At 36.5% G+C, this 72,089-nt stretch overlaps 3 protein-coding genes and 3 long non-coding RNA genes across 19 annotated transcripts; 2 read left to right on the forward strand and 4 right to left on the reverse strand.

The window, feature by feature from the left end:
• Positions 1-3,737: 3,737 nt before the first annotated feature.
• Positions 3,738-6,972, reverse strand: LOC110911491 (sec-independent protein translocase protein TATC, chloroplastic). Of its 3 annotated transcripts, XM_035983806.1 has the most exons (5): positions 6,916-6,968; positions 6,648-6,873; positions 5,307-5,608; positions 4,382-4,672; positions 3,738-4,130 (listed from the first exon to the last, which is right to left on the reverse strand). In XM_035983806.1, the coding sequence occupies exons 2-5, from the start codon at positions 6,862-6,864 to the stop codon at positions 3,921-3,923; spliced, it is 1,020 nt and encodes a 339-aa protein (XP_035839699.1). In that variant the 5' UTR covers positions 6,865-6,873; positions 6,916-6,968; the 3' UTR covers positions 3,738-3,920. The 3 variants fall into 3 exon arrangements, with proteins under 3 accessions (XP_035839699.1, XP_022011813.1, XP_022011811.1); XM_022156121.2 differs by having other exon boundaries at positions 5,307-5,605; positions 6,648-6,972; XM_022156119.2 differs by having other exon boundaries at positions 6,648-6,972.
• Positions 6,973-12,749: 5,777 nt separating this feature from the next.
• On the reverse strand, positions 12,750-17,629 carry LOC110911492 (calcium-binding allergen Ole e 8). Its single transcript, XM_022156122.2, has 2 exons — positions 17,394-17,629; positions 12,750-16,861 (listed from the first exon to the last, which is right to left on the reverse strand). Exons 1-2 carry the CDS (start codon positions 17,511-17,513, stop codon positions 16,514-16,516), a joined length of 468 nt encoding a protein of 155 aa, XP_022011814.1. The 5' UTR covers positions 17,514-17,629; the 3' UTR covers positions 12,750-16,513.
• An 8,322-nt stretch (positions 17,630-25,951) lies between these two features.
• On the reverse strand, positions 25,952-28,132 carry LOC110911493. 2 transcript variants are annotated; one of them, XR_002576980.2, is made up of 5 exons: positions 27,930-28,132; positions 27,624-27,694; positions 27,052-27,132; positions 26,888-26,973; positions 25,952-26,431 (listed from the first exon to the last, which is right to left on the reverse strand). It is a non-coding gene; the product is annotated as an uncharacterized LOC110911493 (long non-coding RNA). The 2 variants fall into 2 exon arrangements; XR_002576979.2 differs by having other exon boundaries at positions 27,052-27,157; positions 27,930-28,130.
• A 245-nt stretch (positions 28,133-28,377) lies between these two features.
• Positions 28,378-30,364, forward strand: LOC110911494. The gene is made up of 2 exons (XM_022156123.2): positions 28,378-28,802; positions 28,891-30,364. Exons 1-2 carry the CDS (start codon positions 28,670-28,672, stop codon positions 29,889-29,891), a joined length of 1,134 nt encoding a protein of 377 aa, XP_022011815.1. The 5' UTR covers positions 28,378-28,669; the 3' UTR covers positions 29,892-30,364.
• Positions 30,365-47,375: 17,011 nt separating this feature from the next.
• Positions 47,376-51,133, reverse strand: LOC110911495. Of its 11 annotated transcripts, XR_004880752.1 has the most exons (7): positions 50,871-51,131; positions 50,500-50,683; positions 50,107-50,224; positions 49,648-49,696; positions 49,399-49,449; positions 48,581-49,178; positions 47,376-48,255 (listed from the first exon to the last, which is right to left on the reverse strand). It is a non-coding gene; the product is annotated as an uncharacterized LOC110911495 (long non-coding RNA). The 11 variants fall into 11 exon arrangements; XR_004880756.1 differs by having other exon boundaries at positions 49,399-49,696; positions 50,107-50,190; positions 50,871-51,133; XR_004880750.1 differs by having other exon boundaries at positions 49,399-49,696.
• A 173-nt stretch (positions 51,134-51,306) lies between these two features.
• Positions 51,307-53,066, forward strand: LOC110909624. The gene is made up of 3 exons (XR_002575494.2): positions 51,307-51,690; positions 52,361-52,438; positions 52,920-53,066. It is a non-coding gene; the product is annotated as an uncharacterized LOC110909624 (long non-coding RNA).
• Positions 53,067-72,089: the final 19,023 nt, after the last annotated feature.

Genomic DNA, 72,089 nt, shown 5'->3' on the forward strand with positions numbered 1-72,089 from the left:
ATGTGTATACCGTTGAAATATGAAAGTTACGTAGATCTTAAAAATCAAAATTTGAATTCTGGTAAATCTGAAATAAAAATTAAAATTGAAATCTGGTGATTTGTTGTTTGTTTTGATAATTATCTTATTAATAAATAAACATAATGTGGATAATGAATTTAAATTAGGAAAGATGTAACTTAATTCAGTTATTAAAATAATGATTTAAATCTAATTTTTTATATAATTACAATCCTACCCTTAACAACTAAAAAGGAAATCAAGGGTCCATATCTGTTCACACAGTTCACTCTAGGGAGTATATATATATATATATATATATAGGTAAAGGGTACTGTACAAATTCCCTTATCGTACATTACGTACGCTACAATCTCAGCCGTCCGATCATCTTCCCGCAATGAAAATCGCATGTTGTTTTTTTTTGTAATAATTTCGCATGTGATAAATTTGATGAAATAGCAGGTGTTTTTTTGTAACAATTTCGCATGTGTTAATTCAATTTCGCATGTGATAATTTTGATGAAATAGAAGGTTGTTTTTTTGTAACAATTTCGCATGTGGTAATTCAATTTCGCATGTGATAATTTTGATGAAATAGCAGGTTGTTTTTTTGTAACAATTTCGCATATGGTAATTCAATTTCGCATGTGATAATTTTGATGAAATAGCATGTTGTTTTTTGTAACAATTTCGCATGTGTAATTTTTGATGAAATCGCATGTTAAAAAACCAACATGCGAAATTGTTACAAAAAAACAACATGCGAATTCAATGCGGGAAGATGATCGGACGGCTGAGATTGTAGCGTACGTAATGTACGATAAGCGCATTTGTACGTTAACCTACCCCTATATATATATATAGGATTAGGTTCAAACGTGAACAAAATCCCAAGAGTGAACTGCGTGAACTAATCTGGGCCCTTGATTTTTATGATCTTGAGATTAAAGTGAGTGGCATGATGGTAAGTATTTGGTTAATTTTTTCTATTTAATTAAATACATAAGGGCATATGTGTAATTACATAATAAATCGTACGTCATACATGTATGGTAATTTTTTATCTAAATCGTACGTCATACATGTATGTTTCAATATCATTGTTTGTGTTTCAATATCATTGTTTGTGTTAACCGATGTTGCAGGACAGCGATCAGAACCGAATCGGATTGCAGAATAATTATGAGAATACAAGTGCATTGCCGGAAAGCTCTCAGAATCTAACCTAACCGAATCACAGGACAGTAACGAGAATCAACTTGAATTGTCGAATAGGGAGCACGATACTAACAGCACAAACGTAACAGAACCTGAAGGTGAGAACGGTGTGAAGGAGCTAGTAAACACTGAAACCGATGCTTTAAAATCACAAGAAGCTGTAAGTGAGACTAACATACCAAACGAGAAAATGGTACCATCCAGACTGTATACGAAACATGTCAAAAAGATTTTCATCCATGGGTTGGGTCAAGAGACAAAAGAAGAAGATATTAGAAAAGTTTTGAAGAGGTCGATGAGGTTGTTGAAGTGAAAGTAATAATATTAAATTTCAAAATGGTATCATCCAGAATGTTGAGGTAACTCTATTTTGTCAACGTTTTTCGTGTAGATTATTCTTTTTAGTTGTTTCTAACATTTAGTGTATGGTTTGAAGAAATTGAATGAATGTGATTTTTTTTATAAAAGTCCACTCATCGTTGTTTTGTTTCTCGTATATTTTCTAAAATACAACTATAGATATGTGGAAGACCGTGTCGAACATCTGCTATTGAAGGGATTGATACTATCTTACTCAATAATATCGATAAGAAGATCATAAAAAAGCACGTCAAGTATTAGTTGCTGAGTTTTTTTGTTTAATTCTTTGATTTTGCTCTGTTTTTAACGTGATGTACACATGTGTATTCTGATTTTGCTCTGTTTTTAATGTGATGTACACATGTGTATTATGATTTTACTCCAATTTTAACCCAGTGTACATATGTGTATAGCGTCTGCTTTTGTGATATCTCATAATTTTTTTGTGTATTGAATGTGTAAAGTTGTTGATGTACACTTGTGAATTATGCAAAGTATTAGTTGCTGAGTTTTTTTGTGCTATTATAGGAGATGTCGTTAATGAGAAAAGTGGAGATGGAAGGTCGATAAGGATTATTCACGTATGAGGTCGATAAGGATGCTTCAGCATACAACGTGGCGAATAGTTGTAAAAGATTATGTTTTTTGTTTTTTCGATTATGTTGGGTTTATTGTTTTTACGAAAATGGAACTTGTAATTATATGTTTTTTTTGTTTGATTTGGAAAACATTATGGAACTTGTAATTTGTTAAATATAAAATAGTTTTACAGGTATTGTTTCTATGTATGTATTATTTAGCTAATTACACATATGTACGATGCTGAGTACACATGTGTACTGTTCTATTGATATCCAAGTACACATGTGTATACCGTTGAAATATGAAGGTTACGTGGATCTTAAAAAATCAAAATTTGAATTCTGGTGATAAAATCTGAAATAAAAACTAAAATTGAAATCTGGTGATTTGTTGTTTGTTTTGATAATTATCTTATTAATAAATAAAACATAATGTGGATAATGAATTAAATTAGGAAAGATGTAACTTAATTCAATTATTAAAATAATGATTTAAATCTAATTTTTTATATAATTACAATCCTACCCTTAATAACTAAAAAGGAAATCAAGGGTCCAGATCTGTTCACGCAGTTCACTCTTGAGAGGTTGTTCACGCTGGAACCCTACCCTATATATATATATATATATATATGTATGTATGTTTATTCCTTGACTAGTTCACACTTAATATCTTGTCAGCTTTTGCTTTTTTCTGGAAAATATATTTTAGGAAAATATATTCTTATGATCACCTAAAAATAATATATTTTTGTGATCGGTTGTAAAATATATGTATTTCTTTACGACCTCGAAATACATATTTTTCCATAGTTTGTCCGATTTTTATACATATAAGTGATTACTAATAGTTTATTAGTAAACGCTTATAAAAATATGTTAATTATACAGTATACACAAAATAAATAAACCAATTGGGGTAGCCCAGTTGGTCACCGACACCCACCTCTTACCAGAGGTACCGGGTTCGAGTCTTGTGAGTGGCATATGTAGCCCAGGGTAAGAACTCGGCAAGGGGAGTTCACCGCGGAGCTAGCTTGGTCGGGTAGCGGCTCCCGGAGTGGGATCACTCCGGCGGTTGGGAGGACCGTGCACTACCCCCCCCCCCCCCCCCTACACAAAATAAATAAGAAACACTATTATGTTAATTAGTTTCCCGCCCGCGCCAGTTTAGGAAAAAAACGTAGTTTTCTCAAGGTTAGCAAGTAGAATGTAAGCCGATTTATGGCTAGGTAACTTCTGTTTTCTACCATGAATGATGAATTAGGTTCCTAAATCTATTGTTCTCTAATATTTCTTATTCTAAAGTGGTACCTATTATGTTTTGTTGCAAAAGATATTGTGTTTTATGTGTTTTAAACAGGTGTATTAAACAAACAGGTTTTGTGGATGAAATGATAAAACTTTTATTTTAGTTCATATTTGCTTCAGGCTGATATTAACTTTAGTTGACTTTTGATAGTCAACAGTTTTCATTTGACTTTGCAAGAAAAACAGCTCCTACATACAGTGAATATTCACTTATTAGTATGTTCATTAGTGAATAACCCATATCCGAGTCCGACCACCGCGCCAGAAGTCAAAAGAGTCAACATTGTGTTGGAACAGAATGACAGTCATTGTTATGTACCAGTAACAAATAATGAATATATATATATTCTACAAAAATACAGGATCCTCGTACATCTATATCAAGTCTTTTATCATTCTATGTGTTCGGTGTGCACAGGGACCGATCTGGATCTGGGCTCGAGCCACTTACTTACCAATGAGCTTAACAGTCCATGCACCACCGAAGTAAAGACCCAAAAGGGGTCCCGCCAGAAGCATCTGAGTCAGAGGATCAGTTGACGGGGTCACAATAGCAGCTGCAACCACCGCACCAACTACCACATATCTCCATACCAATAACATCTGATCACCCGACACTAATCCAACTTGCCCTAATAGAAGTTGTATAACCGGGACCTACATACATAAATGGAAATACGAAAGCAAATAAAAAACGGGTATAAATACATATAAATTTGTACTAACAAATTTAAATTAGACACTTCTTAAACATCTTCTAAAAACTTTACAAAACTAATATTAAATCTTAAGATGAATGCAGTTTGACCTCAAAACAAAAACTAGGTTTTCATGCAAAAGATTTTGACTTCTGAGGTCAAACTGTTTGACTCTAAAAGTCAAAGATGATCTTAAAGAAAGAGGATTACCTGGAAAGACAAGCCAGTACTGAACATGAGTACCAATATGAACTCAAAGTATTGGTCAATTGACCACAATGATTCAACGACCCCTTCTGCATAATTAACAAAGAAATTCAAGGCGGCTGGAGTAAGAACGATGTACGAGAAAACGATCCCGGTGTAGAAAAGGACCGAGGATCCGAGAACAATCGGGCCCAAGAATTTTCTTTCGGATCTTGTTAACCCGGGTAGAACAAAAGCTATGATCTCGTAAAGAATCACGGGGCTTCCTAAAAGAAGCCCACAATACCCTGATACCTGCATATTCAAAAATACACTTATTATGTTACAAATAAAAAATGAACCCTAAAAGTCTCTAATATTAGGTTAAACTATGGGTCATAGGTAATTGTATTTACCCTTGAATAATAAAATTATAATTATTTTACCTCTGAATGGCATCACAAATTATGACGGTTTCAAATCGCAATAATCAAATATAGAGGTGCACAAATAACCGGTTAAATTACCAAAACCGGTTATCAACCGAAACCGTAACCGGTTGATAACCGATTGAGGAGTAACCGATTCGTGTTTTTTAAACCGTAGATTCGTAACCGGTTAGGGATTTTTAGAAGAAGCCAGTTTTTAACCGATTTACCGGTTAACCAAATAAATTAAAAATAAAATAGGAAAAAAACGATTAATTAACCGGAAAAAACCGGTTAACCGAACCGATTAAAGTGAATAACCCAAAAATGAGAAAAAAAGTAAGTTATTAACCGAACCGGTTAAAGCAAAAATGAGAGAAAAAAACGAGTTAGGGAAAAAGTCGGTTTGTGCGCCTCTAATCAGATAAACAGTTCCATGAGACAAATCCAAACACCCTCTAGATACGATAGACTAAACAAACATGTATGTCCCGAGAAATACACGTGGATAAGATAGTAACCTTTATAGTTGTAAAGAAAAACTCGCCAGGAGCTAATTGTAGGAACCGAACACCTTGAGTTCTAACTGGAGCTTCAAGAATCATAATGAGATCCTTTGAGTACACAAAACATCCCAATATGGCAGCGCCAACCGCCAAAACCGACACAAAGATTCTCTCCCTTAGCTCTTCAAGATGATCAAATATGGTCATTTCTTTGTCTTCGGGTAGGAGCTCTTTATCCGGATACAGAAAATTGTAAAGAGCGCTTCCGTTACTTGAATCATTGTTTACTAGTGCATCTTGTTGGGCATCAGCAACTTCTATGTGTTACAATGTCGAAAATAAGGTTGGTACGGTTTCATTTTCATTGTGGGTCCCATATATGCCGGTAAACATGTATATAAGAAATATAATCACATAGAGTGGATCAAAAGAATAGAGTCACTTAATCAACAGTTTAAAAAATTCAAGCTTCTTAAATTTTAATCATATCGTTATTTTACAAAAATTCCAACTTATTAGTCAGTCAGTTTAGATTTTCATTTTTAACTTTCAAATAATGTTAGTTCGTACATGAGCAATAAATAGTATCTTCCCTCAAAACCGGTCATATATAGGGTGTAAGGAGGACGCCAATATGTAAAAAAGCGACACGAAGCGATTGGAACAATGCTTGAGGGCCTTGAGGTGGCGTTTCACGTACATGTGGGTCAAAACCGGTCATATATAGGGTGTAAGGAGGACGCCAATACGTAAAAATGACCAAAAGCCAAAAGGTTGAAGAGATTATGAACGGTTTACTTGATTAAAAGGCTGATACGTAGTAAAAATGAAAGATGCAACTTTTTGGTTGTACATAAAGTTTATTTAAATGTACACGAGCAACGCCTCAAGCCACGCGCATCGGATTTTGTAACCAAAACGTCTTTGGAGCGCCACACACAGTTTTTAAAACCAAGAAGGTAAAGGCCATATAACGATTAAAAGAAGGATTATTCATCTATACAATTACAAACTAAGAAGCTAGCTCACACACTCTCTAAACCTACTCCTAAATCTACACCTTCGTCCACCATAGGACCAGAACCGTCAACCGCTCAAGGAGGAACACCTTTTCACACACCACCTTGATACCGCTAGGCTACAATCCCAACTGTATTCCTAATTTCATGATGTTGAAACATGAATCTATCACCAAACCAACTATAATAAAGATAACAAAGCTATCAACAAACTACCTAACAATTCATGCCATAAAGGGTATTCATCAATCATCACATGTAAACAAGAAACCCCATAAAAGTTGAGTGATTAAAAGATCAAGTTAGTTAATCAAGAACTAAAATTTTGGTACTTTACCAGGTCTATCTTCAAGAACTGCTCCTGAACCCCCATCTTCAAGAGCAAAGCAAGCACCTTTATTAATCTTTCTTTGCCTTTCAATTGAGATACGAAAAGGGGTTTTTCTTTGATTGATTTGCAAAGAAATTGAATGATTTGGTCTTGAATTCACGCAGTTGAAGCATCTGGTTGTGTGGAGATTTAGATTGTGGATGAGGGCGCTTGTGCTTCCCATTTTTCTTGATTTGTAGTGAATTTTGAGTTTGTTTTTTGGGGGGTTTGGTGAAATTTGGATGGGTTTGTATGTATGATTCTATACCTTTTGGGTGACCGATATTTTTGGAGGTAAGACTATCTCCAATGCAAAGGGCGTCCTTAGACGTCCTTGTCTGCCTAATCAGCTGTCACATCATATCCTTACAAATCCTTAAAAATCCTTACAAATTCTTAAAAGCCTCCAATTCACCTCCAACCATACAAACATCCTTACATTTTCCACATCATCTCCCATTTTTTCTTTAGGTTTACTTACTTAAATTATTAAATGTATTTAAATTATTACATAATTAGATAATTAATATAAGTAGCCAAGTAATATCAAAAAATAAAAGTAAGTAAAAACATAATAAAAAGCAAATGAATTAAAGGTTAGTGAATAAGAACCCGTTAAAAAAAATCACTATTTTAGAAGATGAAGTTTTATAGGTTGGTAAACTCTTAATGGTAAATAAATGTATGGCTTTAAATGAAAAGTTAATAAATTAGTTTAATTCTTCTTCAACAAATGTTGAAAGAAAAAGTATGATATATAGAAATTGACACATTAATCAAAATAAGTGAAGTCCTTGCAGAAGGATTTATGTTTTGGATAGATCAAAAGCAAATGTTCTCCATTAGATCCAAAAGTAAGGATTTTTGCCAAGTCATCTTGGATGAGATTAAGGATCTCTCATTGGAGATAGTCTAAGGAAAGCTTGTGGTGTGTGTGTGAGGAAGAAGACAACCTTGGTGTTCTAATCATGGACTCAACTCCTCAAGGTTTATTTTTTCAATTTTAAAATATAGTGTTTAAGTGTAACTTTAGTTTCATCAAACAAAATCGTTTAAAAAATAATATACATTTTATATATAAACTAGAATTGAGACCCGCCGCAATGCGGCAGGGATTCTTTAGTTATAACTAAGTCGATCTAGGACCCGCACATTATGTTAAACCTGTCAAACGGGAAAAAAATAGACGATGTAAAAACGTCCACCCATACACGCACGTTGTGTCGTGTTAACTCGCAAAATTTATAACGAAACGTAAAAACGTTAAACCAAAGACGCACGTTGCGATGTGCTAAGTCACAAAATTTTGAACCAAGCATAAAGCGATAAAGTATCAAAGTTGAAAGTAAAAAAATGTTGTGAGGATAGATTGCAAAAGATAAAAAGTTTTGGGTTAAAAGTAAAAAAAAAAACAAATAGTTTTGGGTTAAAAGTAATTTATGAAATACTTTTGGGTGAAAAGTAAAAAAAAATCATTTTTTTTTTTGGAAAACCCCTAAAGCCAAGGTTACGACAACCATATGAATAACCTTTTTTTCTTTGGAAAACCCCCAAAGCACACCCCGCGTTGCGGCGGGGCATAAAATGGTGTCAAATAGTACTAATGTCACATGACCATGATCGACTACCAACACTGACTCGACCTAGGATCTGTGTGTTGCGACAAACCTGTCAAACATGAAAAAATAGAGGTAAAAACGTTTAACTACACATGCACGTTGCGCCGTGTTAACTTGCAAAATTTGAAACAAAACATAAAAAAGTTGAACCACACTCGTACGTTGCGTCGTATTAACTCGAAAAATTTAGAACTATACGTAACGAAACGTAAAAACGTTAAACCAAAGACGAAAAGTATACTTGACCAAAGTTGTGAAGTTAAATTGCAAATAATGAAAAGTTTTGAGTTAAAATTTTTTTAAAAAAAAATGTAGGGTTAAAATTACAAAAGGTAAAAACCTTTGGGTTAAAACTAAAAAATTAATTTTTTTTTTTTGTAAAATCCTCAAAGCATAAGTTACAAGTGTTTATGCATGAAAAAGTTAGTTATTTATATATGGAATACTTTGCTATAGGAGGAAGATATGTATAAATTACTTCTTTTGCTCAATGGCTGCAGCAATTAACTTAACGTGGACATTCCAGGTTTGAATCTCCCTGTTATTTTTTTTTCTTTTTTTAATTCATGTTTTGTTTTTATTTTTCATTTTTAATTCATGTTTTGTTTTTGTTTAGCCTCAAGGGGCTGATTTTTTGAGCTTGTTTTATTAATAGGGGAAAAGCCCTATATAGTCACACCAATTGTAATTTTTCTTTTTGATTTTTCAGCTTATTTTTTAATTTTCATTTTGATTTTTCACATCTAAATTTGGACCTCCACAAATTTGCAACTTCATTCATTTTTTCTTCTCATTTATTAATCATTTACGTAATAAACTTTTCATGTTTTTTTGTAGTTTTTTTTTATTTCTCATTTAACCATTTATAATATAAACTTAAAAGAACTCAATATCTAGTTCTATTTTTTTTTTTTATTTCTATGAAAAGGTTTGTGTTGCCAAACTGATTTGGGTATGTTTACATATATTCAGTTCTTTTTACTACACTACATTTCGTTTATTTATTTATTTTCTAACAATTATAGTCGTATTGTGGTTTTGATATATGACTGGTGAGTTTATATTATAGAAATAGGCCCAATTTTTTTGTTTCGTAAAGCCCAAAAGTATTTTATTATTCTCGGGGACGACCTTGGCTCGTTAATACGGTGTAAATTTAAAAAAAATATTAACGTATGAAAAAGTTATAGCCGTTTGAAAATCAAGGGAGATGTTGTTCAAGTGTGTAAAGACCACAATACCCTTCCTTTATTTCTTTGTTCATCGTTTGAACCTAACATTTACCAAATTGTCATTGCCTTATTATGAGCCATCGATCTTGGGAGGTCATTGGCTAAGGTTGTCACGTATGCTTCGCACAATTTCATTGTCTTGTACGTGATCCATTATCATTATATTAGTAACTAGTGTTTAATTGAGAACTATTTTTTATACTAAATTTATATTTAAAGATTTATAAATTTCTAATTTGGTTTTTCTTTGGGGTCAGATTCGAAAGTTCATGGGTCGATTTTAAAAATTCAAGGTGGCAATTGCAAAAGTTTTTGAGAGGCGCTCAAGATTTTAACGCGTGTATTACATTAACTTTTTTTAATTGGGCGGTTTCCACATCATAGGACCATAGGTCCACCCCTGACCCATCAAGTTTACGTGTATACCTGTTTATGGTCTTATTTATTAAAATTTACCCGCTAAGATGATTAATCAAAATCCGATCTTAAACGCAACTGACTATAAAGCATTACCGACTACATGTTTAACAACTTTTTAACAAATTATTTATAATAATATATAATATATTTCAGTTTTGACGCTGGTGAGTGAGTTTGGGTAATTACTAATTAGACATGGGTATCACCAAATAGTATGTGTTATGAGGCAGCACCCCATCACACGTGTTTGTTTTTAGAGTTACATGTCATTTTAGTTTCTATGGTTTGAGCCATTTTGTTATTTTAGTCCAAATGTTTGGAACGTTGTCATTTTAGTCTAAATAGTTTAAAGCATTGTCATTTTAGTTCACTAGTTTAACTTCATCGCTTTATTCTGTTAACTAGAATGACATTTCGGTCATTTTATATGCAATTCTGTTAACTAGAAGGGGTAATTCGACCATAAAAATGATCTAATTACCCTTCTACCTAACAGAAAAAATGGACAAAGTTAACCCAGTTGATTAAAATAGCAACGCTTGAAACTATTTGGACTAAAATAACAACGTTTCAAACCTTTAGATTAAACTGACAAAATAACCCAAATCAAAAGGACTAAAATAGCATTTAACTCTTGTTTTTATAAAGTTAATTTCACAAGTATATACATACATTTCATAGTCACGCATTGAAAACTCCTAGTCTTTGAAACTTCAAACATAATATATAAATATCTTGTTGTCCATAACATAAATATTATTCATTTATTCTGGCTTTAATTAATAACCCACCCTTCCTTTTCAAAAGTGTTGAAAATGTTAAATGATTTAACATTAACAATTTAATACCTTACACTTGGATATTATAAAGTTTATAATGTTTGTTATATTTTTTTGTGTGTAACATGTATATGGATCATGGGCTTCTCAACAAGGATATGGGCTGCTTGATAAGACATTCATATGGGTTGCTATACACTGCTGGACATTTAAAGGTTGGGCTCCATAGAACTACTGGGCTAGCCCGACGCATCCATCAACACAGGGTTCACGTTTCAAGTTATCAACTTTAGGTCATATGTTAAGTCCATTACCCGTGTATGTTAATTAGGCCCATATCGCGTGTTATTTCATGTGGGTCAAGTCGGGTCGTGGGTCTCTATAAGTATGTTGTGGTTAGGGTTAGAGTTTTTTTGTTGAGTATCTCTCAACATTAGATAGTGTCACAATTCTCTTTCGTCTCTCTCTAGCACTCTGTATAGTTCTTATAAATCTAGGGTTTATAGTGTTTAACCCGTGTAGATTGTGTAAAAGATTGAAGTCCGTTCGTCATGTTGATGATTCGAGTCTTAGAGTTTGAAGAGTGTGTTGCGTCTGAGATTTGTTTCTTGTCGTTTTTGTTTAATGATAAAGTCTCTGAGTACCAATTTTGACATGGTATCAGAGCCCTGGTGAGTTCTTGTTCTTGTGGACTGTTGTTCCGATCCAATCTTGAACACATCTGAGCGTTTTTTGCTACATCAAACTCGCTTGAATATGTTGATTTGTGGTTGTGGTCGAAATCAGTGTGATACAGATCTGAGAATTCTTGTTGTCATCAAAATCTTTCAGATCTGAGTACTTGTTAGGGTTTTTTTTAGTTTAGGTCAGATGTGAGTGCGTTTTGTCATTATCAAAGCATTCAGGTCTGTCTACTTGTGTGGTTATCGACAAAGGTCTTCAAACCCTTAGTCGATCTGTTATTTTATCTATTGAAACATCCATTGATTGCCCTGATTTGTGGATATATCTACGGCCTTGAGTGTTTTCATTGATCCCCGTTTTTTGTTCTTCCGTTGCTGAGTAGAGTTGATTCAGAGCTATGGCTCGAAGAATGTTTTCCTTATCTTCGTTCATGATCTGATGTAAAGTGTTGTTTCGATTTAGGGTTTCCTATCGTTATGTTCTTTTTTTTGTCAAGAAAGGGTTATGTTTAATGTACTTAATTAGGTTTGTTTGGGTAAGCAATTTTGATTGTCTTATCATTTGCAAGGTTTTTGGTGGTACATCAGACACTTTATGATATCTCGCGTTCAAACGGCGTTTGGGCTCTATTTTGGTGCTCTAAATTTTAAACCAACACAAACCTAATTTCAATATCATAGCCGTCGTTCAACTTTTCTATTTGTTCTATCTGGCTAAAACGCAACCAAGAACCAACTCTTTGTTCTTTCCGGTCTAGTCAACACAAAACATGCTTCGCCTGTTTGTAATATCAACACTCTGATCTATTGTTATTGATTGTTTTTGGTTCTTCCGCTGATATTTAGGATTGGATATTGGGCGAAGATTCATATATTTTACTATTTTTTGATAGTTCAAATACTAGTCGGGTTGTTTCAATCCTCGGGTTTACTTCTGTGGATTTTGTGATCAGAAATTGGTTTAAGAAACACAATTGTGGGCTCGTAATTGGTGTTTGGAATGCACACACATTAGTTGGGAACATTTTTGGCTCTTTAATTGCTTCTTGTATCTGAAGTATGATTGGGGTTGGTCTATGGTTGTTTTTGGTTTGAGGATTACTTTGGTTGGAGTTGCATATTTCATGTTCGTTGATCCTACATCAGTAGGATTTAGTAAAGTTGAAGATAAACCGGTTCATCTCATCTGAAAGGTTGGGGCCGGGTTTCCTAAACCGCCTTCGTCGTTGAAGATTTGTCATGAGAAAGAGTCACTGGTCGGGTTCATAGAAGCATGGGCGCTCCAACGGTTAGATCGTTCCATCTCTCTTTTTATGCATATTTTTTTCCACACGTGTTATTGTATTTGGGCATTATCTATGTGCATTTATTACTTGTCTTTTCCTTCAAACGTGACATGTGATGCACTTCTATAGATTTTTTTGTTATGCTTGATCATGTGTGGTTTGAAATTCTTTATTGTGATGTATCTCAAATCTGTTATTGTTTTTTGTTTTTTTGGTCATCTTTATTTGCTTCTTATTGTGGTTTGGATTAGTTTGGTTATAATCATGGTGTTCATGCCCGTAGTCTAATATTAGATTTTGTTTGGTTAATAAGTTTTTTTCTTTTTTTGATAATGGTAAAAAGTTCTCTCAGATGTCTTTTTCATTATTGACTTGTCACATAGGTAAACTATATGTCTCGTTTTTTTAGATTCCATGTTCTAAAATTTGAATTATATCAAGATTTCTTGCACTTTGTGCACTCACTTTTTAATTCTTGTTCACTGGTGTTAAGCTACTTAAAATGGAATCTACTGAGTTAGATATCTTGTTTGGTCTTTAAGAATGATATGGTTTTATTTTTGTACAAGACCTGTGTGTCAATAAGTTTCGTTTTAAATCGTGAAAAATGTTTAAAAAGATCATTAATTTGGTTTTACGGGCCGTTTTTTTTAGTCGGTCGGTTCAAAAATTTCAAATTGTAGTGAACGATTTGGTTTACCGTTTATACAAAAAAACTGCCATATTATATGTATTCTTCTTTTCAAATGATCTGTGAAGTTTACTGTAAATTTTTGGGGTTTTAAAAAAGAGGTGCTTGGAGCGGGTATAGCGAGCCTTATGTACTTGTCTTTATTTGTTTGTATTCGTGAAGTACTTCCTTTTGGTTATGTTTCACGATTGCTTGATCTTATAAGGTAGGGAATGTGTTGGTCAACAACAATACAAGCTGTAATGTGCCATATGTTGTATCTCTTTGTGTGCATACTGCATATGTTTGGTTAATAAAATGTGTATTTTGATATGTTGTCTAATACTACAAAAGTTGTTGAATTTATTAATCTGTCATATTTGGTTTGCCTGATGTTGATGTCTTATTGTCATGATTATAGGATTTTGGTTTTCTGGTTTGTTGAACTGTGTGGTTCACATGTTTTTTAACCAGTTCTTCAAGTGTATTCTTGAATGTTTTAAGTTTTAACAGCCTTATATGTTGTCTCTTGTGAGCTTTCTGGTGGTAAATTGTGTGATTTGGTGTTCAAATAGAATGTGTTTGGCTGTTTTTTTCCGGATGTAGATCATAATATACTAGTTGTTATCAGGCTTGTGTCGTGAATCCTGTGATTCAGTATTTGTTGTGGGGTTGTAAAAGTTTTTGCTTGGGTCAAATTAGTCTTTATGTTCCTCACAAGTCTTGTTTTAGGCTTCGTTATCTGATAACACATCTGTTGACCCTTGATCAATCATGTATTCCTTTGGTTATTGGAATCGCAACGTGATTATTTTTCTTGTAAATGTTATACTATCTTGAAGATGTATTCTTTGATAGTGTTTGCCTTTATCTCACTGGTCTAGGATTTTTCATGTTTTTGAGTCTAACCGTAGTGAGGTTTGTGTAGGATCATCGAGTTGGTGATCTTATTTGTCTCTTTGAGATGTCTTCGCCGATCGTAGTGATGTTAGTTCACTGGTCTAGGTGATGTTTGTTTTTTTTTTCTTTCCTCACTGGTCTAGGGTCGTTTGTAGATTCTTTGTGTTGTTGAGTCTAGTCCCATTAGATCGTAGTGTTGGTTCTATCAGTTCTTCGTGTTGTTGATCTGATTTTTTCTAGACTTGTTCTTTACATGATTGAATGTTTGTGATGATAGTCTTGTATTTTTTTCTCTTGTGTAAGAGATAATTGTCTGGTTATAAAATCATGCGATTTTGTATTTTGCCGGAGTTTATGTAGGCTATAATTGCGGTCTGGTATAGAAGTGTGTGCTTCGTGTTATATGCAGACTTGTTTGTTGAATTGTGTGATTCATTGTTTGTTGTGAGGCACATCGTATATCTAGGGTGTATTGTATAGCCAATCTGTTAGATCTGATGTTGTCTTTGTAGTCAGATCGTTGTGTTAATGATTTGTTAGAGTATTAGATCAGTTACGTTCACCTTCACTGTATTTTCTTTAGATGTCTCTGGAGTAAATCTGAGATCTTGAGTTTTTTTGTATGTTGAACTTGTTAGATCTTGTAGGTTCTGTCTCAGATCATTATATTGATGGTCTAGTCTAATCCGTAGAGTTTCTGTAAAGATCTTTTGTGTCGTTTTGTGAGTGTGTTCTGGTTTAGTTAAGTTTTTTGAGCATTTCAAACGGTACTTTGATACTAAATTTTAAGATGACTTTATATGTACATCTGATTATGTTATGTGTCATATGATTATGTGGTTCATGAAAGATGTCTTGTAAAAATAACATATAGTTACTCAATTGTGTGTTTTTTAAAATTGGAAGATTCTTTGTTTGTGATTGGAGGATCTTGTGTTTTTGAGTTGTTATTGTGTTTGCATCTCATGTCACATTGTCACAGTGGTCTAGTTTTGTAATCTTGTCAGCTGTAATGTATGCTTCCATATTTGTTGCTCTGGATGTTTTGGGACTCTTTACAGCCTTGGTGTTTCTTGTGTGAGATTCTTTGGCTATGAAATATGTTGTGCGATGTAGTATCGGGGGTGTCAAGTTTTATCTTTTTTTGATTCTTTTAAGCTGTTAACTTTTTGAGTCAAGTTTTTTCCAGTCCTTTCTCTCAATGGTATTCCTACATTAGTGTTAGGGTTATTGTGCAGTCTCTCTCTGATTCGTTTCTAGGGTTTGAGCATATTTGTTTGTTTACCTGTTAGATTGAGTATTTTGTGAGAGTAGGTGATCTTGTTGATGATCTATATGTGAGCTGTATTATATTGTTGAGAGTTGTTTATTGGTTAGATAAAACTTGTTTATTTGTCAAGCAAATCCATGACAAAGTACTTAGTTTGTTGTTTTTCTTGTTTACATCTGATTATTGTCTTTATTTTCCATATGCCTAAGGTTAGGTAGTGGGTCAAGACAATGATTTTTGTAAGAAGTTCAACATGTTTGATCAACTTGGGTATTAAATTGTGGGGGGGTGTTGAAAATGTTAAATGATTTAACATTAACAATTTAATACCTTACACTTGGATATTATAAAGTTTATAATGTTTGTTATATTTTTTTGTGTGTAACATGTATATGGATCATGGGCTTCTCAACAAGGATATGGGCTGCTTGATAAGACATTCATATGGGTTGCTATACACTGCTGGACATTTAAAGGTTGGGCTCCATAGAACTACTGGGCTAGCCCGACGCATCCATCAACACAGGGTTCACGTTTCAAGTTATCAACTTTAGGTCATATGTTAAGTCCATTACCCGTGTATGTTAATTAGGCCCATATCGCGTGTTATTTCATGTGGGTCAAGTCGGGTCGTGGGTCTCTATAAGTATGTTGTGGTTAGGGTTAGAGTTTTTTTGTTGAGTATCTCTCAACATTAGATAGTGTCACAATTCTCTTTCGTCTCTCTCTAGCACTCTGTATAGTTCTTATAAATCTAGGGTTTATAGTGTTTAACCCGTGTAGATTGTGTAAAAGATTGAAGTCCGTTCGTCATGTTGATGATTCGAGTCTTAGAGTTTGAAGAGTGTGTTGCGTCTGAGATTTGTTTCTTGTCGTTTTTGTTTAATGATAAAGTCTCTGAGTACCAATTTTGACAAAAAGCTAGAAAAATCAAACAAGAAACAAGCTAAACTACACCACCACAATTAAATGAACTAACTCTTCATCATCATCTTCTTAAACTCCTCAAAATTAACATACCCATCACCATCAGAATCAACCGATTTGATCATCTTCACACAATCCTCAACCGTACACCCCTCCCCCAACCGAGTCAGAATCTGGTGCAACTCAGTCGACGATATCAACCCGTTCTTGTTCAAATCGTACAACTCAAACGCTTCATGAAGCTCCTTCATTCCTTCGTCCTCATCACCCGCATTTCCTTTGAAGAACCCCTCGAACTCCTCGAGGTTTATGAATCCGTCACAGTCTGTGTCGATGTTCGTCATCATTTGCTTCACTTCTTCGTCGGAGATTTCGGATCCGATCGCTTTCATGACCTGTCAGGGTGTCATTTTTAACCGAAATTGTTAGGATTCAAGTGGCGCAACGGAAACCAACACAATGCACAAAAAAATTAAACACGGAAAACAAAAAAAAAAAGCAAAGCTAGAATTTCTTATTAGCTGTAAATCCCATCAACAGCAAAGCTAAGGTAGGGTCTGAGAAGGGTAAGACGTAGACAACTTTACCTCTACCTCGTAGGAATAGAGAGACTGATTCCATATTTTTAGGTATATAAGATAAAACTAAGGTTTAAAACTTAGGAAAAATAATATTAATCTGTATAAGCTCGTCGGCAGAGTAGGTCGAATTTAATGTAATTTAAGCCGTTAAAAAATAATAAAAAAAAATCTAAACCCGATTTAGAGGAAACCCGAATAACATCAAACCCGTACCCAAACATATAATTGAGTCGGTTTTTATAGTTAATCTTAATCGGTATCCCGAATAACTATTTAAAGGAATTTTTTACATGAATTATTTGGGTGATATAATGAATTAATTTGATTACAAAAATAATATATTAACCTGTAGAAGCTCGTGGGCAGAGATTTTGCCATCCCCGTTGGTGTCGAAGCGGTTGAAGACTTTTTTGATCTCGTCGGAGTCGGTGAAGTAGATCGATTGCTTGCCGGTTTCAGTTGTCATTGTTGAAATATCCTTCAGATGAATGAATGAGAAGAAGAAGAAGAAGATGATGATATAGGAGAGGAAGCCGTGTAAGCTGCGTGGGGCGGCGTCGGCTGCTTTTTAATGGCGAATATTGAGCGGCTGCTTTGTTTTGAATTTTCTTTGTTTTGAAAAAAGGGGTATTTTTTTAATAAAGTTATTAAATGTCATTAAAGTTCACGTGAAGACGAATAATTTAGTTAAACGAGATAATAATAAAAATATATACGGGAATCACAATATTTTGATGATATTATATACAAAAGTTTTGTAGTAAACTAGTTGACGTACCACCCGTGTTGCGGGACGATTACCGAATAATTCTTAACCAATTAAAAAACAGTACTCTAGTTTTGTTAGAAACAAAAACTAAAATGACGACAAGATCATAATTTTTAGCGGGGCTAAATTCGTAATTTTTAGCTAGGAGAAAACCATGATTTTATTTTGAACTGTGGGAAAACGTAATTTTGAATTGAGGGTGCAAGCGTAATTTTTAACCAAGAGAAAATCGTAATTTTTAGCTGGGGGCAAAAGCATATTTTTACTTTAAACTGGGGGGCAAAACGTAAATTTAAACTGGGGGCAAAAACGTAATTTTAAAGTGGGTGTGAAATAATAAACTGGTGTAAAAACGTATTTTTGAGATAGGGGGAAAACATAATTTTATTTTGAGCTGGCGCGAAAACGTTATTTTGGCGGAGGGTAAAATTGTAATATTTGAACCGAGGGCATATTCGTAATTCTTAGCTAGGAGCAACAGGGTAATTACTTTTTGAACTTGGGGCGAAAACGTAATTTTAAACTAGGGGGAAAAACGTAAATTTAAAGTGGAAAAAAATAATAAACTGGTTGGTCCAATGGTTTATTGTCGGCCGCCCATTTCAACCAATGGCAGGGACACACTATTCTCTGCCATGGTAAATGTAGATGTAGGAAATATTTCTTACTTTAATAACATGTACGCATTTATTTCGGTTAGTTATACATGCTACTTATAAAACGGTCTCAAAAAAGATATATTGAGTCAACTAATTAAACAAAAACACTACCATAGTTATGATAAAAAAAAATAACTAAAACAATGACAAACATGTAATTTAGAGTTGGGGTCAAAACAATAATTTGTCTGGACCAATTAGCGAATGCTAGGAAGCTGTTTGGCACGAATAAAAACTAAATTGAGTCAACCAAGTAAAATAAAACACTACCATAGTTTTGCCAAAAAAAAAAAAAAAGCGATGGCGATATTGCAATTTTTAGCTGGGGTAAAATTGTAATTTAAAAACGGAGATAAAATAATATTTTTAATTGAGGGCAAAACCATTTTTTTATTTTGAATTGGGGCAAAATCGTAATTTTTTAACTAAGGGCAATATCGTATTTTTTTGCTGGGGGCAAAACCAAAAAGTTATTTTAACTGGTGGCGAAATCGTAATTTTAAACTGGGTACCAAATCGTAATTTGGCAGGACTCTAGCTGAGTGCAAAACCATATTTTTATTTTGAATTGGGGGCAAAATCGTATTTTTTAACTGAGGGCAAAATCGTAAATTTAGACAGGGGCAAAACAAATATTTTATTTTGAACTGGGGGAAAAATTGTAATTTTAAACTTGGGATAAAATTGTAATTTGACAAGACCTATAAATAACTATTATATGCTAAAAAAAAAGGTGGCCGCCACTTTTGGCCAACCACCTATCTGAACTATTCCCGGGGCAAAATCGAAACTTTTTAACTAGGGCAAAATCGTAATTTTTAGCTAGGGCAAAACCAAAAATTTATTTTGAACACGGGGGCGAAATCGTAATTTTAAACTGGGAACCAAATTGTAATTTGAAAGGACTCTAGCTTGTGCCAAAACCATAATTTTATTTTTAACTGGGTCAAAATCGTATGTTTTAACCATGGTTGTAATTGTAAAACAAGGTCTCCAAGGCCGAGTAATCCCCGAGTAGTCGCTACAAGGTAGGCTGCCGAGGCGACTTTCTTCAACTCCGACTAATTACTCGGAATCGATCAAATGCGGTCAACATCGGCCAAAATTGGATCTAATAGGTAAACTCGGGCCGAGTTTGACTTAAAATAAAATAAAACATAATTTCTATGTTTATCATGTTAAAGAATGAATATCAATTTCATGTATTTTGTTATAAATATTAGTAAATTTATATTATTTGACATATATTTAATTTCCGAAAACTAATTTCTTTATAATTTGGCATGTCCGAGTACTCCCCGTGTACTCTCCGCCTAGGCCGAGTACTCTCAACTCCCCGGTCGACCGACTAGGGAACGCCTAGCGACTTTTGCAACCATGGTTTTAACTGAAGGCAAAAGCGTAAATTTAAGCAAAGACAAAAGAGAAATTTCATTTTAAACCGGAGGTACAATCGTAATTTTTAAACTTAAGATAAAAATGTAATTTGACAGAATGTATAAATACCTATTATATGAAAAAAAAAAAAAAAAAAAAGTGACCGCCACTTTTGGCCAACCAACTTTCACAAATTCCCGCCGTCCTTTTGATTTGTATGTGTTGGAAATAATATATTTATGTTTTTTAAAAGGTGGATATAAATATTTAACAGTAAATCGCCGTAAATCCTTTAAAAGGTAAGTTTATCCTTTTTGAGGCGATCAGCTGTGCTAAAAAGATTGAATCGTTGATGATGTTGACAAAACCAACCAATATAAAGAGAGTTTATAATATAAACATGGAAAGAGATTTCATACATGGACCGCCAAAATCACCATGTGTCTTGGGGTCTCATAAATTAAAGCTTATATTTATATTTATAACTAGGTTAGAACCCTGTGTATTACACGGGTTAAATAAATATAATTTTATATATTAAATAATAAAAAAATATATCTTTATGAAACTCGTATATTATACGAGTTAAATAAATGTAATTTTATCTATCAAATAATAAAAAAAAGTTATATCTTTAAAAAACCATGTGTATTATACAAATTAAATAAATATAATTTTGTATACTAAATACTAAAAACGTCGTATCTTTAAAAAAAACCCGTTTATAATCGGGTTGAATAAATCTACCAAATGATAAAAAAAAAAATTACATCCTTAAAAATCTCGTATATTACACGTGTTGAATAGATTAAAAAAAGAGTTATATCTTTAAAAACTATGTGTATTACACAGATTAAATAAATGTAATTTTGTATATTAAATATTAAAAACGTCGTATCTTTAAAAACCCCGTGTATAAATGATTAAAAAAAATACATCCTTAAAAATCTCGTATATTACACGTGTTGAATAAATCTAAAAAAGATGTTATATATTTAAAAACATGTGTATTACACAGATTAAATAATTGTAACTTTGTGTATTAAATACTAAAAACGTCGTATCTTTAAAAAACCCGTGTATAGTCGCGTTGAAAAATCTACCAAATAATAAAAAAAATTATTCTTAAAAACCTCGTGTATTACACATGTTGAATAAATCTAATTTTACATAGCTGATGATAAAAAGTTAAATTTTTAAAAACCCCACGTTTACACGAGTTGAATAAATATAATTTTGTATACCAAATAATAAAAAAGTTATATTTTTAATAAGTTAGGATAACATTTAATATTAATTTATTATTTATATATTAATATAAGATAAGTAGGAAAGAGAGTTATTTGTTTTAAAAATATATTTAATTAACAATTTAGATTTGAGGATAATATTTTATTAAAATATGATAAGATTTAATATTAATTTATTATTTATTTATTTAGTTAATATAAAATAAGTATAGATTTGAGGACACCTTCAATGAATGACACATGTCCAAAATTTGGTTTCTTTTATTATAGTAGATAGATTTTATGTTTATAATTATTAGGGGTTGGATCCTACACACGCTAATATCAGGATACACAACACTTTTAGGGACTGTATGGTATGATTTAACAGAATTGAGAAGGGAATAGAATAGAAAAAGAAATAAAATTTATCATTACCATTCCATACTTTTGTTAGGCTACCATATGTTGTTTGGTAGGTAGGAAAAGACGAAAGAATAAAATCGGCGACGGGTGGCGGTAGTGGGTGGCAGCGGCAGTGGAGGGTGGCGGCGGCAACGATAGGTGGCGCTGGTCGGCGGCGGCGGGTGGTGGCGACGGCAGATGGCAGTGGTCGATATTGGTTGCGGGTGGTGGTTGTAGCGATTCCATTATGAGGGAATAATTATGAGCGAATGGAATGTCTTATTAATTGGTGATTCCATTACCTTAACCAACAAACACATTTTTTTGCATTCCCTCGCAATAGCTCATTCTATTTTGTCTCACATTCATGCATACCAAACATTACCGTATGTGACCCGCATGCATTACCAACATCCAATCAAGTTTGTCCTTTGCCTACTAAGCATCCAGCCCTAGATTAACGATTGATATATAGCCTAAAGATAAACAAAGCAGATCTAACATGCATAACCTCATAGAAAGACCTAAATCATCCACACAAACTCAATTGAACATCAATACTCAACATATAGATTATACTATAAGAAGTTATAAGCACAGCTTACTAAAAACACACTTTTATAACAAAATCAACATAGTCAATACAAAGTAACAAGAATCATCCTACCCTAACCGGCTATGGCGCGGTTAGCTACACATAGTAACAAACAAATCTAGAAAATTCATCGAATACATGATAGAAATCCACAAGAAATGATAATACGAAGGATGCTAACTCAGTAAGGAATAATCTTTTGTCCTCCTGTACATTCTTCTTCCTTGAATCTTATCCTAAATCTCCGATCTTGAATCCTTGAAATTCAAGAGCCCTTTTTTCGCTTCTTCATTCTGGTTTCGTCCACTCTCTAGGGTTTCTTTGATATCTCAATCATTATATATGGTCCACGTAGAATTTAGGTGGTTTACGACCCGTCAGCCCAAACCCAGGTCACGACCCGTAAAACAGGAAAGTTGTTCCTTAGCATTCCAAGGTTTCTAAACAATAGGTCAGTGTACTAACTTAGGGCCTACGACTCGTACACTTCTTATAGGCTCACGACCCGTAAACAACAGAACTGGGTCTGGCTTCAGCAATCTAAAAGCTTATCTTGAACATGTAAAGGTCTCGGCTTCTAAGGTTCCAAACATTTCGCCTGTTTCCAACCGTGCCATAGTTAAACGTTACCAGAAAAACATGCTAAAACGACAACATAAAGTTGGTAAGTTCAAAGATTTGTTCTATCAAATAGAAATCATTTTCCTTAATAATGTTGATGAGATTGTATTTAAAATATATAATGGACACATCTTTGGAGATGAGTTGTACTTGCCAATAGAAGATAAACATATATTTGATAGTATGGAAGTAAAGATAAATATATATATATATATACACACACACACATAGTAGTGTTGCACATAGGCCAACGAAAGATAAACATATCTTTTGTAGTGTGGCAAAGTAATAACTCACATGTTGTGGAAAGCAATTTTAAAATGTGGTCTTTTGTATGTAACACATCCGAGATTGAAATACCTTGTTATCGTATGAAAACCCTGTATGTTTCAACAAGTAAATAAGTAAATATGCATGTACGAGTATGAAAAATCATTCATGATTCAAGTAGCATGTTTTGTAATACTTGTATTTTTAAATATAAACTAATCATGTTTCTCCCCCAAAGTAAAAAAGCAAGTTAAAAGGGTTGTGAAACTCACAGTATTCATGAAACTGCTTCTACCCGAAGACGTCGGCTAAGCGTGCGTGCCCTACCCGGTTTCTACAACGCAATAGACACTAATAAAACCTCAGATCCAATCCAAATGACACATAACTAGGACTTCTACCCTAAACTAAGTGTATATAGTGTTAATGAGGCTAAGGGTTGATGAATTTCTTTAAAACGAATCCGTTAACGTTTATTTGTGAAACTAGGGTTTAAGTTATGTTTTATACTTTTAAATTTCTAAGTATTCATGACCTTAAAAAAATCATACCAAATAAGTTTTGGGGTGTAAATAAATGTATTGTAAAAAGTGTGACAAGTTTTAGAGCTTGTCGGTTATGTTCCCGACATTTGTGGTTTTACCGTTTATTATCGTTTTTTGCCGAAATAGACCCAAACCTTTGATATATTTCTCAAAATAGTTTTGAAATTTCAAAATAGACTGCTTTTTACTTAAAAAGATGCATAGTTTTATTTCTACAATTTATGGATATCGGTTTGGTAATAAAAGTCGATTTTAAATTCTCTAAAAATCATTTCAATGCCCAAATAATTCGAAAAAAAATCCCAAAATCACTTCTAGCTTTATACAACTTTGGAAAACTTTTTTTTTTTGTATTTTTGGTGTATTTGTTGAGAAAATGCAAATAAAAGTCTTTAAAATGTAATTTAAAGTCATTCTTCAAAGACATAGCTCCCCAACTTGGTTTTGCTTGATTTTTGGTTTCTGAGCTTATTACAATCAATAAAATTAGTGTGAAAATTTGGGAATTTTATGGGTAGTCTAAGTATTTTATTTATTTATGGTGATTATTTATGCTCTTAAATTATTAAAAGAGTAAATTGTCATTTTAGTCCTTGTGGTTTGGGCACTTTTGCCATTTTAGTCCAAATCTCAAACTTTTTAAATCTGGGTCCCTGTAGTTTCACTTTTATTGCCATTTTAGTCCAAAATCCAAAACCCCCCTTTTTTTACTGTTGAAAGCTGATTGTTTTGTTCTTTTGTTCAGGGACATTTCGGTCATTTTAATCTTATTATAACATATTAACTAATTAAAATAATAAAACTAAATAATCCCCATATAAGCAGCTGTAACGCCCCGCGTTTTCATACTTTCAATATTTAGAAACCATCGTTTGTAAAACTATTTTTGGAAACTTTGTATTCTTGTAATCGTTCTTTCCTTGTAATCATTGTAAATCCGAGACTTGGATCATAAATAAAATTCGTATTTCTTTAAATTCACCATCTACATATTCATACATGTTCATACGTTCGAATTCATTGTACATCGAATCCTTATTTGTAATTCATACTTATACGATACTTATTCACGATGCATGTCCATGCTTGTCCTTAAATTGTTGATACCTAAAAACCCCTAATAATATGCTTATTTATACAACGATTAGTCATCTAATATGTGACATATACTTGTCACTTACAAACATGTTACATACTTGTACATTACACTTTTTACCTAGTTAAATCATGTTTTATTTCATATTTCACCTTGTTACAAGTTAGGGGAAACATTGTTGCATATTATTACACAACTTAACTAACAAAATTACTCATATAATGTCTTAAAAAAATAAAAAAATAAAGAAATATGGCAGCCCCAATTCAGCAAAATTCAGCCCCATATAGTTGGGTTTTGTGGGCTAGTTTCAAGGTGTAACCCCTTCTAAACACTTCCAAAGCCCAACCCATTGAAACCCTAATCCTTCCCCCTATAAATACCACTTATAACCAGCCTCTCAACCACTTTTGCAACACTAAAAACTCTCAAAACATCCTCCAAACCGTAGCTGAAAGCAAAGGTTCGAGCAGATTGACACCCCTTCACGAAAATGAGCATAACTCACTCATTTCTTAACGAAATCACTTGATTCTTTTTCCTACTTACTTGGATAATCATGGGGTTCGATTCCTAGACTTCTCCTTGGAGAAATCAGACCTGGAAATGCCCCGAAATCGTCCATAAACTTTCTATTTGTTTTTATGTTCATCAAAAACTTGTTTAAACCTATGTAACTTGTGTTCAACACATCTCATACCTATGTCCTAATGCTTACAACTTATCCCATGGTTGGTTAAGCTTAAAAACAAGGTTGAGACATTTAAAATCAGATGATTAAACCTCATAAACTTGGTGTTTTGTCTAGGGTTTCAACCCACAAATCATGTCAAGCTTAGGTCTTGATGAATGAGTGATTAGGGACACTACAAGAAAATGAAGCTATTGCAACTCCATTAAAATGTTGCATTAGGCCTTAAAAAGGTTGCATTAGGCCTAATGCAACCTTTTATCTGGAGCTGCATTAGAAGCAGTTGCATTAGATCTAATGCAACCTTTTCAAAGCCTAATGCAACATTTTCTAAAAGCGTTGCATATACTATTTAAATGCAACTTTTTTAATATGCAACTTTTTTAATACTCAAACAAAACTTTTATTTTAATGTAGTTACAAAAATGCTAACTTTTTATATATGTAAATGTAACCTTACTCTAGACTTAATGCAACCTTACTCTAGACTTAATGCAACCTTTTTATATAATAAATGCAACTTCTGTTTACACCCAAATGCAACTTTGGATAGCTACTTTTTCAAACACTACAATTGCTATCAATTTACCTTTTTATTAACATTAATAACACACATATTATAAAGAATCTTTATGTACTTTAACATATATGTTCAAACTCAAAATAATGTATTCAACACAAAGTTGTCAATTACAATTAATTAAGAGTAACAAAAACCTTCTACACATGTTAAAAACTCTCCACCTCTAAAAGGTAGTTGCTTCAGTGTTTTCTTATGGGTTGTCAATTATCTTTCCATGTGGCTTCTAACTCTGCGTTTTTTCCTTTCACGTTCCTCTTTAATATCTTTTCGCATTTCATGCAAATAATTGTTTTAACTTCAACACTAGCTTTGAAAGTTCGGGGGGGGGGGGGGGGGGGCGCCCCCCGGACATACACTAAGTTGCGCCCCTGATGGTAGGTATATCACAACCATCCACTTTTTTTATCAATTTGTTAATAACGCCTCTACCATAAAGTCAACGGTGTCCTTATGCTCTTTGTTTGTCACAACCACAAATTAATCCACGGAAGCACTTCCATCTTCTGAAGATTAGTAGCCCTTCATTTGTTCCTTAAATATTATTCTGAAGAGAAAAAAGAAACTATTATCAAAAAACCGATACTTATGTTTGAAAGTACAAAACTTTAATAAATTAAACCATGGCTAAAACATGAGCCGTTGAAACTTCGTAGCAAGATTCCAAATGACCAAGTGCTTATAAGTTATTTTAGTTAAACTCTCTCATTCAACGGTGGATATCAAGAAGGTCATGTTAGACTTGTAAGGTGTTCAAACAAAAACAAAAAGAGGTATATGCAGACGTGGGCTGCTATCACAAACCGATGGAGGTGACAAGTTTGACCCATTACAGTTATTCTCTTAATGATGGGTCGATTTGGATTTTAGCTTATAGCAAACGGGTCAACCCAATCCAACCCGCCCATTTCGAGCCTTGCTAATAAATAAACAACTTCAACCCTTGTTGATCTATCCAACCCGCACATCTTGCCACCTATAACTAGTACTTATAATTATGTACCTCTCGGTTCCTTGGCAACACGTTTATCAGTATTGCATTCAGTATTTCCAAAACACTCATGAGAAAGTCGGTTGCAGTGCAACTCACTGAAACAAAGTATCATAATTCAGAAGAATATATAATAAAAAAGTAAAATAGAAGTAATACATGATATAGTTAAATACCAAAACTTCAGGAAGTTGATCATTATCCTTAGGCTTGCATTTTATCATTCTTTAGCTCTTTGCTCTGCTAGTTTTACATATCTGAATATAAGAAGGAATCAAAGGCCTGGAAATGAGTAAATGTTAGGGCTCGTATAACACATAAATGACGAGAGAGATCCATACTTGCGTGACAAGATTTCAAAAAGGCTAACTAAGTATTGCGAGGCATATAAGCTTAGATAAATATATGAAAGAAACAAAATCTTTAATTAAAACACCAACAAACCAACATGAATGAACATAAATGAACGAATGTTCCTGAACACGTTCACGAATACCTTCCTGAAGATTCACGAACACAATTGAACGAATGAGGCCTCTGTTCATGTTCGTTCATTTAACTAATCAAACAAAATTCCGTGTTCATTTTCGTTTATTAAACGAACAAACGTAAACAATCTTCCCGCCGAACGGTTCACGAACTGTTTGCTGAACGTTTGGTTCGTTTACAGCCCTAGTTATTTTAGAAAACTAAAACATTGTTTTGGCCTATCAAGTTGCCATTTTATATAAGCAATTAAAGAAATAACCTGTATGACATGGTTCTTGAAGCCAACACCTTCTTTCTCTTTAATGCATCAGAAAAATTAAATTTGTCCCCCTGCATAAAAACATGTATATTCAAGAGTCATGAAAGTTTTTTTTTTTTACGGTGTTCTGTTTTTTTACTTGATTTGAAGAACACCTAAACCAAGCATCCCTAACAGATCCACCATGCCAAAGGAAACTTTCCATGGAGAAAACTATATATCTCCGCTTGATTTGTAAAACATCAATTATACAATCTTTGTAACTATTCTACAACTTTTAAATGTATACTATAAACGGCGGTTTACCTGAACCAGAAGAAAAGCGACGCTGATTCACGGTCTGCGGATCGAATCGTCGGCGGCTTCACGGTGTGCGGATCGATTCCTATTCTCTCAAGTGTGTAAATTAGGGCAAATTCCAATGGATATTTGGGCGGCACTTCCAATCGTGATATAATTTAGAGGAACTTTAGAGGAAAAAGTTTAAAATAGAAAAAAAATAATTAGTTTTTCTTGTAAATTAATAATTATTTGATAATTGATAATAATCACATTATATAATAATGTTTATATATACTCATATTATCCGTGCATACCTACCTTAAAGATATAACGTATAGTAAATATTTAAAAAATACCGACCTTTGTGTATCACTTTTCTACAAAAAATACATTGGATCGATAGGTAATTTTTTTCTAAAAAGATCAAAAAGTTTTTTTTACATTCCTCGAAAGTTTATCCTACCATTTATTTAATTAAGAGTAAATTGCTAAAATCGTCCCTGACGTTTGTTCACATTTGCTAGATCCATCCAAAAAAAGTTTTTTTCTCATAGGAACCACTGAGGTTTCAAAAAAGTTGCTAAATCCATCCAAAATGACTAATACCCTAAAAATACTAAATTTAAAGAGGGGTAATTTAGTCATTCTCCTAATTTATTTAATTAACCCTTTTTTAAACAGGTTATGAAATGCCCTTATAAACAAAACCCTAAAACCTTTTCAGTCGACCTCAACATACGGTTTGTTAGAGAACAAGTTAAACCATGAATGACGACTGGAGCATCTGGAATATTAGAGAGCAAGATTCGTATTTCAATCCAGAAACCATGAATGACGACTGGAGCATCTGGAATATTAGAGAGCAAGATTCGTACTTCAATCCAGAAGTTGAATACGGTTTGTTCCTCTCATTCAAGTTTTGTGCGATTTGTTCTTTTTAAATTGTTACTGTTTTGTTAATTTTTCATGTTGTATTTGATTTCAGATAATCACCATGATTTCTTCACACTGGAATTTCATCATGGTGGGAAATTTAGTGATTTTTCAAACTTAAGATATGAGGGAGGTAACCTGACATACATTGATAAGGTTAATTCTGACCTTTTTTCAGTGAATATCATGAATGATATGCTGATATCATTAGGTTATTCAGAAGAAGACATAGTAACATATCATTTTAAAATCCCCGGAGAAGACTTGGATTTAGGTTTAAGACCATTAGGAACTGATAGTGATGCTCTTAAGTTGATAAAGTATGCTGAAACTACTAAAGTGATTGAAGTATATGTTGAGCACTTAAACACTTTTCCTAGAAAGGATGTGAGTCATGAAGATTCCGATGATATGGGTAATGGGAGTGATATGGGGAGTGATTATGATTCTGATTCTGATTCTGATTACATAGTGGACGAATATAACATAGTGGAAGATGTTAATGTGAATGATATGGATGAGTTTAGAGCTACAGTGGTTACCGAACAAGGTGAAGTGAATGAAGAGGATGAAGATGTTCCTGAAAAAGAAATTGACGATGATGAGTTTGATAGTCAAGTTGACTCTGATGATGACACTCCATTGGAACAAGTTGTTAGGGATGTTAGAAAGCAGAAAAAGAAGTCAAAACCATCTAAGGATTTCCCTTTTTATATTGGGCAATCTTTCATTGATAGAGAATCCTTAACTGATTTTGTTAGATTACATGCTGTTAAGTCTAGGAGACAGTTGTATATTTCAAGAAATGACTTTAGAAGATTTCGTGTGATTTGTTTGGGAGGGAATCTTACACTTGGTAGTTGTGAGAATAAAGGGGATGGGACAAATGTTTGTGGCAGTTTAGCAAAATCCAAAGCACATGACAGGAAAAAAAAGGGTGGGGGCAATTTAGTAAAACCAAACCCCCAACCTAAAAAAGCAATATCCAAAACCTATATGCCCATGGACCTTGCATATTTCAAAGAAGGAAAAACACAACCATTGGGTTGTTAAAACCTACATTAAGGAGCACACATGCCTGAATAGCAGAGTTGTTAATTTGTGCACAGTTAGTTGGTTGGCCAAGCAAATTGAACCAACAATCAGAACCAATCCAAGTATACCACTTAGATCTCTCCAAGAACAATTGCAAAAAAAATATCAGGTACAAGTGACTTCTAACCAGGTATTTAGGGCTAAGAATATAGCAACTCTGTAACCTGTGGTATTTGCAAAAGTAAAGGACATAACAAGAGGACTTGTGGAAATGGTGCTGGAACAAGTGGTGTTGCTGGAAGCTCAAATGGTGCTGGAACAAGTGGTCGAGATGCAGCTTAGAAGTGTTATTTTGGTGGTTGTTTAATTTTTGGTCAGTTGGCATGTATTAACTGTCAGGGTTGTATTTTTACGTGTCAAACTGTTATAGGCATGTGGTTTTTTGGCATGTATTAACTGTTTCGATGGTATATTTTTGGTCAGTTGGTATATTTGGCTTGTAATGGGTTTCATTATAATGTAACTACAAGCCCATCGTTACGATGCACAGGCAAATGGGTCTGCAGTGAAGGTAAAAACCCCACCGTTACGCCTACTTACGGCGCACAACTGATATGGGTCAGCGCTTAGTTACGCTGCACAGGCAAATCGACGGATCAAGCCGTATGGAAATCTTTTTACGCTGCACAGCCAAACAGTCTGCAGTGAAGGTAAAAACCTTCCGCAAGGTAATTTCGTTCACAACGGGGTCAATCGAGTACAACAGAAGGGTAACGAGGGTAAGGGGCGCAGTAAGAAGGCGTAAACAAGGACGTGGTGGACTTGAGAACACTCTTTTAACATTTGTAATTTTGTATCTTAGCTGCTGTCCTTTTTTAAAAATCTCGAATACAACTGTTTTGCATATTGCCCAAAGAAGCAGCTGTATATAGCTTACTGTATACACTCTTGAACCTTTGACCATGCCATTTACTAGTCTTAGGGTATTATTCAACTGCTTACTGTATACACTCTCGAATACACTCTTGAACCTTTGACCATGCCATTTACTTTATCACTTTAACTTACTGTATACAAAATAGAAATAATATATTAGTCTTAGGGTATTATTCATATAAGGGCATTTAATAAGTTGTTTAAAAAAAGGGTTTATTAAATAAATTAAGAGAATGACTAAATTACCCCTCTTTAAACTTAGTATTTTTAGAGTATTAGTCATTTTGGATGGATTTAGCAAATTTTTTGAAACCTTAGTGGTTCCTATGAGAAAAAAACTTTTTTTGGATGGATTTAGCAACTATGAACAAACGTCAGGGACGATTTTAGCAATTTACTCTTTAATTAAAAAATATTATATGAGTATCAAAAATCACCGAAATAACAATAAAAGTTTTTTACTATCTATACTATATAATAAAAGAAACCTGATTTTGGACACGTGTCATTCATTGAAGATGTCTACATTTGTAATTTCCTACCTTTTCATACTTAATATTATTATTTACCAAATTGACACTTTTTTATTTAGTTTACCCTTATCTCTTCATACTTAATATTATTATTTACCAAATTGACACTTTTTTATTTAGTTTACCCTTATCTCATATTTTATAATAAGGATTAAACATTAAATATTCGAAGCTATTTATTTATTAATAAATAAGTTTTCTTTAACGTAACGAAAAAAATCCCAAATTCCCAATACATATTTATACTAACATATTGCCATATTTGGGGCAAAAGTGTAAAATAAAAAATAAAAAAATGAAGGTAAAAAATGACCCCCAAGAGAAATAATAACGGCTATATTAACATTCAGATCGTTCGAATGGAAAAGTTGATGAAATTACTGAGTATGATGATGGTGATGATGATGATTTAGTATATATAATTAGATTTATTCAACCCGTATAATACATGGGGTTTATAAAGATATAATTTTTTTTTATTATTTAGTTTATAAAATTACATTTATCCAACTCGTGTAATATACAAGATTACAAAATTACATTTATTTAACCCGTGTAATACACAGTGTTTTTAAAGATATAACTTATTTTATTATTTAGTATATATAATTAGATTTATTCAACCCGTACAATACACGGGTTTTTATTATTTGGTATATAAAATTACATTTATTCAGTACAATGCATGAGGTTCTTAAAGATATAATTTTTTTTTAAAATTTTTATAAAAAATACATGGTCTTTGTCTCGATTGCTAAGTGTTATGTGCATTATGTCCAAAGCTTGATGCAAAACTACTATCGAGTCGAGTATTTAATCTGTGTAATACACATGGTTTTTAAAGATATAACTTTTTTTATTATTTGGTATATAAAATTACATATATTTAACCCGTACAATATACAAGGTTCATAAAGATACAAGTTTTTATTATTTAGTATATAAAATTACATTTATTCAACCCGTGTAATACACGGGGTTCTAACCTAGTTTACTATTAAAATATTCTATGTTTTTTGTCGCTCATTGAATTACGCAACCTTTTAACACAAGAATTGCATTCAAGTTTTAACAATGCAACTAACAAAAGTTACAAATTTCAATGAAACATGCAACCTTTAAAGAAAAAGGTTGCAATTTCTAGTAAAATTTGCAACCTTTAAAAAAAAGTTGCAATTTTAATAATATTTTGCAACTTTTTTGTGAAAAAGGTTACATTATATCTTTTAATGCAACCTTTATGTTGAACTAAGTTGCATTAGAGTCAAATGTAACACAACTGAAAAAAGTTGCATCTAAAAGGTTGCGTTAGCCTCATTTTCTAGCAGTGGGAACAACTTGGGTTGTCCTACATACAATCCTCACGTGATTCGATGATTTCTCTATAGTTAGGTTGTTTATGTTATTGTGCAAATCCTAGTTCGTGACCCTCCTTGGTTGTTGTTACACCAAGTGAAGTGGTGAACATTCAAGGGGTTCCTAAATGGAAGCATGTCCTTCCTACCCCATACATGACATCTATGATAACACGAGGTGCCTAAATGAAGATTCTAATCTTCTACCTCCTACTTGAATTATTGGACTAAATAATATGTAGTACTTAACCTAGATATATATATACACTCATTCGAACCTTTGATGTTGAACTCATGTTTATATGTTAAAGTAGTAGAACATCACCTAAGACCTAAACCTTGTTGTGATTCTTATGGGTGTTCAACTCATGAAAACATTATCATAACCCAAGTGTCATACAAGTGTTAAGTGTTGAAGATGATTATTTTCACATGCTATTTACATATCTTACTTTTTATGTTGTTTTGAATGCCGAATCTCGACTCTAAGCATACTTGAACTTTAACCCTACACATTCAATCTTCCAACCTCATCAACTCGTCAACAATTGGATAATTGGAAAGCATATGCAAACTTTGTGAGTATACTCGTATTCCCCTTTTTTACTTTTACCACTTTTGGGGTGTAACATGTTTATCTATCAACAAACTTATACATGAACATTTTGCTTAAACACATGAACATTCCTATAACATGCTTGTATACTTGATGCTTTAAACTTGGATTTATCTTATGTGTTGAATTTATCATTAACTTCGTACGAGCCAAACCATGACATATGTAGCGCTATAGGATTAACGACCCGCCCCTTTATCTCGGTTATGTTGTCACACCCCCAAAAATCCGCCCGCGGAGTACCACCGCTTGGAGACGTGACATGACCAGGATCAAGCCATCAATCATATCAAACATAGCATTTAAGTGTAAAGTAGAAAATGTATCTCTTCGTGACATGACTGATGTTCATAACCAAACATTATTTAAGTAGCGGAAGCATAATAATGAAAACCCAAAATAAGTTATAAGTTCAAATATCGTTCACGATACGTATAACACAACGACCTGCTCCTTCTTGTGCAAGCACCTTTAGTACCTAAGGTCCTGCAAGGCATGCAGCAGATAATCAACAACTAGTTGAGCGATGTCACACCCCTATCTCCACGTGTCACCGGTGGGCCCGGTGTGGGGTACAGTGACGTGGTTGGCATCGTCATAGACAAACAACACAATATAATAATGCACAGCGGAAGCAGAAATAGATTCATTTCAACTTTAATTAAAATGTAATAATAAACATCATAAGTAGTTGAAACGGATCCACAGGCGGATCAAATAAAATAAGATAAATTGTTCAACAGTTTATTTGTCGTCCGAGCTTGCGAGACTATAGTGGACGCTCATAGGAAACAGCCAGCCTAGTTCGTTTAGTACCTGCACTTAACCTTTTGGGAAAAATACGTCAGTTTACACTGGTAAATACAAATCAACTGACTCAATCTGAAAATGATTGAAAATTGATTTAAATGCACAAGGCATAAATATTTTTATTAACTTGGGATAATTATGCAATATAAACTTGTGAACGAATTACATGTACTCGTACTTTTGGTGGCCCGGGATCTGCTGTCCGGGCTAAAGATTAAATGACACACCACATTAAAGAGTTATACACGTCGGGTGTACGCCTACACCCCGTGCTCTGGTCGTGGCCATCTCGTAAGATAATGCCAAGGATATCCGGGACACGGTCAATAACCCCCCCAAAGCCTAAAGTAAGACAAGACTGTTTAAACGAGTCGCACAAACTATTCAAGACTGTACACCCAAGGCGCAGGATTTGTGCGCTCGATCAAGCGGTATTCTATATACCGTACCCCAAGCCCGTATAGGGAAAATAAGTCAAAATGTATTTACCTGAGTAAGTATGAATCACAATTGGTAAGTGTAGATAGCTTTTACTGGGCCTCCTATTCTGGAACAAAGGTTTATAATAACCTATTAGATTCCTAACGGGTCTTTATTTAAGCCTTAGCTTAGACCGGTTAGTTTTAAGGACGATACGGTACAAGCGCACGATTAAGCGAAAGACCGGATAGAATGTGATTTAGACCCGACAAGTTTGAATACTTGTATAATATGGATATACTAAATACATTCTGGATTTTGAGATAAAAATGATAACGTTTGACCCGTTTCGGTCAATTTACGCAAACTAGTTACGTAAACCGAACCGAATGCAAAAAGGGCGTTACGGGTAACCAAAAGAGTCATATACAAGTTCCCTGAGATAATATGCTTTAAATATGATATAATATCAGCAAGTTATGTTCTATATTGCCCCGAACGAATTTAAACTCAATTTATGCCTTATAAGGGCATTTTGGTCATTTAAAAGATTATAAAAGAGTTAAATTGGAAATCTAAGTTACGGGTCTGATTTATACAGTAAATATACTTAATTTGACATGTTATAACAGTAGGGTATGACCCATAAACAAAACTTATCATTTAAATTCAAACTATGCACCGTAGGGGCATCTTGGTAATTTCACAAGGGCTAAAAATGTCAAAACTGGAAATCTGAGTTCAAAATCTTATACTTACTGTTATTATATGAAAATATGCTAAACATATCAGTAGATATGAATCTTATATGTTTAATATAGGTATAACGCATACTATGCGTTAAAAACGCTTAAAAATGCGATTTCGAGCCGTTTCCGGGTTTTTAAAAGAAAGCTGAGATTTTTATATTTCCAGAATGCTCAAAATAATTTATTTAACAAATAAAATCAGTAGAAAAAGGTTTGGGGTCAAAAGGATTTATAAAACTCATTTTATGGCTTAAACGGTCAAAACCGGCATTAACCGAATCGACTTAGCGACGTATGATCCGATCAGCCAAAAATTAAATAAAAATCTTCAAAAATCCCAGAATATTATATAACATCAGTGGGTAAAAAGTTTTATATCGAAAAGTGGCCTGAAATAGGTTATACGCTAAATGCGCCGTTTATGTAACTTTAAGATATAGTTTTACGATATCGGCCATAACTAAAAATCTGGACCACTAACTGATCTCAAATTTTCGGTGCAAGTTTATATATTAGAAATAAAGATTTCTACTCTTTCACTTTTCCAAAAATCACGTTTTATATCAACAAAGGGCAAAATAGTCAACTTTAAGCATAAATCGGAAACATGCAAATGAATCGGCTAAGTATAGACTCGAGATATAAAAATTCCAGAAAGTTATACTAAAATAAAAATGGTCAAAAATAAGCTCCAATACAGATCTCAAACATGCATGTACGGATCCGAATCGATAGTCTACGAAAAAGTCGTTTTACAAGACTTTCGGTTCCGATTCGTATTTATACTAAAGATTGTCGAGTTGATTATGATAAAACACATTCTTATATCCATTATAAGTTATTTTTGATGATCAAACTGATTGCATGTCATCTACATTACCATTTAAGCTATTTTTCGCAAAAACGATTTCTGGTGACTTTTTAAGAACATCTTTGACTCGACAATTAACATGCAATAAGTGGGAATCAGAGAATACCCTTTTGAGGGTTTGTTTCCCACATAAATACCAACATATCAGTGGTTTCAATTTGAGAAATGACAGAACCAAACTCGTTTAATCGAAAAGTCAAATTATAAGAACAACGGTTTGACTTTTAGCAATTAATCTATGCTAGAACGAATTATAGAATGATGTAAAGGATTACCAAGGTCCTAATGAAGCCTAACAAGCACTTGGAGTTTGCCTTGATGATCAGAAAGCTCCTGGAGAAGTCTTGAGAGTTCTTGAAAATTTGGGAGTTCTTGTTTACAACACAAGTGTTCAATAGAATGAAGAATAATCTGATTTAAGGTGGTTGCAGAGGTTACAAGAGGTCTCTAGGTGTCCTAGGCATGCATACACTCCTATTGGTGAGTTATGGAGGCGTTGCAAGCTGTTTACCACTTCAAAAATGGACCAGAATGCAAACAATTCGCGAACTCAGCATCTGATAGGGGCACGCGGCCCGCTTCAGATATCCCAGGCGGGCCGCCTGGGGTTCTGCAGGCCCAAAACTTTCAAACTTTGGCAGCTTTGGTCCCTGTCCTTGCACGCGATGTTTTGGCTACTTATCTTGACTCGTAAACCCCCAAACTTGGTTTTTAAGAACCTTGGGACATTTACCAACATGGTAATGTCCTTGGATAACTTTGCGCTCAACCGAAAAGCCATGAAATTCGACGTTGACGCTTTTAACCCCTCAAGCACGGTTTTGGCCATAACTTTCTCATACGTTATCGAAACTTCACGAAATTTTTACCACATATTCTAGTGAGTATATTTTAGCATTACAAGGCTTCGGGTCTGCCAAAAGTTCACTCAGAGGTATAAATTCAACATGTTGACACTTTTGGCCCCTATAGTTTGTAATTCCTCACTTTTGTGCATTTTCCGCTTCGTATGATCCATGATCCATCCGTTTAAGGTTATTAACATTATGTAGGGTTATCATAGAGTCTATTTATCCATTGTTGACACTTTGGACCCTTACGTTCCATAGTTTTCACCGTTTGTCACTTTTAGTCCCTTTAAAGTTTGTTTTCACATACCGGAACCTTATGACACGTGTCAAGACATTATTGGACGAAATTTTTCGAGGTGTTACATCCTCACCCCCTTAAAAGAAATCTTGACCTCGAGATTTACTGAAACAAATGAGGATATTTCTCTTGCATCGTAGATTCCACTTCCCACGTATATTCGGGACCTCTACGGGCATCCCATTTGACCTTAACAATAGGCACGTGCTTCCTTCGAAGCTTTTTCACCTGTCGATCCTCAATCGACAAAGGTTTTTCCACGAACTTCAAACTCTCATCTATGTGTATATCTGTATGCGGTATAACCAGTGATTCGTCAGCGAAACACTTCTTCAAATTACAGATGTGGAACACATTATGAATAGCGCTAAGTTCTTCAGGCAAGTTTAACTTATAAGCAACTGACCCGACACGTTCGATAATCTCGAAAGGTCCTATATATCTCGGGCTTAGCTTGCCTTTCTTACCAAATCGCATCACCCCTTTCCAGGGCGATACTTTAAGCAATACTTTATCACCTACATCGAAGTGAAAATCTTTGCGCTTAGGATCCGCATAACTTTTCTTCCTATCCCTGGCAGCTTTCAAACGATTGTGAATCTGAACGATCTTGTCTGTCGTCTCAAAGACGATATCTGGTCCTGACAGTTGGACTTCTCCAACTTCTGCCCAACAGATGGGCGATCTACACTTTCTACCGTATAAAGCCGCAAAAGGCGCAGCTTTTATGCTGGAATGGTAGCTATTGTTGTAGGAGAATTCAATCAGTGGTAGGTTCTTATCCCAACTGCCACCCAAGTCGATCGCACATGCACGAAGCATGTCTTCCAAAGTTTGAATAGTACGCTCACTCTGACCATCAGTCTGAGGATGATAGGCCGTACTAAAATTCAAACGAGTGCCCAACGATTGCTGGAAACTCTTCCAAAAATGCGACGTATATCTAGTATCTCTATCGGAGATAATAGATACAGGTATACCATGCAATGCTACAATCTTATCGACGTATAATTGAGCTAACATATCGGAGCTATACGTCTCCTTGATGGGTAGAAAATGAGCTGACTTAGTCAGTCTATCTACTATGACCCATATGGTATCATTTCCCTTTTTCGTCTTCGGCAATGAAATCCATTGTCACCATTTCCCATTTCCACTTGGGAATTTCAGGTTGTTGAAGCAAACCTGACGGCTTCTGATGCTCAGCCTTGACTTGCGCACAAGTCAAACATTTAGCTACATGCTCAGCTACTGACTTTTTCAAACCAATCCACCAGTAGTTTGCTTTCAAATCCTGGTACATCTTATCAGCTCCAGGATGAACGGAATATTCAGAGCTGTGGGCTTCCTGGAGGATAACATCCCGAAGTCCTCCATAAACTGGAACCCATATGCGTCCGTTTAGTCGTAGCATTCCATCTTTGTCGTAGGATAACTGCTCCTCAGTTACTCCTAACTTTTCTTCAGGATAGTTAGCTTCCAGCACAGCTTCCTTCTATGCAGCTAACACCCTTTCATTCAAATTGTTTCTTATTTCAATGCGCTTGGCATTGATTCTGATTGGTTTCACCCTTTCCTTTCTGCTTAAGGCGTCGGCAACTACATTTGCCTTGCCTGGATGGTATCTTATCTCGCAGTCATAATCATTTAAAGTTTCCATCCATCGCCTTTGACGCATGTTCAATTCCTTCTGATTGAACAGATGCTGAAGACTCTTGTGATCCGAATATATTATACACTTGGTTCCATACAAGTAATGTCTCCATAGCTTCAAAGCAAATACAACTGCACCCAATTCCAAATCGTGGGTGGTGTAGTTCTTCTCGTGCACCTTTAGCTGTCGAGAAGCGTAGGCAATGACTTTGCCTTTCTGCATGAGTACACAGCCCATGCCAGTGTGTGACGCATCACAGTACACCACAAATTCTTCTACGCCATCGGGCAATGTCAACACTGGAGCATTGCTCAACTTCTTCTTCAAAATATCGAAGGACTCCTGCTGCTTAGGGCCCCAATCGAACTTAATCTTCTTACGAGTCAACGAAGTTAGGGGCGCAACAATTCTTGAAAAGTTCTCGATAAATCGCCTATAATATCCTGCCAATCCGAGGAAACTGCGAATCTCGGTAGGAGTCTTCGGCTCCTGCCAGTTCATGACTGCTTCTACTTTAGCGGGATCTACTTGGATACCACGCTCGCTTACTACATGTCCAAGGAATTGGACTTCTCGAAGCCAAAATTCACACTTCGAAAATTTGGCATAAAGCTTCTCTTGATGCAGAAGTTTGAGAATACAACGAAGGTGTTTCTCATGGTCGGCTTGGCTCTTCGAGTAGATAAGGATGTCGTCGATAAAGACGATGACGAATTTATCCAGATAAGGCTTGCAGACCCGATTCATGAGATCCATGAATGCGGCTGGTGCGTTGGTGAGCCCAAACGGCATCACTAGGAACTCGTAATGTCCATAACGAGTCCTAAACGCTGTCTTGTGCACATCTTCGTCTTTGACCTTTAGCTGATGATAACCTGACCTCAGGTCGATCTTGGAGAAATAGCTAGCTCCTTGCAACTGATCGAACAGATCGTCGATCCTGGGTAACGGGTACCTATTCTTGATAGTGACCTTATTAAGCTCACGATAATCGATGCACAGACGCATCGATCCATCCTTCTTTTTAACGAACAAGATTGGCGCTCCCCAAGGAGATGAGCTAGGTCTAATAAAACCTTTAGCTAACAAATCATCCAACTGCGTCCTCAACTCCTTCATCTCCGTTGGTGCCAATCTATATGGTGCTCTTGCTACAGGCGCAGCGCCTGGAATGATGTCTATCCGAAACTCCACTTGCCTATCTGGTGGCAAACCGGGTAGTTCTTCAGGGAATACTTCAGGGTATTCTGAGATAACAGGGATATCTTCAATTTTCGGCTTCGGCTCATCAATGGTAACTTGTGCCATATAAATGACACATCCCTTCTGCATGCATCTGGATGCCTTGAGCATGGACAATTGCTCAGGCAATCCATGCTGGGTATCTCCTTGAATAGTGAGTGACTCACCAGACGGAGTCTTCACTACTACTTGCTTTCTGCTGCACAGAATCTGGGCTTGGTTACTCGATAACCAATCCATGCCTATCACTATATCGAATCCAGCTAGCTTAAAGGGAAGCAAGGATAACGGGAAAGAATGATTCCTAATGGATATAACACACATCCATCTAGAACAGTCGAGGCGGTTTCTATGGTTCCGTCGGCTAATTCCACCTCATATTTCACACTTAAGGTTTTAATAGGAAGGTTTAACAATTTACAAAACTTATCATCTACAAATGACTTATCAGCTCCTGAATCAAACAAGACTCTAGCAAAAACATCATTTACAAGAAACGTACCTGTAATGACGTTGTCGTCTAGAACTGCTTCCTTGGCGTCCATTCTGAAGAATCTCGCATTAGTCTTCTTTCCGTCGTCAGCTTTCTTCGCATTCTTTGGGCAATTTGGCCGGATGTGCCCTTTCTCATTGCAACCAAAACAAGTTGCGTCCTTAATCTTCTTGCAATCCAAGGCTTTATGGTCTGTGGACTTGCAGATTCCACATCATTTCTCGTGAGACTGGGATTTCGCTTCCAAACGACATTTCCCAAAATGGTGTCTCTTGCAGGTCTTGCATCTGGGGTTTTCACCCGATTGATGATCTCCCTTCTTAAATCCCGACCCTTTCCTATGGTCGTTGTTCCCTCTGTGTCGTTTCTCCGATCTTCGTGAGGTGTCATCATCACGTTTCCTCTTGTTTTCCTCTGAGCTCTTCATAGCTCTCAATCTGACTACATCTTGAGTGAGGGAGAGGGATAGATCAGCTACGGATCTGAATGTCGTAGGCCTCGATGCCTTAACGCTCGCTTTGATCTCTGGTGCCAAACCCCCAATAAAACGGGCGATCTTTCGCGGCTCTGGGGTCACCAAATATGGCACTAATCGAGATAAAGTGTTGAAGGTAGTGAGATATGCCTGACAATCGAGGTTCTTCATTACCAGAGATACGAAATCCGACTCAATCCTTTCGACCTCGTGCTGCGGGCAGAAATTCTCTTTGATTAGGGCTACAAACTGATCCCATGTCAAGCTGTACAGAGCGGCCTTACCGGCAGCTTGTAGAAGAGACTTCCACCATGCTAGAGCATCTCCCTTGAATGACTGGGACACGTACTTCACAACGTCCCTATCAGCACACCCGTTGATATCAACAACAGTGTCCATCTCATCAATCCATGTCATGCAGTCAACTGCTCCTTTTTCCCCAGTAAAATCCCTTGGTTTGCATGAAACGAAATACTTGTACGTACAGGACTTGCTGTGCGTATCATGCTTCAGCTTGATTTCTTGCTTAGGAATACTGCTGTGGTTGGAGGAGTGATTATTCCCCTCATCCTTCTTCGGCTCATTCTTCTCAGAAGGCGGCTTACTATGAGCCTCTGAATGAGTCTTGGGCTTGACGTGCGATACGGTTCGGGTTCTACTCCGAGTCCCGCTAGATTCCCTGAATTGCCTATCCATAGCTTTGGCAACAGCGTTTTCAACCAGCGCTTGCAGTTCCGCACCAGTGACGTGAATCTTTGTATCATCTGGGTGTTCTCCAGAATGACTGTTGGTCTCCTCCGATTTGGCCATGTAGCTTTAAGCTACATAAAAGGACAAGGTCTTATTTAGAAACCTAACAGTATTATCGTTCTAGACGATTTATTAACCATGGTATTAAGAACCATAATAGTTAATTTATTTAATTTCATTCAGGGCTTTTATTAGCAACTATATTATGGAATGAAATATATATATTGGCACCATAGGCCTAGTCACTTCGGACAACTTCTAAATTATAAATTTAGATTTTTATAGGATTAGCATTGTATAATTAAACAAATAATCCTTTACTTGGCAGGGAGTCATAGACCACAACTGCCTTTTTGCTTTATACGACATAGTCATAACCCGTAGGTATCAAGTCACAATCAGACTTGTATACAGATATAATCTGTAGATAATTTATTAAAAAGGGTGGCTTGTGTGATTTTACAGATCACGCTTAGCCAGGAATGCTAACATGTTTACAGATGTTAACAGAGATTTGAATCTTTTCAACCAGGTTTTACCATATTGGCTAGGCCTTTTAATAAGACATTCAAGCTAGGTTCTACCTTACTAAGATTCTTATTAAAATGGCAAATCAAATAAAAATTGATATTTTCCATTTATTTGAATATTATATTCATGCACATAGATAAAATGAAAATTCAAATTAACCATTTTAAATTTTAAATAAAGTAACTAGTACAGCTTTGCCCTAAACGGGACTTTAATTCAAATGACATGCCCACGCAGGGGCTAAACCAAATAACAACAATAAATAAACAAAACAAACAGACAAAACCCACGCAGGGGTTAACAGAAACAACATACCCACGCAGGGGTAGAATAAGAGCAATATACCCACGCAGGGGTAGAGTACAGGAATAGATGTCCACGCAGGGACATGAGTAAAAGAGCTAACAACACAGGATTTAATAATCCTTCTTACTCTTACCCTTAATCAAGTCAACCATCTTCTTGAACATACCGCGGTTGTGTCGGCGATCTTGTCGCATTTCCTGTTGCAATTCCCGTCGCACGTCGTGTATCCCTTGCAGGATTTCTTGGACTTGCGGTGGCGACATCATCGGCGCCGGCGGCGGTGGCTGATACTGCGGTGGCTGTGGAGGCTGCGGCTGTTGGTACCCTTGCGGTAAGTACCCAAAAGCTGATTGTCCCGTAGCCCAGGGACCTCCAAAAACACTCTCCTGGTTGAGAGGGTTGTAGCCTGAAGCTAACCAGTAGGGATCCCCTGTATAATCATAACCGGGAGGAAAAGTCGGCTCGAAGGGGTTGAACTGTGCTGCGCTCGCATACGCAGGGATGGGCTCTCCAAAGTTCTGCGGCGGTAGTGGCGCAATAGGCGCAGAAGAAACCTCTGAGACGGGATGCGGAGACTCTCCCATCTCTGACTCCTCGTGGAGCGGCGAGTAGCGGCTGCTACCTGAATGTCGAGGGGTGCCAATGCGAATCCCTCCTCGCGTAGACATACGCGCGTTCCTCCTTGGCCTCTGAGGCGGAGGAGGCAAAACCGGTGGTGGTGGCGGTGACGGAGTGATCACGTCGCGCCAGAAGGCCTCAGATGGGTCCTGCTGCAAAGGCGGCTGCTGAAGCTGCTGGTGCTGAGAGTGGTGCTGAGAGTGCACGGGAGAACCGTGGTAAGACTGGTGCATGGGGGAGTTATGGTAGCTGGGGTTAAAGACCCAGTCGTGCTGCTTAAACCTCTCCTCGTAGCTGTCAACACCATTGAAAGGTGATCCCCTGTATGGTGACCCATCCGATATCTCAATGGGATGGTTGGGAGTGCCGGACGGTGGCATGGAGGGATCGGTGTCCTCGTCGACCTCCATCTCGTTGCCACCAGAGAAGTGGTCTTCAGGTCCTAGTGGGTTATGACCCACTGGTTCATCCAAGTAGGCATCAGGGTTGTACAGGCCCTGATAAACGGGTGTTGGGTAGTTGTGAGGTGACTGGTGAAGAGGTATGAAAGATCCATGGGAGTCGTGGGGCCCATTTTCAGAATGGGGCCAATGAGTGGGGTAGGGATGGCGAGGTACTCAAAGATACCGAGTGCCTGGCTGGTTCAGCAATTGATCTCCAAAGATCGTGGGCTGCAGTGTTGTGCGATGCTGATGGGGCTCGCCTGTGCGAAGGCCCTGCCTCATGGTCATGTGATGTGGCGAATCCTCCTCGTCCTCGCATACGTGGCGGCATGATGAACCTGTCAAAAATCAAACAAGTTGCACAACAAAATATATAAGACAAAGCTAATAATAAATAAAAATAAAACAAACGAAATTTTGAACGTTTCCTAAGTTCTTTGTCTAGACTCGAAAATCGAGGAATGTGCAATTGTGTAGCTGAGATCAAACACAAAAGACTAGTGTTTAATTCACTCAGCGTTGGCTCTGATACCAACCTGTCACACCCCTATCTCCACGTGTCACCGGTGGGCCCGGTGTGGGGTACAGTGACGTGGTTGGCATCGTCATAGACAAACAACACAATATAATAATGCACAGCGGAAGCAGAAATAGATTCATTTCAACTTTAATTAAAATGTAATAATAAACATCATAAGTAGTTGAAACGGATCCACAGGCGGATCAAATAAAATAAGATAAATTGTTCAACAGTTTATTTGTCGTCCGAGCTTGCGAGACTATAGTGGACGCTCATAGGAAACAGCCAGCCTAGTTCGTTTAGTACCTGCACTTAACCTTTTGGGAAAAATACGTCAGTTTACGCTGGTAAATACAAATCAACTGACTCATTTTGAAAATGATTGAAAATTGATTTAAATGCACAAGGCATAAATATTTTTATTAACTTGGGATAATTATGCAATATAAACTTGTGAACGAATTACATGTACTCGTACTTTTGGTGGCCCGGGATCTGCTGTCCGGGCTAAAGATTAAATGACACACCACATTAAAGAGTTATACACGTCGGGTGTACGCCTACACCCCGTGCTCTGGTCGTGGCCATCTCGTAAGATAATGCCAAGGATATCCGGGACACGGTCAATAACCCCCCCAAAGCCTAAAGTAAGACAAGACTGTTTAAACGAGTCGCACAAACTATTCAAGACTGTACACCCAAGGCGCAGGATTTGTGCGCTCGATCAAGCGGTATTCTATATACCGTACCCCAAGCCCGTATAGGGAAAATAAGTCAAAATGTATTTACCTGAGTAAGTATGAATCACAATTGGTAAGTGTAGATAGCTTTTACTGGGCCTCCTATTCTGGAACAAAGGTTTATAATAACCTATTAGATTCCTAACGGGTCTTTATTTAAGCCTTAGCTTAGACCGGTTAGTTTTAAGGACGATACGGTACAAGCGCACGATTAAGCGAAAGACCGGATAGAATGTGATTTAGACCCGACAAGTTTGAATACTTGTATAATATGGGTATACTAAATACATTCTGGATTTTGAGATAAAAATGATAACGTTTGACCCGTTTCGGTCAATTTACGCAAACTAGTTACGTAAACCGAACCGAACGCAAAAAGGGCGTTATGTGTAACCAAAAGAGTCATATGCAAGTTACCTGAGATAATATGCTTTAAATATGATATAATATCAGCAAGTTATGTTCTATATTGCCCCGAACGAATTTAAACTCAATTTATGCCTTATAAGGGCATTTTGGTCATTTAAAAGATTATAAAAGAGTTAAATTGGAAATCTGAGTTACGGGTCTGATTTATACAGTAAATATACTTAATTTGACATGTTATAACAGTAGGGTATGACCCATAAACAAAACTTATCATTTAAATTCAAACTATGCACCGTAGGGGCATTTTGGTAATTTCACAAGGGCTAAAAATGTCAAAACTGGAAATCTGAGTTCAAAATCTTATACTTACTGTTATTATATGAAAATATGCTAAACACATCAGTAGGTATGAATCTTATATGTTTAATATAGGTATAACGCATACTATGCGTTAAAAACGCTTAAAAATGCGATTTCGAGCCGTTTCCGGGTTTTTAAAAGAAAGCTGAGATTTTTATATTTCCAGAATGCTCAAAATAATTTATTTAACAAATAAAATCAGTAGAAAAAGGTTTGGGGTCAAAAGGATTTATAAAACTCATTTTATGGCTTAAACGGTCAAAACCGGCATTAACCGAATCGACTTAGCGACGTATGATCCGATCAGCCAAAAATTAAATAAAAATCTTCAAAAATCCCAGAATATTATATAACATCAGTGGGTAAAAAGTTTTATATCGAAAAGTGGCCTGAATTAGGTTATACGCTAAATGCGCCGTTTATGTAACTTTAAGATATAGTTTTACGATATCGGCCATAACTAAAAATCTGGACCACTAACTGATCTCAAATTTTCGGTGCAAGTTTATATATTAGAAATAAAGATTTCTACACTTTCACTTTTCCAAAAATCACGTTTTATGTAACATCCGTCAGAATGGATATCCAAAATCCGACCCGTTTTAAAATTCGGATCCTAACCCTATACGAAAGTCGGGAATTCGTGCGTTAATTCGGTTAAAACAAATAATTATAAGATTTGTTAATTATAATTAAACAAGTTAACGTAGTTAAGTTAATAATTAAAAATAATAAAGTTGAATAAATAAAAGTTATTAAACTATTTTTCTAAATGATTAAAAAAAAATTAATTAAAGAAATTCACTAATAAACAGATTATAAGATTTTTGTAATAAAAGTAAAATTTTGATTAACAAGGTTAATCTAGTTAGTTAGTTAAACTGGAGGGACTAATCTTGCATTTTAATAAAAGTTAAATTCTGGAGACCATTTATGTTAAAAACGTAATTACTTAATATGCCACACACTCACATTTATGATCAAAACTTTTTAGGCATTCAAAGCATTAAAGTCAAATAATGTACGAAAATGATTTACTCTCTATTTAAACTAGTTTAATACCCGTCCGGTGGACGGGTTACGTTGATGTATTATAGTAACATGAATGAACCTATGAACACAAAGCTAATCTATATTAAGTATACACAAAATTAAATAACATGACAAACAAAAGCTAATCATGTAGCAGCAGGTACCATTGAAAATGAGCAGTAGTAAAAAACAATCCTTAACATACTCTTAGCTGACAATTACAACTCTTAGTCGCAAACTTATCCAAATAACCAATGGTCTGGTAAATTTTAATCAAGGTAATATGGAAAAAGACACGTTAATAGCCTGTTGCATGAAGAGCATTAGGAATGAGCATAGTACCGGACCCATACCGAAAAACAGGGAAAATGGGAACCGGTATAGAAGTACTTCAAGGTGGATTGGAATGCAATGTGTGGCCGATATAGAAGTACTTCAAGGTGGATTGGAATGCGATATGGTTTAAATGGTTTTAGATTTGTTGATTTTCTAGACACAGATATTACCCACTTACAAATTTAGCTAATTAATTATATGAACTCAAAAATCATGATATAATAATATACGTACATGATAAACTTCATTTTACAATATCAAATCCTCACATTCAAAACATTCACCTATTGTAAAAGATGACCCCTTTCATGTGCCTACTAATTTCGTTTATTTCCTCATTTCATGAATGATTTTCACGACCAAAACGATTTTAATAACTAACCTGAAGATCACTATTGTTTTGTTCGAAGATCACTATTGTTTTGCTCGTGTTTCCAACCACCATATATTCCCCCATCACTTTCTTGTTTTGATCAAACTCAATATGGAAACACATTACATTTCTCATCCATTATTCATCATCTCATTACCGGTGATGCTCGCATTACCGTTAGCCGCCTCTCAATCATTCAAACGTTCTACTCCAGCATACCCGTATGATATCGGGCTAAACCTCAATTCTACCATGAAAATCATAATAATTGCAGTCATCTTCAGCTTGAGTTTAATTTTGTTTTTTTCGTTATACTTTCGCAAGTGTTTAGACACCTCTTCTTTCGAGTCTCGCCTGCCTCATCCGCTAGGGACCAATCGCGCTTCGCGAATAAAATTCCCATGCGGCCTTGATAAAAAAAAATAGTTGAGTCGTTTCCAGTGTTTCTTTATTCTGATGTAAAAGAACTCAAAATTGGCAAAGGATGCTTGGAATGTGCTGTGTGCTTATCCGAGTTTGCGGACCACGAACGCCTTCGGTTTCTACCGAATTGCCATCATGTGTTTCATCTTGACTGAATTCGTGGTTAGCTTCTCATGCCACATGTCCAGTCTGCCGAGCTGACCTCATTGTACCCAATCCGGATGCTCAATCTGAGTTGAACCAGTTGCAAATGGGTGAATCAGGTAATGAAACTGAAACTGAAAATCATAACCCAAATTAAATTCAAGTAGTGCAAGAGCAAGCCAAACTATCCATATTCTAAAAATCAAAAATGACTTCAAATGATGCAAGCAAAGATGAATTTGAATCATCTAATGGAAGAAGAAATTCCATTTTATTTGCAAAGAAAATATTCATTCTTTCTGCTTCTAGATTTGTCAATGTAAATTAGTTATACAAGATAGACATCGTTTATAATGCCAGCAGGCGACCATCTTGACAGAAAAAAAAAAACCAACAAAATTAAAGGTTTTCATTTCTTTCATGTGCAATATTTAAAAAAGATAAAATAGAACACCTTACCTATCAACATTAATCTATTTAGCATCTTTAATTGATTCATAAACACATTGTCAGATTCAAGGCCGGTGCCCGACTTTTTCTTCCCCTGCAAAACAATATAAATAATGTTAAGCTTCTCACTCATACAAAACTATTAAACCAATTTAACTATGAATTGTCTAATGAACACAATGCAAATGGGAAATTGTTTCCAGTTCCTAGCGACACTATGGCTACTCGAGGTGACCGAGCTAGGTTGGGATCATAGACAATCCAACCGGCAATCAAGTCTAAAAAGTAGACCGAAAAAGGTAAGAATACCTGTATCCAACCGGAAACAAATCCAACTGTTCACTGAAGCAATTGGAATTTCAACTTAGGAAATTAAAAAACTTAAATTTCTTCTAGAATCTAGATTATTGGCAGCTTGTATGTCAATTTATGCGTTTTGAAGAAGAATGTGAACTAACTTAGGATCCTAAGTATCTTATGTCGTTTGATTAATGCTATTAATGCTTCTGAACATGGAGGATCCTTCCAAAGTGATTACATGGTTTTTAATCTCACATATACAATCGTATTATCTTTCAATTCCCCCAACATCTCTCAAAGCAAAAAGCTGCAAAAATAAAATTAAAATTTAAGCATGAACTTAAACATAAGCAATTAAGTATCTTTTAAAAGTACTGGTATGAACTTAAACATAAGCAATTAAGGTTTACTATTTTAAAAGTACTGGTATGATCTTAAACATAAGCAATTAAGGTGTAATGCATTAACAGATAATCATATATAACAAATAAAACACGAAACCAAGTATACATAAGCAAAAATATAACCTTTTAGTAGACGGGGCTGCAATATTCCATCATCCCCTCCAGATTCGGATGCTGCTCAAGCATGCATCATTTAAAAGATAGCGTATTAACCACATATGGCAAAAATATCTGAAAGCAATGAACATGCGACTTGCATCTCACAAGTAGAGATACTAAAATACAATATATTTAGAATAGGGACCATGTTGATATCATCATATATCACCAACGATAAACATAATTACTCAATTAGCAATTCATATGGCTTACTGAAATCCTGCACATCGCTTTAGAGAACCATCCCACCTCAACTTGAAGTCTAAAGGTTAGACAAAAAAGAAAGAATATAATTTAAACCAATATATCCAAGGGAAATAGCATAACTCTTTTCTTAAAATTCTTCAAGATGTTCAGATTGAACCACAAATTATAAATATGTTAATGGCTTAGTTAGTTGTTGTTAAACGTGTAAGAATCTTGTGATGTGAATCAAGGTTCACCGTGTAATATCTGAATATCGAATGGCCATAACACTGACACATGTATCCTTTTAAAGCATATACATATGCTTGTTAAACTTAATCATAGACCCTATTTTATTTTGTCCTGACCACAGGTCCAAAATACATATTAAAAGATCAAAATTTAACAAATATCATACCACCAAACTAAGTAATTTGGTCTACTTTTTATTAATTAGGAAATTGAAAACAGGCAAGAATAGCAGACCTTCTTGTGTGGCCAATTGTGAAGACAAACTATGAGCAACCACTAAGTGTTCCTTTCGAGAATCCTGATCCATTATTTAAACATCTGGCAACATAGAGAATCAATGCCTTGAAAACATCTGAAAGAAGATTATTATGTGATCAAAGGAAACAAATCAAAATTAGAATATGAAAAACTCATATGTTTCTAAAATAGGGTACCAAAAGGTAAATATACACGTAAATCATGAATAGGTGTAATTAGTCATAAACACACATATATTACAACTCACTCAAATAAACTTGTATACATGCCCTAAACAGGATCAAACAATTAGTGATAGAAAAAAGAACCTAGGAGCAAGTGAGAGAAAGACATTATCTGATTAACAATTCAAATAAAACAAATACATACAGCAAGAGTAGTGGCTAGAATCCCCCAAATCCCAATCTCGTGTTCTTCTTCCTTTCTGTAGCGATGGCAGGGTATGTTTTGTAGAGTGGTTCTTGAATTATCCCAATTGCCTTTCCCTGTTTCAACTTCGTCGTGGATTTGCTTCTTGAACACATAATATAAGGCTATTTGTTACCAGATTCATCTGCAAGAATGGCCAAAAATTGCAGAATTGACAGTGTTCTGACCCTAAACATCCTAGAGATGCAGATAAACACAAAATTGATCGATAAAACCTATCTGTGGATGAAATTCAGACGAGAGGGATTCATAAAAGAGGGAGAGGGAGATGAAGACTGAGGGACTTTAATCATATGTTTTTGAAAACTTACCTGTGGATGAAATCACGTCTCGAACTCTTGGAACCGTAGAAATTCTCCTCATTGTCGCCGGGCTGTGGAGGTGAGATGGTAGTTTTATGGGTGGGGAAGAGATACGAGACAACTGCTGGGCAGCCTAAAATCATGGGAGGTGGAAAACGTGGGGCAAAACCTTAACCGACAAAGAAACCGTCGATAACTATTGATACAACGGTTAAAAAAGTGAGTTTAAAGGGCTGAGATTAAACCTCAGCAAGATCCAATGGTCAAGGTTGATTTGAAAGTTGGTTCCACTTAATGGGAACCATATATATATATAATTTCAATGTTTATCAAAAAAAAAAAAAAAAAAAAAGAATACTGATTTCCTTCTTGAAACAATGTTGCCGCCCATATCAGTTGACTTCTTTACTCCCTTCTTTGCCGCCATGATAACAGCGAATAACCAGCCCATCTTTTCCTTTTTATTTTTATTTTTCGCTTAGTCCTGATTGCACGGGATTGATTGGAATTCTCTCCGCGTTTCCGAATTTGACATCAAACATGAACTTAACCCATAAACCCAACTCCTTACATTGACGTTTAAATCTTTCGTTTTCGGAAACTTCGTTGTTTCTAAAATCATAAACGTGCTATAAAACCGAGACCCTCATAACCACTTTTGAGACCACCCTCACAACACCTTTCGGCACTCTTGTCGGAACGACCATTAACAAGTCGCCGGAAGATCGAGAAACTCATCGGAGTAAACTGCAGTCCCGGAATTCGAAGTCGACCGGAAGTTGCTTGGATTTGAGTCGAAGTTCGCAACACGTGTTGGTCGTCTCGTTCGGTATACGTTCTGTCCATCCTATTCGTTCAGTTCTGTTGTATTAAAATATAAACCTTCTTCGACAAACTTCATATTCATTAATAAAAGAAACAATAGTCAGAACTGTTTGTTTATATATTTGTTTCAATCTAGATTCTCTTCAATCACGAAAAGTATGAAAACTGTTAATCATTCTTCACATACAATAAAAACCTTAAACTTTTGTGTTCTTTGAAAATTACAACCTTGGAATTGGGAATTTGTTTTAGGAAGTTCTGTCGATTTTAAATGAACATCTTGTTACACAAAGATATACAAACCACAGGTCATGGGATCGAACCCATGTGACCTGGTTTTAAAATCTTTTCTTTTTATTTATTTTTTTTTTCTTTCATAATATAATAATAATACAAGGATTTAATTACTAAAAACCCAAATAAAGTAAATGTTTTATTTCAATCTTTTTTCAGCATGGTAAGATAAAGTTATTTCTAAATTCCATCTTTTTATAATCTAACCATAAATATAATTGATCAACATTTATTTCTTTTAAAAGAAAACACTAACCTAAATAACTATTATAATTCATTTATAACATTTAAACCTTTAATGTTAGTTAGTCGACTCGTAAACCTTAAATATTAAGAATTTTTATTAACTAGATCGCTACGTGTTATTCTTAACTATTTAGGATAATCGTTCTAGTTCTCTTGGATTTCTCCAATCCTTACTCGTGCCTTATTTCAAGAAATACGCAACGCAATCTAAGGTGAGTATACATGACCCATTTTCTATTTTCCACTTTTGGGTGCAATATGTATTCTATATCAAACATCACAATCACATCTAACATTTTATGCACACTCTATCCTTACTCTATGTGATACATTTTAATCATGTTAGACATGTTATGCTATTGTAAACACTCATGACTATGTGTTCATTAACTTCGTACAAGCCTCCCCTAACAATGGTAGCGCTATAGGTTGAGAAACGCCCCTCTCGTTATATTAACGAGTATTGTTAGGTTAAACTATGTTAAAACCACCCTGTAGACTTTGGGTTGGACACTTTAATTGCGTTAAACTTTGGTTTGGACACGTAGAGTAACATCGTTTCGAGTATACTCTTAACATGGTATTGTATTCACATTTGGATATGAGCAACATTTTAAACACGTACTATGCTATGTATGAAAACTTGTATACTCGCCAACATGTTTTGTTGATTTATTTTAATACATATTGCAGGTTGATTGAACAGGAATCAAGAAACAAGCTAGGATGGCTTTAGAAACCCATTTTAGCATTTTAGTTAATTATTGAATTTATGTTTGTTTATTTGAGACAATGTACCTTACTTTAGAATTTAATAAAATGATTTAATTTATATTGTCACATTTAGTGTTATGTTGTTTTGAGCAAATTTGTTCGTCTCATCCCGATGTTTCCGCCATCGGTTGGGGTGTGACATTTTATATCAACAAAGGGCAAAATAGTCAACTTTAAGCATAAATCGGAAACATGCAAATGAATCGGCTAAGTATAGACTCGAGATATAAACATTCCAGAAAGTTATACTAAAATAAAAATGGTCAAAAATAAGCTCCAATACAGATCTCAAACATGCATGTACGGATCCGAATCGATAGTCTACGAAAAAGTCGTTTTACAAGACTTTCGGTTCCGATTCGTATTTATACTAAAGATTGTCGAGTTGATTATGATAAAACACATTCTTATATCCATTATAAGTTATTTTTGATGATCAAACTGATTGCATGTCATCTACATTACCATTTAAGCTATTTTTCGCAAAAACGATTTCTGTTGACTTTTTAAGAACATCTTTGACTCGACAATTAACATGCAATAAGTGGGAATCAGAGAATACCCTTTTGAGGGTTTGTTTCCCACATAAATACCAACATATCAGTGGTTTCAATTTGAGAAATGACAGAACCAAACTCGTTTAATCGAAAAGTCAAATTATAAGAACAACGGTTTGACTTTTAGCAATTAATCTATGCTAGAACGAATTATAGAATGATGTAAAGGATTACCAAGGTCCTAATGAAGCCTAGCAAGCACTTGGAGTCTGCCTTGATGATCAGAAAGCTCCTGGAGAAGTCTTGAGAGTTCTTGCAAATTTGGGAGTTCTTGTTTACAACACAAGTGTTCAATAGAATGAAGAATAATCTGATTTAAGGTGGTTGCAGAGGTTACAAGAGGTCTCCAGGTGTCCTAGGCATGCATACACTCCTATTGGTGAGTTATGGAGGCGTTGCAAGCTGTTTACCACTTCAAAAATGGACCAGAATGCAAACAATTCGCGAACTCAGCATCTGATAGGGGCACGCGGCCCGCTTCAGATATCCCAGGCGGGCCGCCTGGGGTTCTGCAGGCCCAAAACTTTCAAACTTTGGCAGCTTTGGTCCCTGTCCTTGCACGCGATGTTTTGGCTACTTATCTTGACTCGTAAACCCCCAAACTTGGTTTTTAAGAACCTTGAGACATTTACCAACATGGTAATGTCCTCGGATAACTTTGCGCTCAACCGAAAAGCCATGAAATTCGACGTTGACGCTTTTAACCCCTCAAGCACGGTTTTGGCCATAACTTTCTCATACGTTATCGAAACTTCACGAAATTTTTACCACATATTCTAAGTGAGTATATTTTAGCATTACAAGGCTTCGGGTCTGCCAAAAGTTCACTCAGAGGTATAAATTCAACATGTTGACACTTTTGGCCCCTATAGTTTGTAATTCCTCACTTTTGTGCATTTTCCGCTTCGTATGATCCATGATCCATCCGTTTAAGGTTATTAACATTATGTAGGGTTATCATAGAGTCTATTTATCCATTGTTGATACTTTGGACCCTTACGTTCCATAGTTTTCACCGTTTGTCACTTTTAGTCCCTTTAAAGTTTGTTTTCACATACCGGAACCTTATGACACGTGTCAAGACATTATTGGACGAAATTTTTCGAGGTGTTACAAGCGAGTTCACAGAAAGTAAGTTCATAACAGTAATGCGTAAGTTCATCTAGTGGGGGCTTCCCATGCATGTACGTACTAATGGTGGGGGTTTCCCATGCCTTGTGTATATATTACTAGTGGGGGATTCCCACGTTTATCTTTACTAACGGGGGCTTCCCATTATGGTACTTACTAGACTATTTGCAACCATGTGTTCTTCTTAATCCGAGAACAGGAATACGTACAAGGTCACGTAGGATTTACGTGAGTGCCCTTCCCCGAGGACAGTGGTACGCGTGGGGTTTACGTAGGATTTACGTAAGTGTCCTTCCGACCCGGAAGACAGTAGTGGGTATTAGGTTACGTAGGATTTACGTAAGTGTCCTCCCGACCCGGGAGACAATGGTAAATACTAGTTTACGTAGGTTTTACGTAAGTGTCCTGACTATCCTGAGGACGATGGTCTATAGTCTAGTGATTGCGTAAGTACGAGTAATCATTCCATATCAAACCTTCCAACCCAATTCCCAACCCGGGAATCCCATGCCTTGGCTGTGTGAACTCACCTTGGTTTGCTCGACAGATACACAAAAAGGTTCCTTGAACTAAAGTGGTTAATCTCGTCCTAACAGGGTTACCACACAAGTCAGGTTTTGACTCAAGTAATGCACGTATGAATCACAGCAAACACGCATCGCACGTTAGCAGTCAAGAGCACAACATAATCATACTTGTGCGTTCTAAAATATAAGCCCATATGTACCCGGCCCAAAACAATCCAATATTCTTCTCGGCCCAATAAGATTAAACAGTCCAATAAAGATCAGATAACAATTTCCAAGTATTCGGCCCAAACAGTTGGGCTTGTAACAGTAAAAGTCCAATAGCAACATAGTCAGTCTCGAGTCGAGACTATCGGTCTCGAGTTATGCTGGTGTCGAGATCTTGAGTCGCAACGAATGAGATCTCGAGTCGCAAGAGGGCTGGTCTCGGTTTGTCATGGTCCACTCGAGACTGTTCGGTCTCGAGTCGCAACTAGACCCGCAACCTCGGTCTCGGCTGGTGCTGCTGTGTGCGAGTGTCGTGGTCTCGAGTCGAGACTAGGAGATCTCGACTCGCAAATCCTGGTCGAGACAATCCGATTGTAACAACTTTCCATAATTCAGTCAACAATTATTCCGTGATTTCGGCTAACAAGTTAGGCAGTTTCGAAAACAGATCAATCAACAGGAAATCAGTTTCTTAACATGTTAATTCTCGATCAACAAGCAATTATATCACTAATTCGTATGAACCCTAATCCGATTCAACATGAACAAGGACAATAATCATAACACTAAAACGTATAGCATGCACCATGAATTATTAGTATTCATCCGATTCACATATGCAAGTAGCCGATTATCATCCTAAACGATTTACAAGACTAACCGATTATCATCCTTATTCAATACATACATGTGGGTCGATTTCTAGTACACAAATCATTTATCAACATAACAAATCAATCAATCATGCAATCCAATTCATAAGAACATAATCAAACATGTAAATCAAGAGCCCTAGATCATCATGCGAGGCTATTGTAACACACACCAAAACATCAACAACAATTAATCAAGCACTAACCGATTGTAGATGATGCAAGAACAAATCCAAACCGTGAGCCTTGGGTGTCGTCGGCTTCGAGAGAGCGTTCTAGGGTTTGTGTGTGTGTGTGCTCTTGTTTGCAAAGTTGTGAAACTAAAACCCTAAAGGTGTGGGTGAACATGTATACGTATGGAATGGAAGTGGGCCGAAATCCCTTAATGGGTTGTCCATGTTCCGAGTACAAGAGGTGCGGCCCAAGTGGGCTTGTGCGACCGGGTGAGCCTTGTGCGATTGGGTTATGGTGTGCGGTTTGGGCTCGTTTACTATACTAACATTTAATACACACATATCACATAACCATAACATTCAATTAATAAAGTTCACGTAACGTTACAAGATAGGTCTAAAGTACGAGTTGTCACATTATCCCCAACTTAAAAGAAATTTCGTCCCGAAATTTGGCATGCGTTTACTGAGGAAGCTAGGTAAGTTATATTGTTCACTGGTTTTCCTGGGGTGTCACATCCTCCCCCCGCTGATCTGGAATTTCGTCCCGAAATTCCGAAGTAGTAGCTTCAGCCTCAGTAGTGGTTGCATTGCTTCCGAATAACTGGGGGTACTTTTCTGTCATCCTGTCTTCGCGTTCCCAGGTGTACTCTGGGCCACGTCTGGAGTTCCAACGAACTCGAACAAGAGGGATTCTCTTGTGTTTGAGGACCTTCACATCCCGGTCCGTGATTTCTACAGGTTCCTCGACGAACTGCAACCGCTCGTCGATAGTGAGCTCTTTCAATGGAATTATTAGGGTCTCATCTGACAAGCATTTCTTCAGATTTGACACGTGGAAAACATTGTGAACTGCCCCGAGTTCAGCTGGTAGGTTTAGCTTGTAGGCCACTTTGCCGATTTTCTCAATGATTTCGAACGGTCCGACGTACCGCGGATTTAGTTTGCCCCGTTTGCCAAAACGAACCACACCCTTCCAGGGTGAGACTTTTAGTAAAACCCGGTCCCCGACCTGAAATTCCAATGGCTTTCTACGCTTATCCGCGTAGGCTTTCTGACGGTCGCGTGCTGCCGCCATGCGTTGTCGTATCTGCGCAATCTTTTCTGTGGCGTCCACTACAATCTCTGGACCCGTAATCTGACTATCCCCCACCTCTGCCCAACAGAGAGGTGACCGGCATTTACGTCCATACAATGCCTCGAATGGAGCGGCTTGTATGCTGGTGTGATAACTGTTATTATATGAGAACTCCACCAAAGGGAGGTGCTTTTCCCAGCCGTTGCCGAAATCAATAACGCATGCCCGAAGCATGTCTTCAAGAGTTTGGATCGTTCGCTCAGACTGCCCATCCGTCTGAGGATGATATGCTGTGCTCATGTCTAATCGTGAGCCGAAAGATTTGTGCATCGCTTGCCATAGTTCTGACGTGAATCGTGCATCCCGATCCGAAATGATGGAGGTGGGCACCCCGTGCCTCGAAACAACTTCTTTGAGATAGATGTCTGCGAGAGTGGAGAACTTATCCGTTTCCTTTATAGCTAGGAAGTGTGCAGACTTGGTGAGTCGATCCACGATCACCCATATGGTATCATTCCCCCGCTGGGATCTAGGTAGGCCTGTAACGAAATCCATGGAAATTTCTTCCCATTTCCATTGCGGTATCGTAGGTTGCTGAAGTAGGCCCGCTGGTTTCTGGTATTCCACCTTGACTCTCGCACAGGTCAAGCATTTGCCGACATAAGTGGCAATGTGGGCCTTCATACTAGGCCACCAATAGGTAGTTCTGATGTCGTGGTACATTTTGTCCGACCCTGGATGCACCGAGTAGCGAGACTTGTGAGCTTCATCCATTACAAGTTCGCGTAGACCGCCATAAAGTGGGACCCAAATACGCCCCGTTACATAGTAGGCGCCATCTGCCTTCTGTTCTAACCACTGTCGTGAGCCGCGCAGGGCTTCAGCTTTGACATTTTCGGGTTTTAATGCTTCTGCCTGTGCATCTCGTATCTGTGCAGGAAGGCTAGACTGAATCGTAAGCTGCAGCGCTCGCACGCGCTTAGGTAAAGTGTCTTTTCGACTGAGGGCGTCAGCCACATCATTGGCCTTTCCTGGATGGTACTTGATGGCGCATTCGTAATCGTTAAGTAGTTCAACCCATCTTCGTTGACGCATGTTCAAATCCTTTTGCTTAAGAATATGCTCGAGACTCCTGTGATCGGTGTAAATTGTGCACTTGGTACCGTACGGGTAGTGTCGCCATATCTTGAGCGCGAAAACAACAGCTCCCAGCTCTAAATCGTGCGTCGTGTAATTTCGTTCATGTATCTTAAGTTGACGCGAAGCGTAAGCGATAACCTTATCCCGTTGCATCAATACACATCCAAGACCCTGGATGGATGCATCACAATATACTACGAAATCGTCCGTGCCCTCTGGCAATGAGAGGATAGGTGCACTGCAAAGTCTATCCTTTAAGTGCTGAAAAGCAGTTTCCTGCGTATCGCCCCAACGGTAGGTGACACCCTTCTGTGTCAGTAGTGTAAGCGGCTGAGCAATCTTTGAAAAGTCTTTAATAAACCGTCTGTAGTAACCCGCCAAACCCAAGAATTTGCGTATTTCCGTTGGTGTACGTGGTGCAGGCCAGTTTCTGATCGAGTCTACCTTGGATGGATCGACATGGATCCCATCCTTGTTCACTACGTGGCCTAAGAAGTGGACTTCACGAAGCTAGAAGTCGCATTTCGAAAACTTAGCGTACAGCTGTTCCTTCCGTAGGAGTTCCAGAATAAGGCGTAGGTGCTGCTCGTGCTCGTCCTGACTCTTGGAGTAGATCAGAATGTCGTCGATGAAAACAATGACGAACTTGTCAAGATAGGGTTTGCACACCCTGTTCATAAGGTCCATAAATACAGCAGGCGCGTTCGTTAACCCGAACGGCATGACAAGAAACTCGTAGTGGCCGTAGCGAGTTCTGAATGCAGTTTTGGAGACGTCCTCATCCCGGACTCTCAGCTGATGATAACCTGACCTCAGGTCTATCTTCGAATAGTAGCACGACCCTTGCAACTGGTCAAATAAATCATCTATGCGTGGAAGAGGATAACGGTTCTTCACCATCACCTTGTTGAGTTCCCTATAGTCTATACACATCCTGAAGGTACCGTCCTTCTTTTTCACAAATAGTACTGGAGCTCCCCATGGCGAAGAGCTTAGACGAATGAAGCCCTTTTCCAAGAGCTCTTGTATCTGCTTTGACAATTCTTCCAATTCTGATGGAGCTAGACGATATGGTGCGCGAGCTATGGGTGCTGCTCCTGGAGCGAGCTCGATTTGAAATTCGACCTGACGATGAGGCGGTAATCCAGGTAAATCTTCAGGAAACACCTGAGGGTAGTCGCGTACAACTGGAATATCCTCCAGTTTCTTTTCCTTCGCTGATGCGTCTGTAACGAGTGCCAGAATGGCAGTGTGCCCCTTTCGTAAACATTTCTGAGCCTTCAAGAAAGAGATGATGCCAACCACAGCACCACTCTTGTCGCCTTGGACTTCAAGAGGTTCTCGACCAGAACGTGGAATGCGAATAATCTTCTCACTGCATAAGATCTCTGCCTGATGTTGGGATAACCAATCCATCCCTATGACGATATCGAAACTTCCCAAGACTATGGGAATAAGGTCGATCGAGAATGTTTGACCGGCTAAGACGATACTACAACCCCTGACTATCTGCGTGGCTTCTAGACTCTTACCATTAGCTAGTTCTACGACGTGTTTGGTGTTTAGGGGTGTTGGTGCATGTTTTAACAATTTACTGGCTTTCACAGAAATATAACTTGTATCCGCACCCGAATCAAATAAAACAGTAACATAAATGTCGTCAAGGAGAAACTTACCCATAACGACGTTGGGATCGTTCATTGCATCTCCTCATCCTAACACGAAAGCTCGACCCCTTGCCTCGTTGCCATTGTTGTTGTTGTTTCCACCGTTGTTGTGCCCGTTGCCCTGGTGATTGTTGTTGCGATTCTGGTTCTGGTTCAACTGAGGACAATCGCGCTTGAAATGACCTTCAGCCCCACACTGGAAACATCCCCGGTTTCCACGCTGTGGCTGCTGCTGCTGTGGGTTCTGTGGAGCTGGTTGTTGCGGTTGCTGGTTCTGATTTGCAGGTCGTGGGCTCCTACAGTCTTTGGCCTCGTGACCCATCTTGAGACATCTTTGACAACGACCCTTGTTGCACTGGCCGCTGTGATGTCTGTTGCAGTTGTGACACTTGGGGTGAAACCCTTGATACCTTCTCTGTCTATGACCACCAGAGGATTGCTGACTAGGACTCTGGTAGTGGTCAGTCTTCTGCTGCTGAGCTTGGGATTGAACTGTTGCTGAACCTTTGCTAGAATCCCCATCCCACTTTCTTTTGTTGTCACTAGGTGTAGTGGGAGTAGTGGCTGAAGTGGTAGCACTGATGCGTTTGGGCAACTTGTTCTGTTCCACCGCCTGATCCGTGAGGCGATGAGCAAGACGCTGAATATCTTGAATGTTGTCGAGGTTAGCCGATGTAACATGGCTCTGAATTTCTGAGGCTAGACCCTTGAGGTACAACTCAATGCGCTTGATCGGAGGGTCTACCATGGTTGGGCACAAGATGGCCAGTTCATTCGACCGCTTCGTGTATGCTTCAATCTCTGACCCCATCATTTTCAGATGATAAAACTCATCTTCCAGCTTGTGAATGTCGTCACGCGTGCAGTATTCTCGCTTGATGAGTTCCTTGAAATCGTTCCATGGGGTGGCGTTAGCAGCTGCCAACCCTAAAATCTGAACTTGGGCGTTCCACCAAGTCAGTGCTATTCCTTCCAGCGTGCCAGTGGCGTATTTCACCCTGCGAGTCTCAGGGCATTCACACATCTCGAACACAGACTCGAGCTTTTCAAACCAGTGGAGGAGTCCAACTGCTCCTTCCGTGCCACTAAAAGTACTTGGACGACAGTCCATGAAGTTCTTAAAAGTGCAGACAGGCTGCTGCGCTGGTTGACCTGCTTGAGCAGCTGCCAGTGCCGCAGCAACTTGAGCTTGAACGAGAGCCTCTAGCTGGGCTTGAGTCATGTTAATTCGTCCAGACATGATCTTCATTGTAAAAGTAGCGTAAGTGAGAATGGTTCGCGAGTAGGGCGATGACAGAAAAGCGTAAGCACGTAGGTATTTGCATGTAATAGAGTCATGTGTATCTAAGTGTACTACGAGCAAAGTTCTATGTAGTTCTAGCATGCAGGCAATAAACATAAATCTTATTACCTAGGATGTCGAGTCTTGCACGTGGAGCGAAGCGTCGTTGTGGATCGTTGAGAGCACTGTTCTGGTTATAGTCTGGTTTTAATAAAAACGTTTTCCCATATTAAAACCAAGTTCTCTATAACCAATGGCTCTGATACCAATCTGTCACACCCCCAAAAATCCACCCGCGGAGTACCACCGCTTGGAGACGTGACATGACCAGGATCAAGCCATCAATCATATCAAACATAGCATTTAAGTGTAAAGTAGAAAATGTATCTCTTCGTGACATGACTGATGTTCATAACCAAACATTATTTAAGTAGCGGAAGCATAATAATGAAAACCCAAAATAAGTTATAAGTTCAAATATCGTTCACGATCCGTATCCCACAACGACCTGCTCCTCCTTGTGCAAGCTCCTTTAGTACCTAAGGTCCTGCAAGGCATGCAGCAGATAATCAACAACTAGTTGAGCGAGTTCACAGAAAGTAAGTTCATAACAGTAATGCGTAAGTTCATCTAGTGGGGGCTTCCCATGCATGTATGTACTAATGGTGGGGGTTTCCCATGCCTTGTGTATATATTACTAGTGGGGGATTCCCACGTTTATCTTTACTAACGGGGGCTTCCCATTATGGTACTTACTAGACTATTTGCAACCATGTGTTCTTCTTAATCCGAGAACAGGAATACGTACAAGGTCACGTAGGATTTACGTGAGTGCCCTTCCCCGAGGACAGTGGTACGCGTGGGGTTTACGTAGGATTTACGTAAGTGTCCTTCCGACCCGGAAGACAGTAGTGGGTATTAGGTTACGTAGGATTTACGTAAGTGTCCTCCCGACCCGGTAGACAATGGTAAATACTAGTTTACGTAGGTTTTACGTAAGTGTCCTGACTATCCTGAGGACGATGGTCTATAGTCTAGTGATTGCGTAAGTACGAGTAATCATTCCATATCAAACCTTCCAACCCAATTCCCAACCCGGGAATCCCATGCCTTGGCTGTGTGAACTCACCTTGGTTTACTCGGCAGATACACAAAAAGGTTCCTTGAACTAAAGTGGTCAATCTCGTCCTAACAGGGTTACCACACAAGTCATGTTTTGACTCAAGTAATGCACGTATGAATCACAGCAAACACGCATCGCACGTTAGCAGTCAAGAGCACAACATAATCATACTTGTGCGTTCTAAAATATAAGCCCATATGTACCCGGCCCAAAACAATCCAATATTCTTCTCGGCCCAATAAGATTAAACAGTCCAATAAAGATCAGATAACAATTTCCAAGTATTCGGCCCAAACAGTTGGGCTTGTAACAGTAAAAGTCCAATAGCAACATAGTCAGTCTCGAGTCGAGACTATCGGTCTCGAGTTATGCTGGTGTCGAGATCTCGAGTCGCAACGAATGAGATCTCGAGTCGCAAGAGGGCTGGTCTCGGTTTGTCATGGTCCACTCGAGACTGTTCGGTCTCGAGTCGCAACTGGACCCGCAACCTCGGTCTCGGCTGGTGCTGCTGTGTGCGAGTGTCGTGGTCTCGAGTCGAGACTAGGAGATCTCGACTCGCAAATCCTGGTCGAGACAATCCGATTGTAACAACTTTCCATAATTCAGTCAACAATTATTCCGTGATTTCGGCTAACAAGTTAGGCAGTTTCGAAAACAGATCAATCAACAGGAAATCAGTTTCTTAACATGTTAATTCTCGATCAACAAGCAATTATATCACTAATTCGTATGAACCCTAATCCGATTCAACATGAACAAGGACAATAATCATAACACTAAAACGTATAGCATGCACCATGAATTATTAGTATTCATCCGATTCACATATGCAAGTAGCCGATTATCATCCTAAACGATTTACAAGACTAACCGATTATCATCCTTATTCAATACATACATGTGGGTCGATTTCTAGTACACAAATCATTTATCAACATAACAAATCAATCAATCATGCAATCCAATTCGTAAGAACATAATCAAACATGTAAATCAAGAGCCCTAGATCATCATGCGAGGCTATTGTAACACACACCAAAACATCAACAACAATTAATCAAGCACTAACCGATTGTAGATGATGCAAGAACAAATCCAAACCGTGAGCCTTGGGTGCCGTCGGCTTCGAGAGAGCGTTCTAGGGTTTGTGTGTGTGTGCTCTTGTTTGCAAAGTTGTGAAACTAAAACCCTAAAGGTGTGGGTGAACATGTATACGTATGGAATGGAAGTGGGCCGAAATCCCTTAATGGGTTGTCCATGTTTCGAGTACAAGAGGTGCGGCCCAAATGGGCTTGTGCGACCGGGTGAGCCTTTTTCGATTGGGTTATGGTATGCGGTTTGGGCTCGTTTACTATACTAACATTTAATACACACATATCACATAATCATAACATTCAATTAATAAAGTTCACGTAACGTTACAAGATAGGTCTAAAGTACGAGTTGTCACATATGTCATGAGCATATTGCGTTTCCTTGGTTTGATATGTTAGACACATACCATATTTAAAGGCTTATCTTGAATCACATGCTTGCTATGAGGAATTGTTCAAAACTTATCTTTTGCTATGTACGTATCAAACTTGTATACTCGCCTTTGCTTTTGCATTGAACTTTATTTTAACATGTTACAGGTGGATGTTGACAATGCATGGAATCTAGTAGGATGCTTAGATACCCACTTAGAAAGAATTGTATTTGTATTGTATCATTTTATTATTCATGTTGTTGTACTTTGTTTCAAAACCTTGTACTTGATTCTTTAGAAATGAAATGAAATGATTATTTAAATACTTGTCACAATTATTAGCGTTATGATGTCTCGAGCAATCTTCACACTTCGTCTCATCCCGATGTTTCCGCCATTGGTTGGGGTGTGACAGCAGCAAATATTCATCTTCCCCAACACCAAACCCTAACCTTCTCCAAACACTCGCATCTTCTCGAAACATAACACAGATCCCACCCCTCTTCTTTCTCTTTACCTCAAAAACCCTACCACACACCACCAAACCGTATCCCTTCCCCCATCCCTCTCATCTTTCTCTGTCTCTCTAAGAAACGACACAACGGGTTCGGTGGTGGTGGCTGGTTTTGATGAATGGTGTTGAGGTGGTCACAGCAAGATCGGTGGTGGTGAAGGGGAGACGGTGGTGTGGGTGTACGGTGGTGGAGGGGAGACGGTGGTGTAGGTGTACAGTGGCGTGGGTGTACGATGGTAGAGGGGAGACGGTGGTGGTGGGTGTACGATGGTGGAGGGAAGACGGTGGTGTGGGTGTACGGTGGTGTGGGTGTACGGTGATGAAGTGAAAATTGGAAGCAGAGGTCAATTGAGGCGATCAACACCAAACGATCGCAACAAAAACAGTAACAACAACAATAAGCGATCAACATGACTTCTCTAATCCAAGGGTTTGTTGAATTGAAAATTGGAAGCAGAGGTCAATTGAGGCGAGTGATGAAGAACAAACGGAAGCAAACAAGTGATGAAGTGATTCAAATTAGACGAATTACAGGACAGATTCCACAAGCAGCTCATGCGTATTGCAAAATCTCTCAAAACCCTAAGTGATTTTGTGTGATCTGAAACAACTCAAATTGACGGTCAGAATCGGCGATTAGATTGATGCAGTGGTGGAGGCTGAAACAACTGCAAGCTGGACATGGTTTCTTTGGGGAAGATGATGTGCTTCGATCTCCTGTGGGTTAGGGTTTTATTTGGGGGTTGAAGATGATCTCTGTAATGGGGAAATGAATATTAATAAGGGTATTTAAAGGAATTAATAATGTATTTAATTTAGTTTTTTAATTAAGAATATGTTAAATGAAAATTAGTTGGACAAAAATACCCATGCACAAAAAGACAAAATAAGGGGGTTGCAACAATCAAAAAAGGGAGTTTTTGAATTTTGGACTAAAATGACAATAAAAGTGAAACCACAGGGACCCAGATTTAAAAAGTTTGAGATTTAGATTAAAATGGTAAAAGTGCCCAAACCACAGGGACCAAAATGGCAGTTTACTCTTATTAAAAATAGCTAGACACCTCAAAAAATCTTATTTTTAGTGGACAACCTTATTTTGACATCCCAACGCTACTGCAAATATTTGTATTTTTTCAAGAACCGTAGCTAGGGTTGTAAATATTTATGCACACACAACGCATTGTATGACCAAGTTAGTGCTAAACTAAGTCTATATGATCTATGTATATTGATACGTGTAGCTTAAACTGTACGCATGCTAACATCGCTAAATGGGGGTTGTCACATATGGTGATCCATCATTCACATACGGGTGGAACGATGGTTGGTGACCTAAAACTAAAAAAGCCATCTATTGGTTTTCAAGCCTCTTGATCAGTCCACTTATCTCCTTGATGTTTTTCGTCTAGCAATGGAATGCAAAACGAAGAAAGATTTTGATAATAATAATCTTATGCCAACGGCTTCACCCATGGATAAAGATTACCGACATCCGGAACTGTTTGGCCATTTGTTTTATTCATGAAGAAAACAAACAATTTCGTATGGCTTTTCTTTTCCAGTAGTTATTCTTACTTATTTATAATAATCTTCTTAACTTTTATGTTATAATTTTAATGATTAATAGGTTGTTTCAATTTGTATTCTATTCATCATATTAATTTCATTTCTACATATGATTCCTTGTGAGTTTGTCAATAAAATGAACTATAACTATTTGACTAATATATAAGATGGTTTCGATGTATTTAAATGATCTTTTTGGTGAAGGAATTCAAGATCAAAAAGTATGGAGAGTAGTTCAACTTTGTGGATGGATAGAAACATATGGTTCATGATACCCAAATGAAGCTTGCACATTTTGTGGTTTTTCATCAAAATGAAGAAAAAAAAATTCCAGGCTTACAGTGTCACTTTCAAATAGAAGTCAGTTTATAGTACCAAAAGATTGAACCTTTGCATCAAATGAAAAACTTGGATGCTAATGGACAAGAATCAAAGGTGTTGATTTTTATGTGTTTACCTATCCTGCTCGATATCACATTGTAAGATTCTTTACTAATATAGTTATTACATAAATAAAATACTTATAACATTAGGTTTGTTGTGTTATATTTATTTTCTTAATATATATTGTGATGTTTTTTGATTTTTTTTTTTTTTGTAGCGTTTGCCAAAGAAAGTTTCTAAAATAACAAACCTTAATGCTGACAATATGATTACTATCAGAAATCTTGAAGATGTTGGAGTTTAAATGGGTCTTCGAGTTGAGATGTCGGCTGGTAAACTAAGATACAAAGTTAATGAATAGTCTGCCTTTCTGAAAATAAATGGAATACACAATGGTGATAAGTGCACTTGCACTTATGTCAAAAATGAAGGTACGTTGTTTATGAATTCAATTTCAAAAGAAAAAGAAAACGAGTTCGTTCGAGGAGCAAGTGATGACGGTTGCGTTTTCCGCTTAATTACGACAAACGCTCAAACGGACGCGAAAATGACCGAAATTACGCATCGATTGATATTTTTGCATTATTATCACTAAAATACAATACTTTAATAATTACAAAAACTTTTGGATGTGCGTACGTGTTCCATATTAAGAAATACGCGAATTGGCAGACTTTCGCAGTTTGACGCAAATAGTCCCTGAGCACGAATAAACATGTTTTTGCCATACCGAACCCTTCAAAACTTATTTCTAAGTTATGTAAAGGGTATTTAGGGTATGTTTAGCTTATATCATTGTTCAGGAGTGTACGTTGTGTTAAACTGATTACGTTTGCATAACAGTTTACGTATAACTTCTAGAAAAACTTTGAGGGGTTGAAATTGTCCATGGACTAAAATGTGTGAATGTCACATGTAATTATACAAATCCCGGGAATGAAACACTAGATTTCATTAGATTCATAATTGTTCGGAATTGTATACTGGTTGTAAAGGCACAAATGTCACACTAAGTATTTTATTTATTTATGGTGATTATTTATGCTCTTAAATTATTAAAAATAGCTAGACACCTCAAAAAATCTTATTTTTGGTGGACAACCTTATTTTGACATCCCAACGCTACTGCAAATATTTTATATTTTTTCAAGAACCGTAGCTAGGGTTGTAAATATTTATGCACACACAACGCATTGTATGACCAAGTTAGTGCTAAACTAAGTCTATATGATCTATGTATATTGATACGTGTAGCTTAAACTGTACGCATGCTAACATCGCTAAATGGGGGTTGTCACATATGGTGATCCATCATTCACATACGGGTGGAAACGATGGTTGGTGACCTAAAACTAAAAAAGCCATCTATTGGTTTTCAAGCCTCTTGATCAGTCCACTTATCTCCTTGATGTTTTTCGTCTAGCAATGGAATGCAAAATGAAGAAAGATTTTGATAATAATAATCTTATGCCAACGGCTTCACCCATGGATAAAGATTACCGACATCCGGAACTGTTTGGCCATTTGTTTTATTCAAGAAAACAAACAATTTCGTATGGCTTTTCTTTTCCAGTAGTTATTCTTACTTATTTATAATAATCTTCTTAACTTTTATGTTATAATTTTAATGATTAATAAGTTGTTTCAATTTGTATTCTATTCATCATATTCATTTCATTTCTACATATGATTCCTTGTGAGTTTGTCACTAAAATGAACTATACCCATTTGAATAATATATAAGATGGTTTCGATGTATTTAAATGATCTTTTTAGTGAAGGAATTCAAGATCAAAAAGTATGGAGAGTAGTTCAACTTTGTGGATGGATAGAAACATATGGTTCATGATACCCCAATGAAGCTTGCACATTTTGTGGTTTTTCATCAAAATGAAAAAAAAATAGAAGTCAATTTATAGTACCAAAAGATTGAACCTTTGCATTCTACTGAAGAAGATCTACAAATGAAAAACTTGGATGCTAATGGACAAGAATCAAATGGTGTTGATTTTTATGTGTTTACCTATCCTGCTCGATATCACATTGTAAGATTCTTTACTAATATAGTTATTACATAAATAATATATTATAACATTAGGTTTGTTGTGTTATATTTATTTTCTTAATATATATTGTGATGTTTTTTGATTTTTTTTTTTTTTTTTTTTTTTTTGTAGTGTTTGCCAAAGAAAGTTTCTAAAATGACAAACCTTAATGCTGACAATATGATTACTATCAGAAATCTTGAAGGTGTTGGAGTTTAAATGGGTCTTTGAGTTGAGATGTCGGCTGGTAAACCAAGATACAAAGTTAATGAATGGTCTGCCTTTCTGAAAGTAAATGGAATACACAATGGTGATAAGTGCACTTGCACTTATGTCAAAAATGAAGGTACGTTGTTTATGAATTCAATTTCAAAAGAAAAAAAAAAGAAACGAGTTCGTTCGAGGAGCAAGTGATGACTGGTGATGGTTAAGTGGTAGTGGTTAGAATCATTTTAAGTCTTACATAACATATTAACATATGCTGATGTTTTTTTGTTTACCACCTATTTTGTTTTATGTTTAAAAGGTGTTTTATTTGGTAAAACATCTAAATTTTTGGTTAGATGTTTGAATGAATACATTTATATGGATCCATATGTTGATCCACAGTTTTTGTGGTGTTAAAATATAATGTTTATATTATGTACCGGTAGTCTTTATTTTCAATTGTATTACTTGTTATGCAAAATTCTGTTAGTTAATCTTTAGGTTAGGAGTTGGTTTTTTAGTCATTAGTTTGCATGTTTAATGTATTCCGTTGAACATTTACGGAACATTAAAATCCTTTTTGTAGGATTGTTGATTTACGAGCGATGAAAAGTCTTTTGAATTGGAGAAATTACTTTTATTCTTTAACTACCAATGATGTTCATAAACCCGTTGATATTGTTGTCGATTCCTTCCTTTCACGCATTGAGAACTCAAGCCGGAAGAAGAAAAACATGCGTGCATACCTTTACACAACTACTTATATAACCACTTCAAAATCATTTGATATTAAAATTACTACCACAAATAACTTTTGTATATATGTTATTTCTCCTTTTTAAAACTACAAAAGATGTTTGTTATTCATTTAGCATTTAGAAGATGGTTAATTGCTAAGTCATGTATCACACGGGTAATTAACCTAGTCTATGTACAAAAGAAGATTAGTTTAATAGTGAGCTCATGCTAATGTGAGCCATGGATTTGCTAACTCGCACCTACTATTTTCTTTTTTTTTTAACAAGTGCACCAAAATCCGCCGAGTTCCTATCTTTTTATTTTTCGTTTACCTTTTTTATACCTTAGTTATTTCCCATATTGTTTTACATTTCCTTATTATTTTGATGTCCAGGGCCGAGCTATGACGCATATGACACAACACATTTAGATATCATTTTGTTTAATTTTACGAATTTATTGATCGGTATCATGATGTGCGATATGTACCGATTTCAAACCGTGTTTCTACGCAACGCGCAAATAACTACGACCCTACTTATTATAATACATATAAGGATTGTTAAAACTACAACTTATATTAAATACAAGTTTAAAACTTTAAATATGAAATTGCGACCCAGTTGATGTTTTACCAAGCTAGCTCCGCGGTGAATTCCCCTTACCAAGTTCTTATTCTGGGCGACATATGCCACTCCCAAGACTCGAACCCGGGACCTCTGGGAAGAGGTGGGTGTCGGTGGCCAACTGGGCTACCCCAGTTGGTTACCCTGTTGATGTTTTACTAAAGCGATATTTGTTAACAGATTGAGGATCCTGTAAAAAGGGGTTTGAGTGTGAGAAATATTGTGAGGCTGACATGTGTCCTTCAGTTATATTAATTCAAAAGGAGTAAAAAAGTACTTTATTCCATAATTTAATTAAATGATAAATATTCCCATAGCCGTCTGAGAGTTATTTTAGGATTCCGATTTGTTTTTTAAAATATCCTTTAAGAATCTGTGATTTATATGTCATCTCGTATAAATCTTCAAGATCGCAAGAAGTTATCATCATCATTGTAATACGGTTTCTTTTTTGTTCTATGCGAAAATCTATTGTGTGGTGGTTTAAACCTGCAGTCCAGTATATGTTCTTCATATGGTGTTTTATGTGACAACCGTCACTTTTCCGTACATTCCGTACACAAAATGAACACTAATTTGTGCTTAAATGACTGTGCATGATCTGGTTTACCAGACAAATAATTTCTGAATTCCATACAAGTGAATTCATGCATGATATATGCTACAAGAATTACCTTATGATAGCGTTGCGTCAAAAATATTAGTAAACTCACCGGTAAGACACATCGTGTCAACAGAACTGCAGAAAGCAGTCATACATTAGAATTGGAGCCTAGGTGTAGGTCCAACGTCAAGAATGCACTAAAAACCAAGAGTACATACAAGGGTTTTAATATAGGCATTCCGGAAGCTAAAATACGCACTAAAAAGCACCCGAAACGCACTTTAAGTGCAGAATTTATTTAAATTCAGCTATAATCAGCAATATGACACTGTAATATTATGCAGAAATGATGATTTATCATCTAGAATACTTCCCTAAGTGTCGGGAATTGAAAGTGTCACCAAAGATACTTGAAAGACACTAAACGGTGCAATTTAGCACTTAAACGAATCGGTATCTAACCGAACAACCGGACGTTACCCGGAACACCAAAATATTGCTAGAAGCAATGTTCTTATTTTTCTAAGCTAGTTAGGGTCCCCGAACACCCTAACACCCGTTACAAAACACTATACACAAATAACTAATTTAATCACCTAACAAGACTAACTAGCTACTAACTAACTTAGTTGAAATCCAACTAGACCCCCCCCCCCTCAACCATACGGTTACAAGGTATGGGGGACATCCCCACATTCTTTTCACTATTTAAATGAAGTTTTTGGTGGTTAATGAAGCACTTTATATGTTGGGTAATGGTGAGATTGGTTAATAAATAAACCTAAGAGTTTAACACTTCATTTCACTCTTATCACCAACAACAAATACTCATCTCTCTCCCTCCTCTTGTGATCGGCTGAAATCACACACACCACCATCACCACTTTCAAGTTTTCTTTCAAGCATTTCCCATACACTCAAGGGTGCTAGGGATCATACAAGCAAGCTGGGTGCGTTCGGAAGTTGAAGGACCACTATCATTTTCTTTTATCCACCACTTTTACGCTTTGAAACTCCCCTAGCCTTGTGCTAGTAGTAAGTGTTCTAAATCTTCATCTTGTTCTTGTCTTTGGTGGTTAATAGATGATAAGAATGATAAAAGTTAAGAAACTTTAAAGATCTTGAACAAATGTTGAACATAATGTGTTAAAAGGTGGATAAAGAGAAGATTTATGTGTAAAACATGATAAATCTGAGTAGTACAAACACTAATCTGCTGTAAATAATATATGTTATGATATAAATCGTTATTAGGACAAATGGTGATCGTATGTATGCGTTTTAGTAACCTTTAAACTAAAAACAACATGCTGAGTTGTATTTTCAGCCGACTTTAACTGACTGTAACAGGACCTTAATGAAACGAGAAATGTATTTTCTGAAGTCTAGGTTCATG

Source organism: Helianthus annuus, chromosome 15 (assembly GCF_002127325.2).
Source record: "Helianthus annuus cultivar XRQ/B chromosome 15, HanXRQr2.0-SUNRISE, whole genome shotgun sequence".
Lineage (NCBI taxonomy): Eukaryota > Viridiplantae > Streptophyta > Magnoliopsida > Asterales > Asteraceae > Helianthus > Helianthus annuus.

What these genes read in the sequence shown, in the direction of transcription:
- LOC110911492 (XM_022156122.2), bottom strand. Translation starts at nt 17,513, where the DNA reads ATGACAACTGAAACCGGCAAGCAATCGATCTACTTCACCGACTCCGAC. An exon ending in CTGCCCACGAGCTTCTACAG is followed by an intron (nt 16,862 to 17,393) that starts GTTAATATATTA and finishes ACACCCTGACAG; the next exon opens with GTCATGAAAGCGATCGGATC.
- LOC110911494 (XM_022156123.2), top strand. Translation starts at nt 28,670, where the DNA reads ATGAATGACGACTGGAGCATCTGGAATATTAGAGAGCAAGATTCGTAT. An exon ending in CAATCCAGAAGTTGAATACG is followed by an intron (nt 28,803 to 28,890) that starts GTTTGTTCCTCT and finishes ATTTGATTTCAG; the next exon opens with ATAATCACCATGATTTCTTC.
- LOC110911491 (XM_022156119.2), bottom strand. Translation starts at nt 6,864, where the DNA reads ATGGGAAGCACAAGCGCCCTCATCCACAATCTAAATCTCCACACAACC. An exon ending in AGTTCTTGAAGATAGACCTG is followed by an intron (nt 5,609 to 6,647) that starts GTAAAGTACCAA and finishes TGTAACACATAG; the next exon opens with AAGTTGCTGATGCCCAACAA. An exon ending in GTACTGGCTTGTCTTTCCAG is followed by an intron (nt 4,131 to 4,381) that starts GTAATCCTCTTT and finishes TTATGTATGTAG; the next exon opens with GTCCCGGTTATACAACTTCT.